General features: G+C 39.4%; 1 protein-coding gene across 1 annotated transcript; it reads left to right on the top strand.

Moving 5' to 3' along the window:
• The first annotated feature begins 18454 nt into the window (after window positions 1-18454).
• Ctsc (cathepsin C) lies at window positions 18455-52717 on the top strand. Its single transcript, XM_027407591.2, has 7 exons — window positions 18455-18676; window positions 21156-21307; window positions 36781-36947; window positions 40780-40935; window positions 43434-43549; window positions 50069-50200; window positions 51964-52717. The coding sequence occupies exons 1-7, from the start codon at window positions 18505-18507 to the stop codon at window positions 52464-52466; spliced, it is 1398 nt and encodes a 465-aa protein (XP_027263392.1). The 5' UTR covers window positions 18455-18504; the 3' UTR covers window positions 52467-52717.
• Window positions 52718-72089: the final 19372 nt, after the last annotated feature.

Genomic DNA, 72089 nt, shown 5'->3' with positions numbered 1-72089 from the left:
AACTTCTGCAACGTAACATATCAATCATGTTAACAGTGCAACAGCCCAGTGTGTTTACCATGTTTCTTCAATGTAGAAAAAGACCATTCAGAGTCACTGGCATAAATGATCTGGGTTTTTATGAGTATGCTCTGTGATGTTTGCCAACCTCAATCAGTGGCATGTGTCTTGGGGTGTATCTCTGCTGTGAAGAGACACAACTGGTTTTGAAAAACATATATCACCTGTCACTTTCATTATATTGTTATTTATAGGAAGATAATGCAATGGTTTTGAAAACTACACAGCTTTTCTCAGCATTTGAGGAGAATCTTAGCTTAGGGGATTAAGAGTGGGGTCAGTTTTCTGGAAACTCCAAGGCCACCAACACTGCCCTGAGCCAATAGCTTTCAGGTTCTTGTCATGATAATTTGAAGGATGAAATTCATGAACCACAGATGATGGGGTTGAAAGAGAAGTTGATTCATATGTGGGAGCAAAAGAGGGAGGTAGAGAAGTGTGTGGTCCCCAGGACATATAGTACAGTTGAGCCACAAATTTGGGGGTGTTTCAAGCAAGGGCTTATGACAGAAACTTGGGTGAGGCATGGGGAAGGGGATGAGCTGACCAGTCCAGTTGGCCCAAACAGGTGTTCAGGTGCCTTTCCTAGGCTTCAGCTATTAGACCCCCCGGAAAACTCAGGTATCCTGGGTCCCAGGCCACGACTGCAGTCACCCCAATCACCAGGCGGATTCGAGAGCTTGCTGCAAACTGCACGAAGCTTTATTGTAATTTAACGAGCTAACCCCACGTTAGCTCGGGTCTTTCACCCACCAGCCATGGCGGATGGCTATAAAAGACAGCTCGAACCCGCTGCATACAGATCTTGTAGGGCAGCGTAAGGGGAGTGTCTAGGGGTACGCACAGGCACACAATTGGTGTGCCTCCAGGCTTGGAGGGCTTGCCCTGTGTTGATTGGTCAACTGGTTGTTATGGCCCATAGGCCCTCCCAGGGTGGTTGCTATGCTTTGTGCGTCATTGCTGTGCGCTTGTCCGTAAAGCACACCCAGGGTCGTAAAGCATAGCGCCACCAGCTAACTTCTGATTGGTTCCTTGTCACGAGGCAGGCATCTGACTTTTTAGTGACTAACTTCTGATTGGTTCCTTGTCACAAGGCAGGCATCTGGCCTCTAAGTGACCAAGGCAAGTTTATGGCAAGCACGTGTTGGCTGTTATGGCTGCTGAAAGGGGAGCTGGTCCCTTCACAGCCAGTAGTCACATAGCCCTGTAGTTAACCACAGCCTCTAGGCAGTAGAACTCATTTTGGAGATAATGAAGACACAGAAACCAGAACTCTTTTCTGGCCTCCAGCAAGGACATTTTCCAGGTTGATGCTTGGGGGCAGGGTGGGGGAGGGGGGTACCTGTCCTACATGTCCAATTCTATCTCATGTTATTGCCATTATTGTTAAATAGTTTACTTCTTTTAAAAACACTTTCACTAATAGTAGAATGAGGTTTATCTTGGAGTCTTTATAACCTTCATGAAACTGAGCATGGTGACACTTCTTTGTTCCCAGAACTTGGGAAGCTGAGGCAGGTGTATCTCTATGAATAGAAGGCTATCATGGTTTACATAGTGAATTTGAGTTCCAGGCAACCCAAGGGCACACAGTGAGCTCTTATTACCAAAAAAGCAAGCAAAGGCACTCTAAACTGTGGGAAGAGATGGAGAAATAATCCAGCAGTGCAATTAACCAATAGGCAGCATCATGAAGATAGCTTTGAGTAACAAAATGCTGGAATCAAGTGACTGACTGTTCTTCTGCCTTCTCTTTTGCCTTCCTTTCTTTCATCCATGTTGTTGAACAGGGAGATACTGGCTGAGCTCTGTGATGCTGCTTGATATCGAGAATTAATAGTCATACAGTGGAAGAGCATGAAGTCAGGTAGAAAAGTCAACCGTGCCGTTAGAATGAAACACACGGATGCAGCAGGATGAGGAGAGTTTTGACCACTGCCTAGCACATAGTAAGGAAATAAAGTAGTAACAAAGGCAGGGCATTATAAGACCCCCAACAAAGTGCTGTACCTCTTTTCCTGCTGAAGATAATTTGGAACAAAAGTCTCCCCATCCACTGCGGCCACCCCAGGGGCCACACTAACATCTTTTCCTTTCAAAAGCTCCTGCTATGTAGTGTCCACAGCCAGGCTCCAGCATCCTAATCAGGCCAATCACTGGCAGTACAGCTCCCATTCCAAGGGTTGGATATTTCTGCCCATGTTGCACTTCTCTGTGGGCAGTTGTGGTATCCAAACTCCTTGCTGGGCTAGCTATGATTACCTCAGATCTTTCTCTGAGGATTCTTTTTCCAAATTCTCTGTCCTTCTTTCTACACCTACATTTTCTTGGCTCTGTCTATACATGTTCCCTTGTCACATTTTATTTTATAGACATTAGTCTCAAGTAAGTCCTAAGGACTCTAAGAGAAAAATGCATGGACCCCAGGAATGGGAAGGGGCTCAAACTCCTGAGCTAATTGGGAGCATGAAGGTAGGGGAGAGGGAGCTGTCAGAATGAGAGGAGGAGAAGAGGAAAGGAGAGAAGGAAATGGAGGAGCAGAAAGGTTGAGTTGGGGGAAGAATAGAGGAGAGCAGGATGAGAGATATCATAACAGAAGGAGCCATTATAGGTCTGAGGAGAGATCTGGCACTAGGGAGATTTCCAGAGATCTACAAGGATGACACCAACTGACAATCTGGGCAATGGTGGAGAGTCTACCCTAAATGCCCTTCCCCTATAATGAGACTGATGACTACTTTTTATGCCATCCTAGAGCCGTCATCCAGTGGCTGATGGAAGCAGAAGCAGACACCCACAACTATACACTGAACTGAACTCTGGAACCCAGTTGCAGAGAGGGAGGAATGAAGATCAAAGAGGGTTGGGACCAGGCTGGTGAATCCCACAGAAACAGCTGACCTGAAAAAGGGGGAGCACATGGACCCCAGACTGCTGTCTGGGAGGCCATCACGGGACTGATCTTGACTCCTGAAAGTGGATGTCATCAAGGAGGCCTCAGCACTCAATGGGGCCTCTGGTAGTGGATCAGTATTTTTCCCTGGTGTAAGAAGGGCCTTTGAGAGTCCATCTCATGTGAAGGGATGCACTCTCTGCCTGGACAAATGGGGCTGGGCCTAGGCCCAGCTCAGGATGATGTTGTGGAGTATGGGAAGCCCCATGGAGGGCCCTACCTTCCAAGGGGAGCAGAGGGGGAAGAGGGATGGGGGGCTGGTGGGGGGTTGGGGGGAGGGGAGGGAGAGGGAGAGGGAGAAGGGATTGACATGTGAAGCAAGCTTGCTCCTAATTTGAACTAATAAAAAATAAAATAAAAAAGAATAAATTTGAATTACATAATAGCTACCTTAGAGAATTATGCCATACCTATTAAAGAGGAGGGCATGTGTTTATTGCCTTAATATTATTTATTAAATATATTGTGTTGATAATATGTAACACACTAAATAAAAAGTTATTATCTTCACCAATGCCAGAAATTTATAATATCAAATCTCATACCCAGAGTTGATATGTCCAGTGGTCCCTCTGCCTTCAAGGCCTTTTATTTTGATGTGAATTCCTGTAAAGTGCTTTTCATTTTCACATGTATTCACAAAGGAGAGAATACAGAATCTCAATGCTGAATATCATTATGTTATTTGTGGGGGACCATAATAATTCCATTATGGAATGTTTTGAGGTCCAGCTTCCAGTTTCACTAAACAGGAGCACCTGAAAGCTCCAGCCCACTATTGTATTGCTAATTCGAGCAAGTCTACAATCATTTAGCATAGCCTCAGTATGGAATGCCTCCTATTTTGCATCTCTATGGGCCTAAGCATATGAATAGGCCTGCACCTGGGCAGAGGTGCTAGGTGTGTGAGTAACAAGTGAGGACAGGAAATGAGGAGCCATTTAGCAGAGAGGAGAACTGGAGGACAGAAATGATCTCCTCATGGCCATGGAAGCATGGTTAAGAAACGGCTGAAAAGATGGTAAACAAAAAGAGACTCTAGTTTTACAACATGGAACTGACAGCCCTCTAAAGATGACAAGACGCCTGTGTTTGGTCTTTAGCGCCAATGGGTTGCTAGGAGTTTCCAGGTCCACACATCCCCACTGAGGCCGAACCTCATGGCTTAAGGCTGAGACATGCCAGGTCACGACAAATATTCATTCTTTTTAACAAGTAAGTGAAGAATTAATTATGTGACAGGAATTATTTAGGACACAGGATTTTGAAGTCTAACAAACAGGGAAAAAGTTGTCTCATAGAAATGTATACAGTGGTAAAATTGGCTCACTGGGTAAAAGTGCTTGTCATGAGCCTGAGTACATAAGTTTGAGCCTTGAAACCCATGTGGTGGAAGAATGGAACTTACTCCAATTTCTGTGTACCTTCTTACACAAACAAGTACATAAATTTAATAAAAATAAGAGAGAATAAAAATGATTTAAATATACATATATGTATTGTTAGACCCCCGAAAACTCAAGTATCTGGGGTCTCAGGCCAGGTTCGCGGTCACCCCAATCACCAGGCGGATTCGAGAGCTTGCTGCAAACTGCACGAGGCTTTATTGTAATTTAACGAGCTAACCCCATGTTAGCTCGGGTCTTTCACCCACCCGCCATGGCGGACGGCTAGAAAAGACGGCTCCTTGGGTCTCCCAAAAGATCTTATAGGGCAGCGTAAGGGGAGTGTCTAGGGGTATGCACAGGCTTACGCACAGGCTCACGATTGGTGTGCTTCCAGGCTTGGAGGGCTTGCCCTGTGTTGATTGGTCAACTGGTTGTTATGGCCCATAGGCCCTCCCAGGGTGGTTGCTATGCTCTCTACGTCATTGCTGTGTGCTTGTCCGTAAAGCACACCCAGGGTCGTAAAGCATAGCGCCACCAGCTAACTTCCGATTGGCTCCTTGTCACGAGACAGGCATCTGACTTTCTAGTGACTAACTTCTGATGGGTTCCTTGTCACGAGACAGGCATCTGACCTCTACGTGACCAAGGTAGGTTTATGGCAAGCACGTGTTCGGCTGTTATGGCTGCCAAAAGGGAAGCTGGTTCCTTCATTCCCCCATTTTCTTTTTTGGAAATTCCAATCATGGAATTGCTGTCTCTCTAGCATCCCCATCAGGGAGTGATAGATATTGGCACCCCCATGCAAGGGAGTTCCTTTTGACTTAGCATTTTAACCAGGGAAAATGGACGCCGAAATTCTTTTCCAAACTGCTTCCTGCTGACTTTGGGACGAAGTTAGGGACCCCAGAAGGTTGAAATGCTAGTCAAAAGCAAAAAGGAATTTAGGCAATGGGGAATTCATCAGGGGCTTCTGGTTAGCAGACACTGTTGCAGAGACAGGGGGTGTCCACATCAGCTGGACTGGTTCACATCCACAGCAAGTCCAGGGCTCGCAGTCTACTTAGAACAGCCTGTAGTCAGCAACTGATATTCAGATGTCTGCCAGAAGCAGAAACCTGTTTAAGACATGTTTAAACTAGGAACAGAGGTTAAAACTTATTTACTGAAGCCCACAGTGCAGAAAAAGCAGATATCTGGATATCTGTTCAAACAGCAAGAACATATTTATAACTTTGAGTCCTAGCAAAAACTACAGATTTGGGCTATAAGCATGTACATTTCTCTTCTGTCCAGAGAGCCAGGTATGGATTGGACAGAGGTGCCTTTGGCCTGATGAAAAGCCCTTTAAGTTTGTACTTAGATGACAACCAAAATAAACTTAAAAATTTTGAGCTCATGCCTGAACAGTATATAGTCGTTATTTTGTCAGCTAACATACTGACTAGTCTATAGTGGATCTGACTGACATTGTCAAGCTGACAACCAGTAATATTTCAGAGATCTGAGAAGGGTATATTTTGTCCGAATCTACTAAAAAGTGACAGAAGCCAGTCTATATACAGTTAGCCATACCCAAGTTTCTCCATTACCGTTGGAGGCAGCTGTCTCAAAGAACAGCAATCTTCGCCAGGCCTATACTGTGAGAGGTTTTTTTCCTCTCTGTGGAAGAGGGACATGGAAAAGACTGACCTTGTTTTGTCTAGGCAAAGGGGTACAATCAATTTTCCAGTGTCCAGCAGCTTTGTCCACAGTCTCGGCCAGGTTCTGGCAGGCGGCAGGTTTCACATCTGAGCATCTCGCTCACTGGTCCAGGTGCAGGAACTGAGGTGCCTCGTAATCTTTTTTTCTCCTGTTTGGCACCTTTGACCTCTCACAAAGCGACAGTTATACTGCATTCGCCACTTGGCTTATTTCTGTAATTAATTTTTAGTCTGACTGTAACTGGTTTTAACTTAGTAAGATGTTTGAAACAGCACAGCTGAACTTAAAACTGCATAGAGCTACCTTATATTCCTTAAACAGTAGCTTAACTTCTTTCTGAGGCAGGGTTTTTCTGTGACTTTGGAGCCTGTCCTGGAATTCGATCTGCCGGACCAGGCAGGCCTTGAACTCATAAAGATCCATCTGCCTCTTACTCCCGAATGCTGGGATTAAAGGCGTGTGCCATCAATGCCCTAAACTTAAAGGCGTGTGTCATCAACACCCTGAGCTTAAAGGTGTGTGCTACCAACATCCTAAACTCAACTTCTGAAGACACAAACTGTAACAGATTAGCATCTTTTATAAAACAAGAACTTTACATTGTCAGGCTTTGCTTAAGAATAATTCTAAATTGAAGCTCTTTAAGTACAAACATTAATAAAAACAAACATTTGAAAACTGGTTTTAAAAAGAAATTTAAATTCCCTTAAGGTCTTTCTGTAATATATAGAAGCATTAACATTTTAAATCTTAATTGAAAAACTTGTTTCTAAGATGGTACCTCTAATTTCCATGCAGTCACCTTTAGTCAAGATGGCGGTTTAAGTATTCTTTTTTTAACTTTAGCAAAATGGCGACCAGTCAAGTCATGTGACCAGTTACAAAATGGCCGTAACTTGCTTTGCTTAACATGCTTAAGTTTATACCAGGAAATAGAACATTTTTAAAACAAGTATACATAATTTACTTGAGAAATAAACAGGACTTTTTAAAAACAGAATTAGCTTAATATGGTTAAAATTTTAACTTATATTACCATTTTTAAAATTTATTATTTGTAGACATGAGAAACCATAGCACAGTTTACATTTTTCTCTGACTTATAACCTTTTCTGACCTTTAACAACTTTCCTCTGACCTTCTACAACTTACTTTAACCCTCTATAACTTTCTGTAACAATCTTTTTCTCTGACCTCCAACTTTTCTCTGACCTTTTACAACTTGCTTTAACCCTCTATAACTTTTACCGCTTGCTTTAACTCTCTATAACCTTTTAGTTCATTTCTCTGACTTTCTTAGACATTCTTAGACAAATTTTCTTTTTTCCTTTCCCTCTTTATTACTTAAGTCTCCTACATTTTTTTTATTTCTCAGTCAACATAAAAATTTTGTCAAAGTCCCTTTTACAGTTCTTAATAACTTTAAGGCCATTTAGATGTCCGGATCAGGCCAGATAAGTTTATACGCTCGAGCTCCATGTGCTCAAGGCAGAGAGACCTGGGGTAGGGGTGCTGCTGGTAACCCCAGACCCTAGGCCAATCCAGGGGTGGGAAAAAGACTCCTGCGGCCCCCCTGCATACCATGTGTGTAGAGCACAAAGAATGCCGGGCAGCTAGGCAAATGGCAGGGACCCATGGGACCGGCAAGTGGGGATAGGGAAAGACTCACCTACATGGGCCAGGCTCAGCTGTAAGGGCTGCAGCAGTGGTTCGAGTTCAGAAAAGCAGCCTCGGGGGACTCCAACATAACACATTCTAACCCGTGACACATGGCAGAACTCCTTTCCCGTGCCATGTGCTTAGGGCAACAAGAAAAGACCCCTGACCCATGCATGCCACAAATATGAGACATGGAGACATTAGACAGGACAGACATTAGACAGGACAAACCGCGGCAAAGAAATGGTGCCCCAAACCAAAATTACAACCAAACAACCCTTGGACTTGCGTCCAGGGCGGAACCAAGGATTCCAGAAACACGTCTATTTCTGGGCCCGCGAGACTTACCCTATGGTTCAAATCAAACGACCCTCGGACTTTCGTCCAGGGCGGGACTTCAGGCTTTTGAAACACGTCTGTTTCCCCATATAGTCAAATTCCAAATAATACAAATTACAAATTCTGCGCAGATCAAATTCAAGTCATGGTACCACACAAAACAGCAAGAGACAAAACAAGCAAACATTGAACATATATAAGTTGCGAGCTCTAATCATCTTACCTCCAAGATCGAATCCACTCAGGTGAAGGGTGGTCGCAAATCGCGGACGAGCCCCCAAAATGTTAGACCCAGGGTCGTAAAGCATAGCGCCACCAGCTAACTTCTGATTGGTTCCTTGTCACAAGACAGGCATCTGACCTCTAAGTGACTAAGGTTCCTTGTCACGAGACAGGCATCTGACCTCTACGTGACCAAGGCAGGTTTATGGCAAGCACGTGTTCGGCTGTTATGGCTGCCAAAAGGAAGCTGGTTCCTTCAATAATATACATATATATATATATATATACATATATATATATATATAGTGATAAATGTCTGATATCTGAAGATATCTGCTAGTGATTCCCTTAGTCATTGCAAAACCAGGTGAGATAGAATTAGGGGATGTAGTTATGTACACATTATAGATTTTTTTAAAAAGCTAAATGGAAAAAACATCTACAACAGCTGTGTCACAGCCAGACTTCAAGCATGAGTCTCTCAGCAAGTCCCTGAAAATGTACCCTACCTTAAACTGAGCTCATATCCTCTAAAAGACTGTTTACCACACATTGTTGGAACTTACCTCAACATTATCTATTTGACACAAAAAGGTAGGACTCAGGGATTGGCATTTCTAGTAAATTTCAAGAGATGCTTATATTTGCTCACCCTGGAACTACATTTCCAGAATCATGCTAGACAGTGCTGCCCCTGAAAACTTCCCTGTGATTATGGACGCCCAGGGACAAAGGGGATGCTTTGCTTAGAAACTTATTTTGTCTCATGTCATTCAATATATACTGCACTTTGGGGCATGCAATATGCACCCATTTCTTGCTGATTCTCACCACCTGGCAATAATATTTAACAAGTGATTCAACTCTCTAAATCTCCATTTCCTAATATCAGTATGCATTCATTAATCCAAAGGCCCCACAATCTCTATTTGTCATCAATTGTAGAAAGGCTGCTTGAAATTTCTTTCACAATCAAATGTTCTTTGATCATGCCCATTGAATCCCCAGATTCATTGTTTAGTTGTAACATATGGATTTTTTCTTTTTTTTATTATTATTAATTCAAGTTAGGGAACAGGCTTGTTTCACATATAATTCCCCTCTCCCTCTCCCTCCCCTTACCCCCAATCCTTCTCCCCCATAACATATGGATTATTTAGTAAAAAATTTTAGTGTATTAACATTGACAAAATTTGCAGAAATTTAGGAAGGTGATGTTAGTATGTAATGGTGCCTTTAAAAATGCTAGTTTAGGCCAGGCGTTGGTGGTGCATGCCTTTAATCCCAGAACTTGGGAGGCAGAGTCAGGCGGATCTCTGTGAGTTCAATGCCAGCCTGGTCTCCAGAGCCAGTGCCAGGATAGCCTCCAAAGCTACACAGAGAAACCCTGTTTCGAGAAACAAAAACAAACAAACAAACAAAAAGCTAGCTTAACTATACAAGGTCAGCTCTTAATTCTATAAAGGCCTTGTAGCTTAATTTAACATTAAAGAGCACCTTAACCCCTCACTTCCCAAGAATTTCCCCTACAAAAGTGTGCCTTCAGACTCAGAAGCCTGGGTGTTTTTTAAGGTAGAATCTAGAGACAGAAGTGGTTTGTTCTTCAACCACTTTGCTTCCTCAGACAGCTTGTATTCATTGGAAAAAGTCTGCAAGAATATATCTGTGATCTGTGAGGTGGGGTAAAAAAGGAAGAAGTAATTTTCTTTGTATCTGTTGAGAATTGTTTTGTTACTGAATATGTGGTCAATTTTAAAAAGATTCCATGAGGCACTGAAAAAAAAAGTATATTCTTTTGTGTTTGGGTGAAATGTTCTATAGATGCATGTTAACTCCATTTGAGTCATGACATCTGTTAGTTTTCTTATTTCTCTGCTAAGTTTTTGTCTGGTAGAACTGTCCATTAGTGAGAGTGGGGTGTTGAAGACTCCTAGTGTGTGGTTTTGGTGTGTGATTTAAGTTTTAATAATGTTTCTTTTACAAATGTGGGTGCCCTTGTTTTTGGGACATAGATGTTCAGAATTGCAACTCCATCTTGGTGAATTTTTCCTGTGATGAGTATGAAGAGTCCTTCTCCATCTCTTTTGAGTGATATTAGTTTGAAATCTATTTTGTTAGACATTAGAATAGCTATACCCGATTGTTTCTTAGGTCCATTTGATTGGGGAATCTTTTCCCACCTCTTTACTCTGAGGTAATATCTGTCTTTGTGGTTGAGGTATGTTTCTTGTATGCCTCAAACGATGGATCTGGGTTTTGTATCCATTCTATTAGCCTATGTCTTTTTGTTTTGTTTTTATTTATTTTTCTTTTTTAATTTTTTTAAATTAGTCACAAGCTTGCTTCACATGTCAATCCCAACTCCCTCTCTCTCCCCACCTCTCCCACCCCAACCAACCACTCCCTAAGCCCTTACCCCATCCTCCCTCTGCTCCCTAGGGAGGGTGAGGCCCTCCATGGGAAATCTCCAAAATCTGTCATATCATCTCATGCAGGACCTAGGCCCTCTCCCATGTGTCCAGACTGAGAGAGAATCCCTCCATGTGGAATGGGCTCCCAAAATCAATTTGTGTGCCAGGAATAAATACTGGTCTACTACCCAAGGCCCCATAGATTGTCAAGGCCACTTCACTGACATCCACGTTCAAGGGGTCTAGATCAGTCCCATGCTGACCTCTCAGCTCAGGTCCCTGAGCTCCCCCTTGTTCAGGTCATCGGGTTCTGTGGTTTTCACCAACCCAATTGTGAACCCTTTGCTCATCACTCATCCCTCTCTGCAACTGGGTTTCATGAGCTCTGTCCAGTGTTTAGCTGTGGGTATCTGCCTCTGCTTCCATCAATCACTGGATGAAGCCTCTAGGTTGGCATACAAGGTAGTCATCAGTTATCTAGGAAGGGTATCTAAGGTAGCCTCTCCACTATTGCTTAGATTGCTAGTTGGTGTCATCCTTGTACATCTCTAGAAATCTCCCTAGTGCCAGATTCCTCTTTAAATCTATAATGTTTCTGTTATTCCCAATTCTCTCAGACATTTATCATGAAGGGGTGTTGAATTTTGTCAAAGGCTTTTTTAGCATCTAGTGAGATGGTCATGTGGTTTTTATTTTTCAGTTTGTTTATATGGTGGATTTACTGATGGATTTTCATATGTTGAACCATCCCTGCATCCCTGGGATGAAGCCTACTTGATCATGGTATATGAATTTATGATGTGTTCTTAGATTTGATTTGCCAGTATTTTATTGAGTATTTTTGCATCTGTGTTCATGAGGGATATTGGTCTGTAGTTCTGTATCTTAGTTGTGTCTTTGTGAGGTTTGGGTACCAAGGTAGTTGTAGCCTCAGAAAAAGAGTTTGGCAATGATTCTTCTGCTCTATTGTGTGGAACAATTTGAAGAGTATTGACATTATCTCTTCTTTAAATTTCTGGTAGAATTCTGCACTGAAACCATCTGGCCCTGGGGTTTTTTGGTTGGGAGATTTTTGATGACTGCTTATATATCTTTAGGAGTTATAGGTCTATTTAAATTGTTTATCTGTTCTTGATTTAATTTTGGTAAGTGATATCTATATAGAAAATCATCCATTTCCTTTAAATTTTCCAATTTTGTGGAGTACAGGTTTTCATAATATGATCCGATGATTCTTTGGGTTTCCCCAGTATCTGTTGTTATGTCCCCCTTTTCATTTCTGATTTTTTAAATTTGCATGTTCTCGATCTGCCTTTTGTTAGGTTGGATTAAGGTTTGTCTATCTTGTGGATTATCTCAAAGAACCAACTCTTTGTTTCACTGATTGTTTGTATTGTTTTCTTTGTTTCTATTTTATTGAATTCAGCTCTCGATTTGATTATTTCCTGGCATCTACTCCTCCTGGGTGAGTTAATTTCTTTTTGTTCTAGAGCTTTCAGGTGTTCTGCTAATTCTCTAGTGTAGATATTCTCCAGTTTCTTCATGTGGGCACTTAGTTCTATGAAATTTCCTTTTAGAACTGCTTTCAGAGTGTCCCATAAGTTTGGGTATGTTGTGCCTTCATCTGCATTGAATTCTAGGAAGTCTTTGATTTCTTTCTTTGTTTCTTCCTTCACCCAAGAGTGATTCAACTGAGCATTGTTCAATTTCCATGAGTTTGGGTGGTTTCTGCAATTTGTGTTGTTGTTGAATTCTAATTTTAGGCCATGGTGGTCCGATAAGATACAGGGGATTATTCCATTTTTTTTGTTTGTTTTTTGTACTTGTTGAGGTTTGCTTTATTACCCAGTGTGTGGTCAATTTTAGAGAAGGTTCCATGTAGTACCTGTGAATTTTTATAGGTGAACTGAGTTCATTGATATTAAGCGATATTAATGACCAGTGACTGTTAATTCCTGTTATTTTTCAGTGGTATTGTTTGGTGTGTTTCTCTTCTTTGTGTTTGCTAGTGTAATATTATCTCTTGCCTTTGTTTTCATGGGTACAGCTAATTTCCTTGGCTTGGAGATTTCTTTCTAGTACTTTCTGTAAGGCTGGATTTGTGGATTGGTATTGTTTAAATCTGGTTTTGTCATGGAATACCTTGTTTTCTCCATCTCTAGTGATTGAAAGTTTTGCTGGATATAGCAGTCTGGGCTAGCATTCCTGGTCTCTTAGTATCTATAGCACATATGTCTAGGACCTTTGGGCTTTCAGAGTTCACATTGAGAAGTTGGGTATAATTCTGATAGGTCTATCTTTATTTGTTACTTGGCCTCTTTCCTTTGCATCTCTTAATATTCTTTCTTTATTCCGTATGCTTAGTATTTTTATTATTATATGACTAGGGGATTATTTTTGCTTTGGTCCAGTCTATTTGTTGTTCTTTAAGCTTCTTGTACTTTCATAGGCATATCCTTCTTTAGGTTGGGAAAGTTTTCTTCTATGGTTTTGTTGAATATATTTTCTGTGCCTTTGAGTTGGAATAACCCCCTGTATCTTATTTGATCACAATGGTTTAAAGTTAGAATTCAAAAACAGCACCAATTTCAGAAAGCCTACAAACTCATGGAAACTGAACAATGCTCACTTGAATCACCTCTGGCTCAAGGAAGAAATAAAGAAATTAAACTCTTCCTAGAATTCAATGAAAATGAATGCACAACATACTTCAACCTATGGGACACTATGAAAACAGTGCTAAGAGGAAAGTTCATAGCACTAAGTGCCTACATAAAGAAAATGGAGAAATCTCTCAGTAGTGACTTAATAGGACACCTCAAATATCTAGAACAAAAAGAAGCAGATTCACCCAGGAGGAGTAGATGACAGGAAATAATCAAATTGAGGGCTGAAATAAATAACATAGCACCAAAGAACAATATAAAAAGAAGCAATGAAAGAGAGAGTTGTTTCTTCTAGAAAATCAATAAGATAGACAAAGTTTTATCCAAACTAACCAAAAGGCAGAACAAGAATATGCAAATTAACAAAATCAGAAATAAAAGGGGCTCTAACAACAAACACTGAGGAAATCCAGAGAATCATTAGATCATACTTTGAAAACCTGTACTCCACAAAATTGGAAAATCTTAAAGAAGTGAACAATTTTTTGGATAGGTAACACATACCAAAATTAAATCAAGACCAGAAAATAATTTAAATACTTATAACTCTTAAGGAAACAGAAGCAGTCATCAAAAAAGTATCCAAAAAAAGAAAAAGAAGAAGAAAAAAAGAAAAAGCCTAAAGCCAGATGGTTTCAGTGCAGAATTCTACCACAACTTCAAAGAAGAGCTAATATCTATACCCCTCAAATGGCTCCACACCATAGAAATAGGAGGAACATTGCCAAACTATTTGTATGAAGCTACATTTGCCTTGATACTCAAACCACACAAAAACTCAACTAAGATAGAGAATTACAGACCAATATCCCTCATAAACATTGATGAAATAATATTTAATAAAATACTGGCAAACTGAATCCAAGAACACATCAGAAAAATCATCCACCTTGATTAAGTAGGTTCATCCCAGAGACGCAGGGGTGGTTCAACATATGAAAATCTGTCAATGTAATCCACCATATAAATAAATTAAAAAAACATCATGATCTCCTCATTAGATGCTAAAGATCCTCTGACAAAATCCAACCCCCCTTCATAATAAAGATCTTAGAGAGATTAGAGGCATGAGGAACATACCTAAATATAACAAAGGCAATATACAAGTCAACAGACAACATCAAACTAAATGGAGTGAAACTCAATGTGATTCCTCTAAAATCAGGAACAAGACAAGGCTGTCCACTCGCTCCATATATATTCAGTATAGTACTTGAAGTTCTAGCTAGAACAATAAGACAGCAAACAGAGATCAAGGAGATACAAATTGGAAGGGAAATTCACTATTTGCAGATGATATAATATTATATATAAGTTACCCTAAAAAGTCTACCAGGGAACTCTTACAGTGGTTAAATACCTTCAGTAATGTGGCAGGATACAAGACCAACTTAAAGTCAGTAGCCTTCCTATATACAAATGATAAAAGGCTAAGGAAAAAATCAGAGAATTATAACTCTTTACTATAGCTACAAATAGCATAAAATAACTTGGGCTAAAGCTAACCAAAGAAGTGAAAGACCTGTATGACAAGAATCTTTGAGGCGAGAAATTGAAGAGGACATCAGAAAATGGAAACATCTCCCATGCTCTTGGATAGGTAGGATCAACATAGTAAAAATGGCAGTCTTATGGAAAGCAATCTACAGATTCAATGCAATCCCATCAAAATCCCAACACAATTCTTCACAGACCTCCACAGAACAATACTCAAGTACATTGTATGGAAAAACAAAAACCCAGGATAGCCAAAACAACCCTGTACAATAAAGGAACTTCCAAAGGCTTCACCATCCCTGGCTTCAAGCTCTACTATAGAGCTATCATAATGAAAACAGCTTGGTATTGGCAAGAAAACAGACAGGTGGACAAATGGAATCAAATCAAAGACCCAATAGCAATCCACTCACCTATGAACACCTGGTTTTTTGACAAAGACGCTAAAATGGAAAAAAGAAAACATCTTCAACAAATGGTGCTGGCATAACTAGATGCTGACATGTAGAAGATTGCAGATAGACTCATATCTATAGCCATGCACAAAACTTAAGTCCAAATAGATCAAAGAAAAGGCCTCAGCATAAATCCAGCCATACTGAACCTCTTGGCAGAGAAAGCTGGAAGTACCCTTGAATGAATTGGCACAGGAAACCACTTCCTAAATATAACACCAGTAGCACAGACACTGAGATCGACAATTAATAAATGGGACCTCCTGAGACTGATATGCTTCTCTAAGGCAAAGGACATAGCCAATAGACAAATAGGCAGCCTACAGAATGGGAAAAGATCTTCAACAACCCCACATAGGACAGAGGACTTCACAATATATAAAATACTCAAGAAACTAGACAACAGAATACCAAATAATCCAACTTAAAAATGGGGTACAGATCTAAACGGTGCATTTTCAACAGAAGAATCTTGAATGACTGAAAGACAAGTAAGGAGTTGCTCATTATCCTCAGTCATCAGGGAAATGCAAATCAAAATGACTCTAAAATACCATCTTACACCAGTCAGAATGGCTAAGAACAAAAACGCTGATGATAACTTAGGCTGGAGAAGATTCAGAGTAAGGGGGATACCCTTCCATTGCTGGTGGGAGTGCAAACTTGTACAGTCACTTTAGAAACCATCAGTATGGCTGTTTCTCAGTAAATTGCTAATCAATCTACTTCAAGACCCAGCAATACCACTCTTAGGCATATACCCAAAGGATGCATACTCCTATTACAAGGATATTTGCTCAACTGTGTTCATAGCAGCATTATTATAATAGCCAGAACATGGAAACAACCTATATGCCCATCAACTGAATACTGTACAAAGAAAATGTGGTACATATGTAATTTTTACTACAATTCAGTGGTAAAAAAACAAAAACAAAAACAATGACATCTTGAAATTTGCAGGCAAATGGATGGAACTAGAGAAAAACAACAACAAACAAACCAAAAAACAAACAAACAAAAAAAACCCCAAAGACCCAGAAAGACAAACATTCATTTATAAGTGAATATTAGATGTAAAGAAGAGCCAGCCTATAGTCTACAGCCCCAGAGAATCTAGGTAACAAAGAGAACCCTAAGAGAGACACACATGATTCCCCTGGGAAGGGGAAATAAACAAGATCTCCTGAGAAAATTGGGAGAGTGGAGGGGGGTTAGAAGGATAGAAGGGGAGGAGAAGGGGAGAAAGAGGGAAGGAGGGGGAGAGGGCAGAGGGTGGGAGAACATGAGGGAATGGGATGGTTGAGATGGGGGAAGGACAAGGAGGGAGAGCAAGGAAAGAGCTATCTTGATTGAGGGGGCCATTATGGTGCTATCAAGAAACTTGGCACTAGGAAAATTTCCAGGAATCCACAAAGATAACTCCAGCTAAGACCATAAGCATTAGTGAAGGGGGTGCCTGAACTGCTCCTACCCTGTAATAAGATTGATGACTACCTGTGTTATCATCATAGAACCTTCATTCAGCAACTGATGGAAGCAGATGCAGAGATCCACAGCTAAGCACTGGGAGGAGCTCCCAGAGTCCAGTGGAAGAGAGAGAGGAGTGCTAATATGAACAAAGGGGGCAACCATTTTGGGGAAACCCACAGAAACAGCTGACCTGAGCTAGTGGGAGCTCACTGACTCTGGACTGACAGTGGTGGAACCTGCATAGGAGCAAACTAGGCTGTCTGAATGTGAATGACAGTTGTGTGGCTTGGGCAGTCTGTTGGGCCATAGGCAGTGGGACCAGGATTTATTCCTATGCTTGAACTAGTTTTTATGTAGCCCATTCTCTTAGGAGGGATACCTTGCTCAGTCTAGATATAGGAGGAGGGCCTTGGTACTGATTCAAAGAAATGTGCCAGACTTTGTTGAATCCTCAGGGGAAGCCTTACCCTCTCTGTGGAGTGGAGGGGGGGTTGGAAGGAGGAGGAGGGGAAGGAGTGGGAACTAGGATTGGTGTGTAACATGAGAAAAGATTATTTTAAAATGAAAAAAAAAGTTTTTTTTTTTTTTTTTAAGAACAAGCCTGGTCCATCCTCAAGTTAGCTCAGTAGAGACATGAGCCTAGCCAACAACCGCCAGGCAACTCAGAACAGCTTTCACAAGAAGGGAAGGTGGCTTCCCTAAAGATTGCTACCTAACAACTGTAGGCAAGAAGATAAACAGAGGAGCTAAGGTTCCAAAGACAACTCTACCATCAGCTCCACCTGGTCAAAGCCTGACATAGGCACTCAGACCACTGGCAATCAGCTCATCCTGGGCTAACTACTTCCTCTTTCTCCACCTCTTGTTTTTCATTCTGAAAACAGAAGGACTTGAGCAATGCGATCAGTTCAGAGTCCCCAAACCATTTCCATCCCCTCACCCCATTCAACTAAATCCCAGAGAGGGAAGAACAAAACTGATGCACCCAACCTGCAAATATGCACAAGTGAAATCTTCTGGCAAATAGGCAGACAGGAAACCAAACAAAACCGAGAAGATAAAAAGGTAGAGTTCGGCAACGGAACAGAAGTTCTCAAGCAACTCGAGTGGCTGGGGTTAGAAAGTAAAGTTTTTCCAAAGGAGAAAAAAGTGCAAGCAACTGGTCCAAAGAGTAAATGAAGGAAAACAAGGGAAAGAGAATTGCACTCAGTAGCCTTAGATGTAAGCCTGTCGGTCAACCCTCTCTGCCCCGGGCTAGGTTCTATTTTAATCACATGGAGTTACAAAACTCAGCAATCTGGCCAGAGTCCTCAGCTTCAGAGTCGGGCCAGAGCCTTTTAAGGACAGAGGTCCTCCTCCCTCCTAGTGGTGCCCAATCCCACCCGGCCCTATCTCTAACTTCCTCTGGCCACCTTGACTTCTACCCCACCCAGCTCTTCCCACCTCGTCCGTCCTCACCTAGTCACACCCTGCCCCGCCTCTCCTCCCCCATCGTCGCAGCCACACTGCTCCTCCCCCACCCCACACGGTTCTCAGCGCCCTGTAACCCCGCCCCCGGGTTTAGGGTTTCCGGGCTCCTGGGTATTTTAAGGCAAGAGCCACTAGGGTCGCCTGACTCCCATCGCGCGGTGCTCCAAGTTCTTGCTTTCACTGCCTTCTGCTCCCCGGGCGCCATCAGCCATGGGTCTCTGGACCTACTTGGCGCGCGCCGCCCTGTTGCTGGTGTTCCTGGGAGCCTGCTCAGTGCGCTCCGACACACCTGCCAACTGCACCTACCCTGACCTGCTGGGCACCTGGGTCTTCCAGGTGGGCCCCAGACGTCCCCGAAGCGACCTTAACTGTTCGGTGCTGGGTAAGCCGCGTCCCGGGATCCCCTAGTTCTCCTTTTCTGTCCCTGAGTCCCTGCCTCGTGGGCGCTTGTGGGTGACTGGGGATTTAAGAGCGTGCGATCCGTCCCTTGGGGGATCAGAGCCAGAGCCAGAGCCAGAGCCAGAGCCAGCGCCAGAGCCAGAGCCAGGGCCGCCAAGGTGAAGTTGAGCTGCTGAGAACTTCACACTTACCTTCTTGATTTTCTCACAACTTGTATTTTCAAGAAAACGTCCCACTGTTTTTTAATTGTTTCAGTTGCTTTGATTTATTAGAAGAGAGTGGAGAACTGCTTTCTTGAGCTTCCACTCCAGTCTGGCATGCTCTTGTTTTAAAAATCCTGTTGACCTCAGACTGTAGAACGCAGCAACTTGTTAGGTTTTGTTTGTTTGTTTATTTTTGTTGTTGTTTTTTAGGGGGATAGATGGGGTTATGTCCCCTGTCGTCATCGCCACCGCCCCTCCCATGAGGTTGTGGAACAGGACCATTTCTCAAATGATTTCAAACTGGGCCCTCTGTTACCTGCTACTTTCCTGCTACTTTCAGGCTGTTCTGTTTAAAGATTGCAAGAGACAGACAAAAGCTTTTTTTCTGTTTCTTTTGTCACAATTTACCTACCCTGTAGTGTTTGGAAATGCCTGGAACCAAGCACAATGCCTCACTCGAGGAAGGCTCTCTGTGAGTATGTTGCAAGTGAACACGGGGGCATTCCGTGGGCCTTACACTAATTGTTTATCTCTAGGAAAACACTAGAACAGACCAGAAGAGTGACACTTCTGGTCTTCCCTGTCAGTGTGACTTGCACAGAGTATTCAAATCTGGGTTGTAGTCTCCTTGACAGTAGGAAAAAGGCTGTCCCAACCTTCCTGCATACAAAAAAAGAAAAAAAAAAAGACTCATGTAATTAATTGCAGGCGACTGGGTTTTGCTTAATCCTGGACTGTGTCTACCATTGTTTCTTTTCTAAGTTTGAGCGTGGAGATGAGACAGAAGGGAGAAAGCATTTGCACACAGGCAGTCTCCCATCTAAGATGTTATCTGAAAAAAAGAAAGACAAAAGTGTAAGACTCTGAGGATGGATACAGCTGATCGCTTTCTGGGAGCCCCTGCCTATAAACCTCCTTTTGATTCTAACCCAACAACTGAAGGAGCACAAAGATCTGACCCCTGATCTTATGAAAATTAAACATCAGTACCTATTAACTCAAATTAGTTTTATGTATTAGAAGCCTCATGTTTTTGGAGTCCTTTGGAAGGATTCAGAGGTGTTAATTTCTACAGATGTTGAGGGGAGAGAGTTACCTCATTCTTTGAACATATTACTTTCTGTCTTAATATGCTCAACACATTTTTATGATTTGAAAGCTGGTCTTTTATATAGTCTTTCCTCTTTGATCAGTGCTTTTTGTCTTTCCCCCATTTCTTTCTGTAATTTTGAACAGTCCTCCCCATTCTTTACTAGGTCAACATGCTACCACTGAGCTACACCACCCAGGCACACTTGTTTTTCTTTTCTTTTTTTTTTCTTTTCAAGGCAGGATCTCCCTATGTAGTACTGGTTGTTGACCAGGCCTGCCCTTGCCTCCCAGCTGAGCACTGGGATTAAAGGTTGAGAGTGCCACTACCACTGGGCAATTTTTTTTGTGTATGTATCTATGTATGTATTTGCATTGCTGTTTTGCCTGTATGTCTGTATGAGGGTGTCAGGTACCCTGGAACTGGAATTAAAGACAGTTGTGAACTGCCATGTGGGTGCTGGGAATTAAACCTGAGTCCTTCCTGGAAGAGCAGCCAGTACTCTTAACCTGCTGAACCATCTCTCCAGCCTCCTTTGCATTCTTTACCAGGAAAATTTTTTTCTCTTTGTTTTTCTTAACTTTTCTTGCTGTTTTCTTTCCTTTTCCTTTTTTGCAGACAGTGCCTTTTTATGTAGCCCTGGTTTGCATGTAACTTGCTCTGTAGACCAGACTGGCTTTGAGCTCCCAGATCTACCTACTTCTAAATCTGGACTGCTGAGATTAACATACTCAGCTTGAAAAATATTTTAAAAGTTTGGTTACATGGTGGTCTCTCTGCCTACTGTGCTACCTGATACTTCACTTCAGAAACCTCACTTCATAGGTGTCTCCAGACCCCTCCATCACAATACATAGGGAACAAAATTGAAACTTTTTCAGTCTTTCTAGGCAGAATCTCATCATGTAACCCTGTATAGCCTAAAACTTACTACATAGCCCACGCTAGTCTCCTAGAAACCTGCCTGCCTCTGTATTCCCAGTGCTGAGTCTATAATTAAAGGCTTGTGCTGTAGGATCCAGCAGAGACCAATTTTTTCATGAGTCATACCATGAATCTCAGTTAGGCTACAAGGTAGGAAAGTGCCTAAATGTAGAAATTATTGGGGTGACTGCACTCCCCTGTGTATTCACTTAACTTTCATGTGTTATGCATTCTATTTTCTTTAGAGTCAACAAAGGAAAATGTAGTGGCTACAATACACCTTAAGAAGTTGGATACAGCATATGATGAATTTGGCAATTCTGGACATTTCACCCTCATTTACAATCAAGGCTTCGAGATTGTATTGAATGACTACAAGTGGTTTGCCTTTTTCAAGGTTAGTTTATGTTTCTAGTCATTTCCTACCTAAAATTTCTCCTGATTAGAGACCCCCCTCGATTGTTACTTTTAAGACCAAGAACGTAACTAGAATAGATGTTATTTTTCTAAGACAAGTTGGACACTGTAGAACTGACATTTAAAAATTAAAATTTGAGTTAGTTTGTCCATTTGAAAATGTAGTCATTTGTGTTTAAATATGTATATAAAATATGCATGTGTAAGTATGAGTTTTATTTCTTGCATTACTATACTTTTCCTTTTAAATGTTCCCTTAGTTACTGACTTTGTGATGACTCTCTATAAGGATAAGTTTCATTTTCTGGAGTTCATGCTATCTATCATAACCTGCTGGCTCTGAGAGAATGACCTCAAGGACTCATTGGAGTGTCAAATGTATTACATATGGCAATGTGAATAATTTATCTGGCTAGAGAGAGAAATAGGATGCATAAAAGTCATTATGCTCCATGGGCTGAGTAAAGAAACAGACAGGCTACCTTACACAGCTAGAATTTAACTTCTCTAACTAGGAAGAACCATTGTCTGCTCCTATGTTCAAACACACTGCTTCCAGGTCTAAGCACTCTTTGAGTTAAAATGGGTGGGACTGTCTAGATTCTATGGCTCCCATGTGTTTTTAAGGAAGAGTTGAAACTTTTCCTATAGGCCTAATAGTAAACAATTCAAGTCCATTGAAACTGAAGCAGCTGTTTCTCATTATGCGTGAGATATATATGTACAATTTTTCATGGATAGTCTTTGCAGCCGCTGGAGCATCTGGTAAGAATAGACCATTTATAGAGACTTCTGGGAAACTGGGGAATGCATCTGTTAAAGTGGCAACAGATAGCATAGGAATAGAGGCCTGACCTCTTAAGTTTGATTTCTCATGTGACAAGACTTATCACCAGGATATAGTATTCTGAACCAAACATATTTCTTAGGATAATAACTTCCAGAAATATTTTAGTTAATATAAATATTTTAGTTAATATAAATATTTTAGTTAATATAAAATAAAGAAATAAAAGGAAGAGATCCAGATGAATGCTTCATTTCTATCTGGTAACCAGCTAGCTAGTAAGAATCAGTCTGGGAGTTGTTAAATAGGAGCGAATTTGATTAGTTCAAGCTCATGGGTAACTAGTTGCTTACTATTTTTAATAACAGCTCCAAGTACTGTACTAAAATTCATCCTAACAGTAACTGAATCTCATGTTTTAGTTATATGGTGGGTGTATTCAATCTGAACTTAGGTCTCAGGGTGAATTTAAATGGGCCTAGGGTTTTTGTTTGTTTGTTTTATTGAAATACATCGTTTCACCCTTCTCTTTTCTTCCTCCAAACCCTCCTATATACCATTCCTTTCTCTTTCAAATTCATGACCTCTATTTTTATTATATTTTATTACATACATATATACATGTATGTATGTATGCATGCATGCATACACACACCAAATACACACGTACATACACATATTCCTAAGTACATAAGTATAGCTTTCTCAGTCAGTACGACATTATTTGGTGTACTCTTCCCTGAGGAAGACTTTCTCCCCTTCTCAGAATTCTTAGTTGCCTATCATTCTTTGTGTAGGGTTGAAGGTTCATAGACTTTCCTTAGGCTGCATTAACATGTACATTGTTGTAGTCCTTCTTCAGCTCATGTTCAGGGCCTGGGTTTTTTTGACTTCCTGTACACCCACTTTCCTTTCAAAGTTCATTGCCTTCAGATCAAATTTGCCCATAGATCCGAGAAACAGATGTATGTAAAAGATACTTTGCTTTCATTATGAACCCTGAGATGTGTCATAATTTATTGTCATTGTGGTTTTCTGCTTCCTCTATCTCTTATTGACACGCAAGAAATACTTGTTATGTTTGCTCACAAATGAAGAGCGAATGGAATGGATGAACTTGAACTCAGTTTGCAAATAACAAATAAATTATTAAGAAGTTGGGAATGGGATATAACTAGATAGATGAATAAATTATTTATCCACTTGTCTTAGAAAACTAACCGTTTATTGGTACTGCAAAATACTGGTGGGGCAGCTAGTAAAATTACCATTTAATTAAGAGAGGCATAATTATTAGAAATAGGCTAGGCTATCTTCAGCTGAATAAGGAACTGAAGGACACTGTACATTTTTTTTTTTTTCAAATCAGTATAGGTAGGTTGAGTATTTTGCCAGAATTTGAGGGTACTAATCACATTAGGTCAAAAGAACTTATTTGAAAGCCAAATAAAGGTAAATGTATTGTTAAGCTTAGAGGGATGAGTCAATGTACACAGAAGTGACAATCCAGTGATTAGCAGGTGCTCACATCTCTACATGATATTAAACAGATACTTCTCTTGTTAAGCAAGAAGCTGGGTAGGATGACATGCCTTTAATCACAGCTCTAGGGAGACAAAGGCAGGCGGATCTCTATGAGTTCGAGACTAGCCTGGTTTACACAGTGAATTCCAGGACAGGCTCCAAAGATACAGAGAAATGCTGTCTGGAAAAAAAAAAAAAAAAGTAGGAAGATGGCTCTTACCCTACTGATTTTTTTATGTATGTGGATTTAAAGTGGCCATTTTCCAGAACTGTCAGTAAGGCCATATTTTCTTTGCCTGCAGAACAATCAAGCACTGTGGTTAATTAGGTCTAGTGATGAAGATAATGCTTTCAACAAGCAGTTAATAAAATACATAGGATTTTTGTTTCTAAAACATGGCTTAATGTAATCCAGTAGTTCCAGATGAACATACTTTGCAAAGTTTTTTGCACAGACCTGGTGACCTGAGTTAAAGCCTGGAAATCATGTAAAGGTAGATAGAGATCCAGAAAGTTGTGTCTGACCTCTACACAGGTAGCATAGCAGAATACATTCCTATCTACTTATGCAATAATAATAAATAAATGAAAATATAAAGCATTTTAATAGCAAACACAGCACAATACTGGGGGAAAGTGTTTAAAATGGTAAGAAAATCTGTAAAGTGGAGTGATTTATAAGGAAATCACTTATAAGGAAAGTCAAGTACTTTGGGTAACTTGTTAACCCAAAGCTAGTTGGATTTTACCACCAGCATCAGGGAATTTCCTACAGTGCTGCAAAAGCATACTTCAAGGAATGTTTTGACTAAAGAAAAATAAACCTGTTCACTGAATAGAACACATAGGCTTTTTTCTAATAGCATAGAAAGTATCTTGTGAACTACATTTAAAATTTGGTCTTTCATTTGATTTATCTTTTTGAGAAGGTCTTGCATTGTTGTCCAGGCTAACCTTGAATTTAAAATTCAGTCTTACTCTGCTAAGTACTGGGATTACAGGTGTGGCCAATAGGTCTGGCTTAAAATGCATGAATAGCATCAATTTTTAAATGTCATCTGTAAATCACAAGTACGTAACCCAACTATTATCTGAATAGCTAACAAACTGTTATTCCATGTGCCTGCTACTTCGTGCTGCCCATTATTATCCTACAAAGCAGTAGGATTGCCTGATATTTCCATTAACACACCTAAGACCAATCATGTGCTTCCATTACATTTGTAAAATGGGCTTTTCTCAGATCTCTGACTGTTGTCCTGCCAGAATTTATTGAGTAGGTGGTGCATGCATGCAGGATGTTCATCTGTTATTCCTTTTGTATCCTACAATACAGCAGCAGACATGGCCTCCCTCTCGTTCTCTGAATTCTGACTTGGCTTGGGGTGACTACTGTCACTCTCTTTGCTGGCATCTTGCATTGTTCACATCTGATTCAGGCATTAGCTGAAAGATTAACATTTCTCATGATTTGAAGATTCCTAAACAATAAAAAAAATGAAGAAAAAACTTGTTTTTTTTTTAATGACTTAAAACATGGTAGGTTGAAATAGGACTAGTCTCTTTGTGGTTTTGCATATGCCTTCAAGCTTGCATAGTTTAAGTTCAACAGAAAACACTGGCTATATGGACTTTTTTTTTTTTTTTTCTTTTTTTTTTGGCTTTTCAAGGTTTCTCTGTGTAACAGTCCTGACTGTCCTGGAACTCGCTTTGTAGACCAGGCTGGCCTCTAACTCACAGAGATCCACCTGCCTCTGCTTCCCAAGTTGTAGGATTAAAGGTCTGTGACACCATCTCCCAGCAAAAGGAGAGTAACAGAATCTTGGCTGGGAATTTTTGTTTTTATTAAGACAAAGTCTCAGAATTTGGCTCTAGCTGTCCTGGAACTCACTATTTAGATCAGGTTGGCCTTGAACTCAACAGATACCTGCTTGCTTCTGCCTCTGAAATGCTGGGATTAAAGGCGGGAGGTACCATGCCCAGCAACTATATGTTTTTAAAGGATCTCTTTTTCCTATTTCTTCTAAGCAGTTTCTGACTTGAACTCCCACCCAGGCAGGGACCTAAGCCTTTACAACCTTCTGTAAAAACAAACAGAATAATTAGGCTTGTGACAAAATGGAAACTTCTTGGAAGTATCCTTTGAAAATGTACAACTGTGTAGAACAAATAAAGATCCTCTCTGCAGGCATGTTCTACACTGGTGGATCATAATGGCAGTTATCATTGGGCTCTCCTTGTCCCTGTGACATATTTACACCTCTGTGAGGTATCTGCATAATAAAAAAGCAGCTGGCCTCCTATAAAAAACCAAAAAAACAAAACCAGGCAGAATATAAACAGCTGTGATTATGTCTGACTTTATGGCATCCGAGATGGCTACTTTTCCTTTCCTTGTGTTTTTGATGTACTTTCATCAGTTTTTATGACAGGCTATATAAAGCTCCATGGTATGGCACCCCAGCCAAACTGCCCAGAGGACATGTAAACAAACTAAGCCCCAAAGAATGTCTTCAAGGAGAACAAGTTACTGACCCTTCACTTTTTCTCATTTTGTCTCTGAGGCAGTGGAGAAAAGAGGGGTAGAAAAGAACCTCATATTGTTATGAAGATAATTATTCAAAGGGTGAGAAAAATAGATGGGAAAACAGATTTGTTATGGCTAAATTTTTGTTATATTTATTTTGTGGGGGTTGTGGGTAGTGGTGGGGGTTGAGGGTAGTGATGGGGGTAGAGGGGGCAGTTGTCGACCACAGCTCCGATGTAGTCAGAGGCAACCTATGGAAGGAACCTGTGGCTCTTTCCATCCACAATGGGGATCCTGGGCCTGAACCCAGGTCTATAGGTTTGGCAGCAATCATTGTTACTTTCTGAGCCATCTCATTGGACCCTTGTTATGGCTTTGCATTTTCTTCATGGTAGTCAAGCTAAACTTTCAGATTATCTAGCACTTTCTTTGCCCTCTAGTTTTAATTGATTTATAGAATAAATAATAATAATGAAAGGAAGACCACCACCACTGGGTTCATAAAGCAAGCTATTACTTACAACCAGGCCAATATACTGAGAAGCCCATGTCAGGTTTTTAATTGCACAGACCATGTGCCAGCAATTTGCAAGTTTCAGACTATTCACCCCAACCAGAAATGTTGGTTGTTTCCACAATAAAAGATTTGACAACCATCTATTAATTATTTCACTGTGCCTTCTGGGTTTATTTTTAAGATAAAACAATTTTTGAAGATTATTTCTGCAGTGGGTATACTTTTTTAAAAAATATAAATTCTATATATTGAACACAAAATTTACTTTTTAAAAATTGAGATTTACTTTTAAGAGTTTTGGTGAAGGGTTGGTACCAAAAGCATCTCGATGCATACCTCGTGTGTATTTGCTTATTGATGTGAAATTTTGTCATGACTCAGTTTACCACTGTAAACTCTTCATAGGATGTCACTGATTTTATCAGTCAGTTGTTCATGCAGCTGGGAACTGTGGGAATATATGATTTGCCACATCTGAGGAAGAAAATGGGTGAGCACAATTGAAATATCTTTATCATCATTGTTCAGCCAGCTTTCTTCTGTGCTGTTGTCTTAGCAAATCAGTGCCTATTTATTCTTCAGGAAAGGAAAATACAGATTGTTGTTTTCCTATGCATGCTTGTTTGAGCTTGCTTTTCTGCTACCTTTAAGTTCTCTGCTGTTCTATGGAACTTTCCATCTCATGTGCTCTGATGGCACCATCAAATCCCAAGTGTCATATTATAGCCTTAGTAGACATGAACCCAAAAAAGGAGAAGACAGACCCACCTGGCAAAGGTTGGCTAATATTTAATTCACATTTGTATAGTAACTCAGCTGTCCTCACTTGTTTTTTCTTCTCCTCAAAGACTCCCTCAAGGAAGAACCATGTGTAGCATATACTCTAGTACCAAGACATATGTGCAAGACATTAGGATATATAGAAGACACATGCTATGGATCTATGCTGCTCAAATGAATTGGCATACTGACCACTCATCACCAAGTTGTCAGTCATCTTTTAAAATCACCTTCTACAAAGAGCATAGAAAGAAAGATCCCTTTGACTCACTCCCTTCATAGTTTCACAAATATTTAAATTATTGCTCACATAGGATTTGACGGGATTAATGGATGATGAGCAAAGAAAATTGATGGGATGTCTTACCCTTCCTTGTGTTTTAAAATAATATTGTTTCTTCTTGTCCTTCCTCCTTTTCTTGGTTGCTAAGTCCTAAAAGTCAGGTGGAAAAAGAGAAACGAGAACAGGTCTGGAAAGCACCCCCATCACTCTGTAGCCACATTTCTCAGGCTTTGTAATGGGATCCCTAACAGTCCATACTAGCAGAAAGGAACGGCTCCTAGACTGTTCAGTCACTACATCTCCCTAAAATTTAGAGAATGTCAGGCCTCCTCTAAAACCAGCTCAGGATGAGCACAGCTGACAAAAGTAAGCTGTGCCTTTTCTGCTCTTCATGGAACTGGATGAGTATAGATTATGTTAGTTTTCTTTAGTTGGGAGCTGCACAGAATTTTTAATATTGAATGGCGGGACAAAGAGTGAATGGAAAACCACACCAAAGTGGGTCCACTGGTTTCCCAATGCAGTTTATGAAATTCTGCCCTAAGTCTCTTCAACATTTCTTCTACTTTTGGTGAGACATCCAATAGTAGGAAAGTAATACCCAGGTCTCTGTTTCATAAGTAGGGTATATACCTTGGAACCTGAGCACACATCCAAGCAGCATTAGGACTATAATGTAGATGTATAGCAGACACATGCTATAGGCCTAAGCTGCTAGCATTTAGCTTGTTGCCTTAGTATACTTTAAAATCATACTAGCCTTTAAAATCATATTAGAGAAGCAGTCACTAGCCAATGCATGTGCTTTGCAAGCATGTTACCTGCATGCATAATACATGTTTTTTTGTTTTTTTGTTTTTTCTTCAGTATTGAGCTGAATTGCTACCAACATCTAATACATTAGTGCTGGTATTGCTTTTCTTTTAACTTAACAAAATTTACTGTGATAAAGTGTTAAGATATGACATGCTCATTTTTGGTTTGTAACCCTAGTTTTTGTTTTGTAGTTATTAAATAGATCGTCTGTTGAGAGGCTCTTTTAATACCACAGCCAAGAACAGACTTTGGTTTAAGAGGCAAAGAGCTGAATCTACCTCTAGCAGCTAGCAGAGGCCATGGCAGCTACAGTCCCTTCTGGAATTTGTTTGCATGTAAAATGCAGAGGAGTCCTGGTGACCTACCTCCAAGGCAGCTGCCATCCCGAACGTTTCCTTGGAAAACAGTAATCACCACTGTGGAATGTGGACAACCAGAAACTGCACAGAAAAAAGGAAAAACACTGTGGACAAGATGAAGTCTCAGGGGCCTTCAGCATTTAGTATTTTCATAAGAGGAATGATTTATGAAAAATACATCAAGTGTTTTTTCCTTTCTTTTCTTAGTTGAATACTGTAATGTTAAAATGGTTTCTTCAAACTGAACAGGATTTGGGTTTTGGGTTTGGGGACCTTTTTTTCAGTGTTCTGTCACAGTGAAAATTTTACTCACAGTTAACTCACTCTTCCTTGGTGCTTTCCCTTTCTCTAATTACTGTCAGTAACTTCCCACACCTAATGTAGAAGAAAGGAAGGCTTTGAGATGACTTGAAATAGACAGATGTTAACTACTGGAGGGAAGATGGTCCCATGCAAGGCACATAGAACGATTGTATTTTCTTAGCCAAATACTGAAAGGTGTATCTTTTTGTAGACAGTGGTTGTGCAGCACCCCCAGCAAGAAAGATGTGGCTAGTAAATTCCTTTTTCTCTTGTTTTTCCTCTTCCTTCTCTTTTTCTCTTCTGTTTCTTAATTTTGTTTTCTCAATTAAGTGCTAGCTTTTTGCTAAGTTGACATGCTATGAATCTGAAAGCTTTATAAAATTGATGGGACTAGTTTCCTTTTACCAATAGCATTGCTTAGTCTCTTCTAAAGTTCAAGCTCATATAGTTTCTGACTGTATAATGACACTCCTAATCTTGCAAACCTAAGGACTTCCCTGGGGCTAAAAAGTAAAAGAAAAGCCATCTTGGCAAAGTAAATGGTATTTAGATCCACATTTGGGTAGTTTTTCTGACGTATTCCAGCACATAAGCATCTTGAAGATTCGTTGGATGGGGTGGAATGTTATTGCCTTGGGTGTCACTGAATACTTAGGTGAGTGCCTTTCCAGTTTAGGTTCCTACCACTGAACCCACTCCAGAGTTCTTTCACTCAGCGGGTAACATTAGCTTGTCTTTCCCCTGTGCAGTCCCACACACTGAGAATCAAGCCTTTGAACTGAAGCATAAACTCCAACAAAATCCCCTGTGAAATTGACTTTCCTTAATTGTACTATTGTTTAGCCTGATTACTATCTTCTAGCTCTTTCCTGCTGAGCAGCAGAGTCATTTCCTTCTCATTGGGTTTATAACTGACTTAGGAGATCTAAATGGTGCATGTGTACATAGTCCATGGTATCCACCCTGCTTTTCTCTCATGGCTCTGTAAGCTCAGAAGATTTGTGCTCTGTGAGTCATGGTGACGGTTTTATGCCATGTCAGATATACTGCTTTGGTGATTTTTTTTGTCTTTCGCATCCTGCCTCTGGTCCCCACAGCCTTCAACATCTAGGATGTGGTTGCCACTCCATTAGTGGGAGACAGGTCATTAGCCACTCCCCTTGTTCTCTGCAGGTGCCTCTGGTTTGTACTTATAAAGAAATGGTCTGGTGTCTTTATTTTCCAGGGTGCACATCCACTTTTCTCTGTTTATCTTCAGAACCTAATGCAAATAGAACTTTATAGGTCTGGGGAAATGAACTACACTTTTCTTTCTGCAGACATTTAGCAAGAAATACTAGCCGACAAAGTGTCAGCTACTTTTCTATTGCCGTCATAAAACACCATGACTGAGTATACCTATAAAAGAAAGTGTTTAATTTGACTTACATTTTTGGAAGGCTAGAGTCCATGATGATGGAGTGAAAGAATGGCTTAAAGCCCAAATCTTGCTCCACAACCTCTAGGCAGAGAGAGCTAACTGGGAATTGTAGAGTCTTCTGAAACTTCAAAATCCACCTCTAGTGACATACCTCCTCCAACAAGGCCACATGTCCTAATCCTTCCCAAACAGTGGGGAACAAAGTATTTAAGCCCATGAGCCTATGGGAGTGAGACATCCTCATTCAAACCAACACACAAAGTACCACTTTGCTTGGGTTCTGGGAACATTGGCTAGGGATGTCACTATAGCATGAGTTCTGTGTTATAGGAAATATTTTCAAGTTTCCTGTTTCCAGAGCCCTCAGAGAGTTATATATCTTAAAGCTGATTTTCAGGGTCTAGAAATATTGTTGGCTATGCAAAGATGTACTTGCTGTGAGTAATTTTTATATTTCTCTGTGTAATTTGTTTTCTAAATGTTTATGTGAGCAAACGAGGGGACACAAAATTGTAGGTGTGTGCCAGAAGGGCTCACAGTACACTAATGCTTATCATTATTTGTTATAATTGCCTGTTTGTTTTCCCTTCTGCTCTATAAGAGAAGGGGTTATTGACTCCATGCTACAAAATACTGTATCTCCTGTATATCATGCAATATGTGTCAAATAACATGAAAATAATTGGTTGAATAAATAATTTTGTAAGAAAGAAGCTTGAAAGAAATAACCTTGTTGTGGTATCATTTTTATTGATGTTTCCCAATGTTCTTACCTTTGTGCCCTTAGAGGCTATGGCAGGCCCTCAAGTCATTTGTTAAATGACTGAATCGAAAAGAGATCAGACTCGTGTGTGTGTGTGTGTGTGTGTGTGTGTGTGTGTGTGTGTGTGTGTGTGTGTGTGTGTTTACTTATTCCTTAAACTTCTTGAGATTATGAGACCGAAAAAGGCTGTAAACTTAAAATAGTAAAGTTGTAGCTTTTGAAGCTTCAACTCAATTAGTGGCCTAGGAAAAGAGAGATTTTTGTGTCTGTTCCTATTTTAACTAGCCTGGAAGAGAATAGGCTATGCCCCTACCTCTGCTGAGCCTGTGAAGGACTTGGAACTAATTAGCAGTTTAATGAGCTTTCTATGTTTTCTTCCAACCTCACAGTTGAGGCTATGTGAACAAGGCACTGAGAATGAGCTGACCGATTTGCTGCATGGTCAATGGTAGTTTTCTTATCTATTTCTGCAAAGTTTTTTAAGCTTAAATCAAGTGTCTTCAGCATAGGTAACAATCAAATTTAACATCTTCCATTTTTATATTTGAATTTAAATGCCAATATTTCCCATTTGAAATGTATGATAACTTTGATTTCAACTTCCTGACAGCTTTGCATTTGATTAGAATTCAACTTTTTAAAATAAACTGTTTAGTCTTGTTAATAGGCAGAATGCTGATGCTTATTCTTGGAACAGAATTAGGGAAGTTGGCTTCTTTCTGAGAAAGTTATGGTAGTCTGGAGGGATTTAGCTAAATGTGGATTTGGTCAAATTAGCCTTGTTGCTTCTTAACATTTTGTTCACACTGTAAACATAGCAGCAAGTGAAGTGATTTACTTTGCATTGAGGTCACTATATCCAGGGGAGGAAAAGAAAGGAAGATGAGTAAACTTCCCCGGTTTTCAGTGTTACTTAGATGTCATATGTCTCCATATACATGTTTATCCTTCAGTTCTCAGACATTTCTGAGGTTCTGCTCTGTTAAACAGTCAATCAACTTGATGGATGATTTATTTTATTTTATGACTTGTAAAGACATCTTTTAATACTGCATGAGTGGACCACTGTAACAGTGTTATAATGTGTATGAGATGTTAAATGATTAAATGAGCAGTGTATATTGTAAGAAGTCATCTCAGATGCTATCATTAATAATGAAATAAAATCACTATTAGAATCTTGTTTCCCAAAAGCAATGTTGATGTGTTACTGCCTACATTTGCATTGCAGGAGCCTCTGGAGTGCTGTGACTTAGGTGTGCACCACTACCAGTCTTTTAAATAAAAAAACAGCTCAGTTGACTATTTGAATAAGTTGTCTGAATGCATAGATAAAGTGTTAAAACAAATTTGTCAAATATATGTCTAGGAGTACAGCAGCAATAGATGTCTTAGTCCTTTTCTGTTGCCTTTACAATTGTTTATATGTGTTTATATAATTACTTCCAGGGACCTTTTAAAAGTATTTCAAATTCTTTAAATGTTAGTATTATTTTAATTCTTCCTAGCAATCAAGCAAAGTAGGATTAGTCATGACTATCTTGCCCATTTCAGTCAAAAACAGAGAGCGGCTTCCTAATTGTAACTTCCTCAAAGCTTCATGAATGATAACTAACAGAACTGGACTTTCAAAAGCAAAATTGTTGGTTGTTGGTATCTCTTGACCTGTGAACTATGAGAAATAAGCATTAAGATATTTGCTGTGAAGAATATCCAGAGAAGCAATGGAAGAATATTTTAGTAACTTAAAAAAACAAACAAACAAACCTTAAAATATCAAAAAACTGTTAAAAGTTATAGCATAAGCAGCTTAATTTGTAAAATATCCCCAGCAAGTCAATATTGCTAGGCTAGAGCTAGGAGAGTTGCTGAAACTTTGTTGGTAGGGTGGGAGTGGGGGTTTATGGAAGGGCTTTGGAGAATATATGACAACTTAATAGGAATGTTGAAGAAGAAGAACAGCTCCTGGCACAGCAGTTCTCTGAACTTAAGTGCTACATGTTGAAAGGCTTTTGAATTGCAGCAAATTCTCTATTTGTTGCAGTAGGAATTGGCAAACATGAGTGGAAACTTAAATGGTCTCATCTGTGCAAGCCAGTCTCCAGAGATCAATGTTGATACAAATGAAAAAAATTCTTTGGGGGGAAAAATTGACTACACTTATTGTGGAATAATATGACCAAAATTTCAGCCTCTTAATCCTCATAATCATTAAGAGTTCATGGTAGCTGGAAGAGACCCTGGGAACTTCCAAATCAAGGCAATAATAGACTCCCTCTGGGGAGGACTGTCAGGTTAAGGTTTCTAGTGCTTGACCTTTGAGCTAACCTGATCAATGCCTCATTTCTACCTCTTAGAGCTGCATGGTACAGGTCTGCTCTATCTGTGCCACCATGCCCTGCCTCTCACAGGGTGACTTCAGGTTAACAAAAGAATAAGAGTGGATTCCTCTAGCTACAGAATACTATAAAATACAAGTTTAAAGGAGAAAATGAGTCCATGAATTTAATACATCAGAAGTGATTGCAAATGCCAGTTTTACTCTATTTATCGAATTTGAGTTACATTAACCCACTTGTATGTTTTTAAAATTTATTCCTATGTATGTAAATTAAAGTGTCTGCAGTAACAATTATTTACCAGACTTTGCTAAACTTGTGTAGGCCCACAGAAGTGAGATTGTACCTGTTGGAAATTCCAGGGAAATGTTTGGGACTGCTAGATGAATCTGGATTCGCAGCATAAACAGGCTTGGGGAGAGAGAGTTGGTACTTCTGAAGAGACACTGTTTGCTTCTCGGCTCTTGGATGAGTTGGCATTACAACTCTATTATTAATTATTAATTCCTTACCTTTTCTGAATTTTGTAAGTCCATGTTGAAATCAGTCTTAATAAGGCTCGTTCTTTGTGGTTCCATTTTTTTGCTTATTCACTCATTCAATAAATAATTGCTTCCTACTGCCAGGCAATTTCCTAGATAGTAAATAAACAAAAATCTGATTTCCCCAATGCTTATGTCTTTTGGGGAAGAATAAACATAGAGGTTTCCCGAGGGAGAATACATAGACACAGTCAGTGGGATTGAGTCTCTTACTACCAACTCCACTTTACCAGTGAAAGCACAGATGGAAGACACTGACACAGGATCATACAGGTCCAAAGCAGCAGAGCTGGAGTCTATCTAGGTATTCCAAGCCTCCCAGGTCTTAGGTATCTTTCACCTCTGCTCTGCAGTAATGAGCCCTTGGCAAGAACAGCAAAGAACTGGAAATGGTCATGAGCCACAGTGTGAAGCTCTCCTGAGTCAGCTAACCTGGTGTTTACAGAGCATCCAATGGGTTAAAAACAAGATGAACAACAACAAATGAGCATTAGCTGTGACCTCCACCTAGCCTCACTCTTTGCAGGGCCACCTTTACTACAGAAAGAAATAGGTCTGCTTATCCCAAGACATTAGGTGAGGTTGGGATAACACAGAGGGACACATCATTGGAAACTTAGCCTTTTTCTCTGTAGTTCCTGGATTCTGTCCTCTGTGTCATTGACCATTCTAGGTGTTTGTGAAAGAGCAGTATATGAAGAAACATGGCTTAATATAGGCAACAATGTTTGGTTGTAGGAGTGGTTGGTATTAAACTGTAGTTTAACAAACCTCTTAGATCTTTTATTTCTGCCCTCTGAGATAATTTTAATGTTGTCTTGGACCCCTATAATGGATAAGGAATCTGTTCAGCTTTTATAAAAGAAGGGAGTTTCTGCCTTTGTGATAGAAAAGCAGCTGTATGCAATGTCTTAATAGATGTCTATGCTACCCAGGAGTCCAAGAAAACCAGCTTGCAGTATGAGGCTCATTCCCCAGTTTTCCCTAACCTTGTTTTCCCCACCTTTTCTTATAGAACTTATTAATTATGCAAAATGTTATTAGTTAATAAGAACATTCTCAATATTTATATTGGAAACTTCTTAACCTTCTTTCTTTTTACTTTTCTATTATACTGCAGTAAACATTTACTGACACACTACTGTAGAGAGAGAGGGAGATGGAGACAGAGAAAGAGAGACACTACTGTAAGGAAAATTTCAAGGCTTTTGAAACTTTTCAGTATGCTCTCCAGTCAGCATTGGCCCTCCAAGGCCTACCTGGCTGTCTTAGCAAAGGAGAGAAGACTAATGAATAAGATCAAAGTCTAATACCAAAAAGAAACACATGATTAAGATCTAGGGACTTGAGGGTATATTGTATAATGTCACCAATATTTACTCTACTGATATGTTTTATGTAGTTCAGTGCTGTCTTTCAAGTTGGCCAAGATCTTGATAAGTACATTGTGGGTTGGAAAGAATTGTGTCAAAAATGTTTTTATTAAACTCACCCTCTCAAGCTGTGTGGCAGAGTCCAGCAGGCAGAATAAATTTTAACACTCTATAGCTTAAAGTATTTGTGCTTGTCCATTTTCGGACATGTTTATCAATTTATACTGGATCCCTGAGTCTCCATGTTATACTATTGGGTATCTTTTTTTGTTTTTTTTTTTTTTCCTGGTGTCCTTGTTTTACAGATAGATATGGCCTAATAGAATCTCTTTCAAATTTCTACAAGTTAAGCCTATGCCCATGCCTTTCTTCTTTCTGCCTACCTCCTTCCTTGTTCATTCTGGTAATACTCTCTTCCTCCTGGATGAGATGTCATTGCATGAAAGTAACAGGGTTGTAGAGCCAATGTGTCCGAATTCAAACCTGGGTCTGTCACTGTATAGTGTTCTTTCATTGATAACATGGAAACATGCGAAGGGATGTGTTACTGAAATAAAGTGGAGACAATAATTAAGTACCTCATAATGGGCATATTCTAATACATCAAGAGATTAACAGCAAAAGAGGATTTAGTTTAGCTACACAAAGTATTTACCATCTGTTCTTATAGTCTACTGGTGGGAGCCTCTTCCGACGACAATAAAGCAGAGGAGGAAACTCTGTTCCTGCCAGATGACAGCTCTGTGGCCACAGGAGGAATGATGACTCTCCCTGAATGGTCATTGGAAATACAGGACTGTTTATTATTTCTTCATAGACTGACATTGAGAAATAAATGCAAACTGCCTTGGATAAGAAAATTTCTTCAAGTATGTGAGCTTTTTCCACAGCCATTCTTCCTTCCTAGAAGTACATTTTGTTGGGTGGCCAAAAAGGCTAATCTTAGAAAAGTGGTTTCTTTGTTTTCTAGAATAATTATCAGAACATTATCAGCTAAAGTAGAGTTTTTATTTTGCTTGGCAGAGGACCCCAATGCATCTTTAGGGTAAATAGCCAAGGAAAGAGAACTGAGAGCCGAGCACAGGTGTAATTGCTCTTTCATGTTTCCGCTTGGTTGCAGTATGAAACCAAAGGCAGCAAAGTCATCAGTTATTGCCATGAGACCATGACTGGATGGGTCCACGATGTGCTGGGCCGGAACTGGGCTTGCTTTTCTGGCAAGAAGGTGGGAAGTCCTTTGGAGAAGGTTAATGTGAATGTGGCTCACCTAGGAAGTCTCCAGGAAAAGTGAGTAACATTTCAACACATTTCCAAACCAATGGAACAGGGAATGCTTAAAAATAAAAAAACATCAAAGGAACAACATAGCAAATTACTAGTAAGGAAAAATCATTTCATTGGTTGTGGTATGGTAATGTCCTGAATAATATCTACATATATGATCATCCTACAATGAGTGTCCAGTTATAAATTCAACAAATTGTAAACACAGCCAGCAACTGAAATTAAAGTTCTTGGTTTTTCTGCAGTGTGTTATTTGCTCAGGCTGTCACATTGGAAGCATTGCAGACTGGGTGGCCTAAAGGAGAGTTTCTGTTGTGGCTTTTAAAGGGCAGAACTTGTTTTTTTTTTTTTTTTTTTTGCTTGCTGGCAGCTCCTCCTCCCACTGTCTCCTCACTCAGCCTTCTTTGCTGTATCCTAAACTTTTTATCTCAGGACCCTAGTTAAGCTAGACCAGAGCCCAAACTAATGACCTCATTCAGTCTTTATTATCTCTTTGAATACCTACTTCTAAATCCAATCTCAGGTTGAGATATTGGAGGTAAGGGTTTTAAGTATGGCTTTTAAGTTACTGATTTATTTATTTGAGATTGTAATATGATTGTTATATTTGTCCCTTCCCTTTCCAAGGGATAAAGTCTATGGGACCTCTAACAGTGGAGCCAGTCTTTATCCCTAGAGCTCAAATGGACTTTGGGAGCCTATTCCATATAGAGGGATACTATTGCAGCCCAGATACAGCAAGGAGGGCCTAGGCCCTCCCCCAAATGATGTGACGGACTTGGAAGTTCCCAGGTGGAGGCCCTCACTATCCCTGGGGAGGAGTTGGGAGGTGGGTTGGGGGAGTTGGTGGGGAACATGGGAGGATGGGAGGACAAGGGAATGGGGGGGATGGATATGTAAATATAAGTAGTAATTAAAGAATTAAAAAAATTCAGCCTATAAGATGCAGTTACTATTTTTATTCAGGTGTCTGCTGATTTTCAGACATTACTAGTTTTGCAAGAGGGAGATCGACAAGTATTTTCCTTTCCATTTTGTTTGGCTGTAAAACCTCTAAAAGTACACATGAACCAGACATTCAAAGACAAGTGACCTTGGTGAGGAACAACTGTAGCAGAGAGGTCATGGAAGATGTGACTGGAGAGATGATTTACTCTTATCTCTCAGAGGGCTAACCTAAATGGAACCTGATTCAGCCTTCCTTTTGAGTTCAATGTTTTAGTAGACTTATGTGGCATGGTTCTTTTTTCTTTTTTAATTTTTATATAAGCTTTTTAAAAAAATTTTCTTCATTATTTTTAAATGTATATTGGTATTTTTCCTGTATGTATGTCAGTGTACCACGTATATGCCTGATGTCCCTGGAGGCCAGAAGAAGACATCAGATCCCCTAAGTCTGGAGTTACAGATGATTGTGTGTTGCCATGTGGGCACTGGGGATTGAACCCAGGTTCTCTGGAAGAGCAGCCTGTGCTCCAAACCACTAAGCCAGCTCTCCAGCTCTTGTGGCATGTTTTTGTTTTTTGGGTTTTTTTTTTTTTCTTTTTTTTTTTCTTTTTAGCATCATAGCTTCCTATAAAGCTGTTCACCTTGTATCCTTTTTGGTGTGCTATGTACTGGTAGGCCTGATTAGACCTTTCAAACAGTGCACTATTTAGTGAAGAGTATTCCCCCTGCAATTCCTTATACTTAAAATAGATATTTGAGGTCAAACTAACTCTAGGAGATCTTTCAGCTCTTAGTGATATGTTACCTAATATTGGACAAATAGTTATATTTTATTTATATCTGTTCTTTCAGAGCTTCATACATTTATATATGTCTCTCATATCTACCCTCCACTCATCCACTCCAACTTCTCCAAGACCACCTTTCATGATCCCTTCAAAATTTATATCCATTTCTTCTCCTTTTTTTTTCCTTTACTACATACTGAGTCCATTTTGAGTGGCTTGTATGCACATAGGTGTGTATTCTCCATTGGAGCTGACCAACTTTTCTGAGGCCACACCCCTCAAGAGAACTGACTCTTCCTTCTCCTCCAGTCATCATCAGTCAGTAGGTCTCAGATAGGGATGTGGTGTCCTGAGTCCTTCTCCATCCACACTTGAATGTTGACTGGCTTGATCTTTTTTAAGTGTCCTTGACTCTTAAGTACCCAAAATGGCGTTTAAGAGCTATGATGGCATCCTGTCATTACTGTAATGCATTTATCAATATATGAGGCTCTCCTACCTATTATGGTTAAGCAAGGAAAGTAGGAAGCAACACTTCTCAAATTTAATAGTCTGGGGGAAATGGACTTGGTGGAAATATTTTAAAATATTTCACTTACCTTTTAAAATTTACTCTTGTATCTAAAGAAATAAAAACAAAAACCTCTAGTTGCTTTTTATTGTTGGGTTAAGGCTGGAGCAGCTTCATAGCTTATCTAATAAAGGGTCCTGTGCTATCACACTTTGCAGCAACTAGAAAGAACTTTGATAAAATGGTTTCAACATGATGCACAGTTTTCTTTGCATTGCTCTCCATTTCTTTGACTCTATCAAAATACTTTCTCTACAAATGTGAATAAAATGTGAAAGAAAAGCTCACAGAGTGCCTAAATTAGGTGTCACTTGGGTTGGGTGCAACTTACTTTGTGTAAATGAATGTTGGTGAAAGTCTTGAAGATGAGTTACATTTGTTCAAACCATAGTGTTTTACAGTAGTATAACAGTCACTTACATAATTGCTGTCCATCAACACAGAGGTTTGTCAAATGTTGGAACTCACTGAATAATTAACATTTAAAAAATGTTTTTTTTACTTTCCTGAATCTCCAGTCAAGTTTTAATAAGCCATAATGTATCACTTCCAAGTATATAAATGATTTTCATTTTTTTTATGAATCACATGGGGAACTTATTTCAGATTCTGATTTCAGGGATCTGAGTTGAGTGCTGTCCACATTGCTTGAAAGTTCTCAGATATGCCTACTGATACAGGTTTTTAATAATAAGGGCATAAATCATCTATACAGAATAATATTTAGGAATTGTATATTTATAAAATGTGTGTACATTACATATATCTTTTGCTCTCCTCTTTGGTTCATGTAACATGTTATAAATGTGCACTTTGAAAGGGAAAATGTAGGGACTGGCAGGTTGAGTACCTGTCTGGCATGCACAGAGCCCTGGATTCTACACTCAGTGCTGCATAAACCATGTGTGGTGCTGCACGCCTATAATCCTATCAGTTAGGAAGGAGGAGCAAAAGTACAAAGATAGCTTTGGATACATAATGATTTTGAGTTCAGAGCCAGTCTCAAAATTAAATACATAAAGGGACATGCAGAAAAAAAATAGTACTGTCATTCTAACTACAAAGATGAACATGGCTTTAAAAAGAAATTATGTATAAAATTTTATAAAAATTGATTAATTCTTCATAAACTTTACCTTTTAAAAATTAATACAATGTAAATTCTCTTCATGTCACTAAATACTTTTCTGTACATTTTATAGCATATTTGCATATGGCATATTTACATATATACATGTAAATGAACTATCATATACATTAATAAGTAAATAAGTTCCTTATTTTAGGACACTGATCTAGGTTGTTGCCAATCTATCACTAGTATATAAGTATTCTGCTGAATATTGTACACATCCTATTTGTTAATTTTAAATTTTGTGGGAGACATAACAGCTTTCAACTCTTCTCTGTTGCCATCTGTATTCCTAAATGACTATACCACTCACTCTTTGACATGGTGTATCAGTTTTATTGGAGAGCTGTTTTACCAGAGAAGACTGCATCTGAAACTATGCCCCTTTGTTGGCAGACACTCCAATAGGCTCTACAGTTATGACCACAACTTTGTGAAGGCCATAAATAGCGTTCAGAAGTCTTGGACTGCAACCACATACAAGGAATATGAGAAACTGAGCCTAAGAGATCTGCTCAGGAGAAATGGTGGCCACAGCCAAAGGATCCCAAGGTAACACAGTGCCTCTCTTTGTCACTAGTAAGAACTTCAATACTGAAGGTCATCCTCCCTCTACTCAAGCCCCACCTGGATTTTAATTAGTAGTCCAGTTTATTGGGTTTTTTGTTATATTTTTTTTCTCCACATTCCTTCATATTTGTGCATATTTGTCCAAGTCTTGTTTTGGGGTCTTTCCTGTGCTGTTAGTTTACATCCTGTCTACATTCGTTTTATTCATGTGTCTTGTCTTGTCTCTTCTTATTGTCATTTTTAGCCATTCTTTGAAATGTTGCCAGTTTCACTTTCTTGTCCCCAGCTATGGCTGTTACTGACCACAATCTAATGACTAGACTCATCCTTGCTATCCCAGGTAATCTAAATAGGACCAAAAGTGTGTTTACTACATGATTTGCTTTCAAAAACTGTGATAAACATTCTTGAAAACTTTATTTTCATTTTACCTCCATTTTCTGCCACCACTTCTGTTCCCTCAGGTATCCTTCAGCTTGCTAATAATAACTGTCAAATTTGCTACTGAAAAATCTGAAAATATAGTGCTTTAAGGTTCAGGAAAAAATAATAATTCCTTATTTTGTTATGCATCTCCACCCATCCCCACCTCCTTAGCCGCAGCTTTGGTAGCATTTGCCATCTTCTCCTTGGATACCTCATCTTCCTGCTTTGGGAACTATATATACTATTTTGTAGTTCTCTGAGTTAGGATGTGAGTATTCTGCATTCCCTTTCTAGAACTGTGGCTGGATAGGAGTGGATTCATGGTTCCTTAGCATTTGTGAAGCATCCTGTGGTCCAAATCTTTCTTCAGAAGAAACCAACATTGTTAAAGACAAGGGAATTAGAGAACAACAGGGAACTTATAGGGTTGATAAGTTCTTAGGGCAATTATTTTCTCTTAATATATGAAAATATTCTTCCATTCTCAGCATTCAAAAGTTAATTCTTAGATATTTATAGAATCTGTATTTTTTTTCTTTGAAATAAGCCACCCAATGATGCAGCTCTTTGAAGTAGTCAAGATACATTTCTAACTTTTTTGTCTGTGGACTAATGACTTGTATTCAATGGCAATTTTCAACTGTGAGACACTATGGACTTTTTCTTATCCAACTTATAATAATACCCTTCTCATAATCTGTCCTTCTCAAAAGACTGTTCTATGATATTTCTCAAAGCCTGTTCTAGGAGTTTCTAATGCATGAGCTGCTCTGGTTGGTCAAACCTGGGACAAGGAATGTATTGTAGTATATCTTCCCTGGGTTCCTTAAGCAGAGTCCTAATGTGTCTGAGAGAAAACATTGAGACTTGTTTAACCGAAACTTGAAGCAGAGTGATTAGCAATGGAGGCAGGAGCTTGCTCTGTCTGAGAGTGTGAGTCTCAAACTATGGCTTTATTATGTATTACATGCTATATTTTCAGAGGACTCCCCTTTTCTCTTAGACTTTGTCCACACACCAACATTTGTTTTATGAACATTTGTTTCTTTGGCCACTAGAGTGCCATAGAAAGTGTAAGATAAGTTGGAAGTCAAATGGAGAAGGAAATATTAAAGCAAATATGAAAGTTTGGCTGCTTGATTTCTAGTCAAATTTTTGTATATAAGTTGATTCTGGTGTAAATATGTAGTTCTGCAGTAGAAACTCTCAAATATTATTAAGCTGGACCTTAAGAATACAGAGAACTACTGCAATCACACACAAAGATTATACTTCTGAGCAACTCTCTGATACAGAGATCTCACAGACATTCATTCGACACAGACATTTCACTGGATCCCTAAGGCATTAAGGCCCAAGGCATTAAGACCAAATAATGGACAGTATCTGTAAAGTGTTTCTAATTCTTATGTTAGTACCACTAAACTCCTTTATTTTTCTGTTTGTGCCCATATAATGTTTGCACCCATATAATGTTTGTACCCATATAATGTTGCCTCCCAACTTTTTATTTTCTTTAGTATGTGTGCATTGTGGCCAAATACTCTTCCTTATAGGATGGAAAGAAGACAGAAGTTATCAATTCAATACATAGTTTGTACCAGAAAGTCATTTCCCTGCCCCACTATCTTACTTAGTACTCGGAGTGACATATACAATGGTGGTAGTAGTTATCGTAGCTAACATTTACAAGTATGACATTTTTGAGTTTTATTATTATTATTATTATTATTATTATTATTATTATTATTTCATTGAAATTTTTGTAAAAATTCTTTGAAATAGGTATATCTATTTTCTTAAGAATAAACAGTAGTTTGTTTATGACATTAAACTTCTTTGCAATGAATGAAAGCTATGTAATTGGCATAATTAAAGTTATGTAATTGACACATTGCATAATGGCCCCATTGCACCACTCCTGGTACAAGTGCTCTTTGGTTCTCAATGAAAACACTAGCTACTTTGGTAGCTTAAGCCGTGGAATCAGAAGTTAGAAGATGATCTTTAAAGAAAGACTTTATGTTGATATTAAATATATATTTCCATTTTAGGCCCAAACCTGCCCCGATGACTGCTGAAATACAGAAGCAGATTTTAAATTTGCCAGAATCTTGGGACTGGAGAAATGTCCGTGGTGTCAATTATGTTAGCCCTGTTCGAAACCAAGGTAAAACTAACGAAAGTCTGAGTTTTCATCAAGTTATTCCAAGCTGTTGGTCATTGAATACTCATTGTGTACTAGTCTCTAGGATGGACTTAGGGATACAGGAAGGGAATGATCATGGTCTTTCTACTTTAGTATACAGATAGAGGCCAAGTGTAGTGGCGTATGTCATGGAGGCTGAGGAGGAAGGACTGCCAATTGGTAGATAGCCTACAGTATAGAGTGTGATCCTGCATTTAAAAATTGTGGCCTTTGAATTCTTCTTAATCCCTTTCTTTGCATCAGTGACTAAATGTGCTAAAAATAATCTTTTTAGCTGAGCTCAATATTTCTCAATATGGATTTCACCAGAGTGGTAAATAGGATTCATTTACCTGGCTGCTAGGAGACACTTCTGTGGAAAGAAATAATTGTATGCAATTAAACTGGTCTTCTTTCCAATGGAAGTTAAACTGGTTTGTTGAATCTCTTCTGCTATCTGCCCTCCTATTTTTCCCATTATGTTATCTTTAATTACCACACAAGCTTAGATTTCTTGAGCAGTATGTGGACCTTTTAATTCCCTTTGTATCAAAATATGGCTTCTGATGGAATGGATTGACTTGGTTTCCTAAGTCATGAGTTGATTTAGTTTTACAATTATAAAGCTTACTTTAGCTGCACATGATAACAGATAATCTTACTTTTCTAAGTTTTACTCAACAATTGCATATAGACTCATTAATGCAGGTTATATAGCTGATCTGAAGTGCTCCAAACATATAACTCTCTGAAAAGTTTTGTGATGTTAAAATAAGTTTCAATGTTTGTTACATGTTAGATTGCAGATTTTTTAAGGACACTCAACTGGTAAAAGAATGCACATGTTCAATTTGAAGGTCATCTACTTGTTAGTAACTATGAAATATAAAATATCAACAGCAGTAAAATGGTTTTCTCTGTAGATGTTGCAAGTTTGCTAAAGGAGTGTAACTAACTCTGCATATACCCTCAAAAATTTGAGGAAATATTCAATTTCTTTTATTTTTTAACTTAGCAAATAAATTAGCCATAGTTTTTATCAACTGAAGATCATTATTATAAATGTATGATTTTGAAAAATAAATTCTTCTACTTTTCTACAAATATATCTGTATTAACTTCTTCCATGTCTTGCCATTAATTCCTCATTGAAGGTGTTTTGAGTGTTGAAAGTTTTGATCAGGTCTGGATTCACCCAATGCAAAGGCCTCCATGCTTCATGTGATGCCAGGGGTGTTCCTCTTAATCTTCCTGGGACTCACTGCCTCTAGAGAAGGTGTACATCCAGAAATCCTTTACCTTTACCATTTCCTAGGGAAGGAAATGAAGGAATATGGCAAGTAATTGATAAACCAACTTTTGACACACAAAAAAAGATGTTAGATTTCTCCAAATGAGACATTCTATGGTAAGGGGACATTACATTTTAAACATAATGTTTTATAGTCATAGAACAAGGCAAAGTTATAAATGAGTGTATTTGCCAAACATATTGGCGGGAGCATCAAATAGGTGTGTTACAGCAAAGATGGCAATTCCTGACTGTGAATTCAGATGCAATCTGATGATATTCCTGGGTTTGGGGTTAATGGAAGTTCGTGGTTTGCTATTGAGTTAGTTAATTAGTACATTCTGAAGAGATTACCTTATAACCAAAAGGATATTAGGTCAGATTACAGCAGTGATATGTAAATAACTGTTGGAGCCACTAAAGATAGCCAAAGAGTGCCTGGGCTCTCAAACAATTCCCTAGGATAATGTTCTGATCAATCACTCAGCCTGCAGGGGATCTAAGCTTACCTGATCATCAACTATATCCACTGTTGGATAGTTTTGTGTCAACTTGACACAAACTAAAGTCTTGAGAAGAGGGAACCTTAGTTGTAAAAGGCCTCTACCAGCTTGTAGGCAGCCTGTAGGGCATTTTCTTGATTGATGACTGATGTGGGAAGGTCCATACCACGGGAGGTAACACCCATGAGCTTGGTGGACCTGGCTGGGTGCTGTAAGAAAAGCCCAACAAGCCATGAAAAGCAAGTCAGTAAGCAGACCTCTTCAACGTCTTCTGCATCAGTTCCTGCCTTGAGTTCCTACCCTTATTTACTTTTATAATAGACCATTACCTGGAAATGAAAGATGAAATGAACCTTTTCTTCCCCAATTTGCTTTTGGTCATGGTGTTATAACACAGCAATGGAGCCCTAACTTAGGGAGAGTCTCTGTGCCTACTTGAGAGATTAGGGAAGTGAGGAAATGTCCTTGCTGACTTCATTATTGACAGCTTGGCACATAGCAGCTGGTAAATAATGTGAGCTGCTAATGCTTTGATGCTGCATCTCCCATTGCTTATCGTCATTTATCCTGTTAGGAATCTTGTGTGTATGTGTGTGTGATGTAGGTACATGTATGTATGGTTGCATTCACCTATGTGCGTGGAGACCAGAGGTGGCTGAGGCTGTCTTTCTCATCATGCTTCACCTTATTGTTTGAAACACTGTCTTTCACTGGCCCTGGTACTCATCATTTTGGTCAGGCTGTCTGTCCAGGAAACCTCCTCCTAATTCCATCAACCCAGCTCTGTGGTTACAGACTTGTGTTGCCACACCCAGCTTTCTTGTGGCTCCTGTCAATCTGATCCCAGGTTCTTGTGTTTGCAGAACAAGTGCTTTATCCACTAAGCCTCCTCTCCAACCCCTAAGAAGCTTTTTAATAATAGCAGAGTATTTAAAGATTAGCAGCTCTGTTCCCAAGAGTTAGAGTTTAGAAGGATATACAAGAAAAACATTAAAGTACAACATGATAATCACATTAATAAGAGAATTGTGAAATTCAGTGGGGAAGGGTAGCGTTTACCCCCACATGTATGGATAACAGGTAAGATAGGACAGTTATCCACAGGAAGGAAATGAGACATTTTGAGGGAAGTTCTTTGACATTGCTTTCCTGGGAGGTTAGTAAAAACTCTTATTGTCCTCAAACCTCCCCTGTCTTTGTGTTGTAAATATGATTTGTACCAACAAAGGGCAATTTAAAGACACAAATCATTTGTGGATTGATGGCTTTTCAATAAATCTCTTACCTACATTGCCATATTAGGTGCTTGAGGAAAATAAAATGTGCTTAGAAGTTCCTCTTTGAACTCTTTGATATTTTTCTTATACTTCAGAGTGAAAAAGACACTTTTTTTTTGTTTGTTTGTTTTTGTTTTTTTTCTCTTCCTGTTAATTGGGATACTTGGAAATGTCCCACTTTCACAATACTAGTCTTCTATACAGTATAGAATCCCAAATTGGCCATAGTTAAGGGAATTCACAACTTTAATCTGTGAACAAATGAAAATTAAAATAAAAGGAAATATTGGAAAGGCGAAGTTGTACACTTTATAACAGCTTTAAAAGTGCTTTATAGCTAGATTAACTATGAGGTGGAAGTGGGGAGAGAAGACAGGAAACTGAGTGAGATGGATTTACTTTGTTTTCCACCAGGTCTTAATGTATCTGGGAGAATGAGAGTGGCTCTCCAGGGTCAGATTAGGTAATGTGTAAGGTTTTCCTGGTATTTAGAATCCACTCTTTTTAAGTCTTGGCTATAAATGTTCATTAGAACAGGAAGACAAGGTCCTTAAATTGTTCACTCCACCTAATTTATCTTTGCACTCAAATGAAAAGAAATGACAAACGCTAAGTGACTTGCTAAGAGTCACATGGCTAACGAGGGGCAAAGCAAGAGAGGCGAAAACTGTCACTGTTTCGTGTGTGTTACCCCGACTGTGGAGGATGTGCATTATGTGGATACCATGTTCTCTCTCCTTGTAGAAGTGCAGTCACAAGCAGAGCTTTTTGAGAGAGAGGCCCCTTCTTATTTATTGCATTATCGTTGTCTTACTATTATTTTTCTTTTGGAATCTATGCTGGGTTTTCTGTTTGAAAGGAGGCAATGATTATCTTAGCAGTTGACAATCTTCCCAGAAAGTCAAGGACCTAAAGGGGGTTTCACATTCCTGTGATTTCAAAACAAAGCACTTTCTGAGCCACGGGACTGTTCTTGTGACCTGGCCCTCCCATGGCACAGGATGGTCAGATAACAGGGGTTTAATGATTAATACTCACAGGTTTTATCTCCATGGCTGTTAAAAGCTGAGGAAGAAGCTAGATGGTTTATAGGACTTAAGGATCTCCAGCTAACGATAGTGACTTTGGTTATTTGGTCACACATCTGTTCTTTGATATTCCCCTGTTTAAAGGAAGAGTCCCAAGGAAGTATTTTCTAGATGGTTTGGAAACCACAAAGTTGAAGTTAATCTTCTCTGTGTTGATTATATGACAAGGAAAGAAAATATCGAACAGACTTTAAAAAAGCAAAAGCCAAACAAGAAAAGAAAACATGTGATTGTCTTTGCAGTTCTCTGAATAAGGTGAATAATGGACAGTATTTTCCCCTTACAGACCTTACCCTCTGTTCATGAATAAACATAGTAGTGGGTCAACATTACAATGACTTAAAAAATGCAAAGGCCACTAGCTCAGCATAAAGAGAAAACAAAAGTACTCACATCTACTATTGGTTAGCTCAGTGGTTCTCAACCTTCCTAATGCTGTAACCCCTTTACTACAGTTCGTCATGATATAGTGACCCCGACCATAAAATTATTTTCATTACTACTTCATAGCTGGAGTTTTGCAACTGTTATGAATCATACTGTAACTATCTGTGTTTTCCCGTGGTCTTAGGGAACCCCTGTGAAAGGGTTGTTTGAACACAAAAGGGGATGTGACCCACAGGTTGGATTAGCTGCTATGCTTAGGTCATTGCCTCAGTTTCTAGGTCTCAATTATTAAGTGAGTAGATTGTAGATTGTACTTCTAAGCCACCATTACAGGTGTTTATCTTCTCATCTTCAGAATTTAGATGATCCCTCAGCAGCAAGAGCAGTTGATAACATGGGTAAATATGAGACTTTTAATAGGGAGGATTTATGGGAACATTAGACAGGACAGTAATTAATTAGAAAGGAGGCTCTTGGTAGATTGAGTTCAGGGTCTTGTGGCACTGTGACTTGTGAAAGAGATTCACATTAGGACCCAAAGTTCTGCATCCTCTAGAGTTCAGGAATAAATTGTTGATAGTTTGCCTTGAATTTACTTCATTTCTGGGTTGCCAAAATGTGCTTACTTGTTATCTCTTGACTCATTCTTTCCACAAACATGCACTGAGTGCCTTTGCGGTATCACATGGCTAGATAAAGAGTCCTCGAGGAAATACCCAGCTTAGTAAAAGGAAAAACAATCTACATATTTCAAGTAGGGTTATGATGGTGGAGTTTGAACAGCATAGTGGCTCTTCTTTGCCTCCAGGGGATTCATAAATCATTACCTGGAGAAGGAAAAACAGTCTTCCTGCTAACATTTAAAAGCATAATAGTTTTCATAGTGCTTTTCTGTAAAGAAAGTAGTTCCCAAACTTTTTATAGTTTATTTTTATTTTATATACATAGGTGTTTTGCCTGCAAGTATGTTTGTATGCAGGAATCAGATCCCTTGAACAGGAGTTGCAGACAGCTGTGAGCTGTCATGTGGGTGCTGGGAAATGAACCCATGTCTTCTGGAAGAGCAGTCAATGCTCTTAACTACTGAGACATCTCTCCAGTCTGGTTACCAAAATTATTCATAATCAGATATATTAAAGATACCTCTATATGGAAAATTAGTTAAATTGACTTCATAAATCTTTAGATTCATAGTGGAATGCTTAGCACTTTAATAGCTTAATGAAACTAATATAATAAATTGAGTGATATACATCTTGTGTAGAACTGGTTTTACCTTGGATTTGCCTATTTCCATGTAATCTTTGTAGCAATGGCAGAGATGAGATAGGCTGTGTGACAACAGAAATATAAAGCTATATTCATTTGTTTAAAGATTATAACAAAGGGAAGTGCAGTTTTGTAGTATATTGCTATATGTGTTTTTTTTTTTAACCCATGCAATTTGAAGAAACACAGAAAAATAGCATTGTTCATACACATATCTCATAATACAGCTTTTCTCCTTTTCTGATGGCAACTGTCTTCATAACAGATGCCTGTAATAAATTCATTTGGCCCTGTCCAATAAGTGATAAAGTATCTTTTACAGGACACTAATCCCACTCATGAGGAGTCCCTCCAACTCCTGGAATTTCAACATGAATTTTGTGTGAGCTCTAAGTTTCTACTGTATTAGAGATTTTCTTTTAAGTTTAGTTCACATGTTTCCCACAATATTTCTCTCAGTCTAAACTATTATAGACACAAATCCAATCTTCACTGTCAAGAAGTATCTCAGGTTCAGTGCTTGGGAATTGAGTCTTCTATATTGTACTGATTTATATATATATATAAAAAAACTCCTTTATTATAAATCCTATATTAAGGTATCTCATCCACTCAGGTTTTCATGTTTCTTTGTGATATTATAAATAAATAACACCGTATTTATATATTTTTTTCTTCATCTACAGAATCTTGTGGGAGCTGCTATTCATTTGCCTCTATGGGTATGCTAGAAGCAAGAATCCGCATATTAACCAACAATTCTCAGACCCCAATCCTGAGTCCTCAGGAGGTTGTATCTTGTAGCATGTATGCCCAAGGTAAATGCAATATTTCAGAGCTATGCTATGCACTATTTGACTGCATGTCAGTAACTATTATTGGCAAAAGTAAAGGGTGGCATAACAGAAAAGTTTCTGTCTGTAGTCAGAAAACCCTGGTGCGAATCTGGTTCCATTAATTATCAGTGGAAAGTATATCATGGAATCTACTTTATCCTATAGTAAGATATCAATATATCAAGTGAGTACTGCCTCTTACAATATCACCTAACAGTGTACAAAACTATAAAAAGCAAAATATGGGGCTGGAGAGATGGCTCATAGGTTAAGAGCACTGGCTGCTTTTCCAGAGGTCCTGTGTTCAATTCCCAGTGGCCACAGGGTGGCTCACACCCACCTGTAATGAGATCTTGTGCCCTCTTCTGGCCTGTAGGGATATAGTCAGACAGAATGTATACATACTAAATAAATCCTAAGAAAAAAAAGCAGGCATTAACCTTATTAAAAGCAGAAAATTAGTCAGAGCAAGTTCTTTTGGAAAATCATACAGCTTTTAAGAATTGCAGCTTGGGGTTCCAGTGGTGGTCTCTTTCCACCATCCAGTTCCTACTGAAACCATAGTAACTTTTTTTCTTTTTGTAACTGTGTTTTAAGAGAATTTAGCATTCTGTACTTAGCCTTTCAGAACAGGCTATACAGCAGAAGATTCAGATAGGATTTAGAAGGAAGTACTATTTTAAATACTGCTATTTTAAAGTTCTCTGATGCCAGCCTAGATGTGGCCACTGGAAAGTTTTTAGGTCTCCAGTGGAACTGCTGGTGAATGACTGTAAGTGAGTCATTCATTCTCTCTGAAATACTATATACCATATTGTGAAGTCTAGGCCCTGAATGGTGTAAGGTATCAAAATTATCCTTATGCTCATGAAGTTTACAGTTAAGTAACAGAAACAAAAGTTGATTGAGAAAGTCAGTATGTGTGTGTATTTCTGTGTGTGGTTGTATAACAATAACAATTATTAATAAAGTTATTGTTTTTATGTGAAATAACTGCTATAAACCTTGAGGGTGGTGCTGTCACCATCTACATTTTACAGATAAAAAGTGGAGGTGCAGAAATATTAAATAGTTCACAGACTTTTGGATTTGAACCTATTTTGGTTTCAGAGCCTCCATCAGTCAACCACTATGCTATAGTAGCTATATTCTTTACTACATATTAAATAAATGCCTAGTAAAGATATATGGGCCAGGCATTAGTGGCGCAAGCCTTTAATCCCAGCACTGGGGGGGGGGGCAAAAGCAGTTCGAACTCTGTGAGTTCGAGGCCAGCCTGGTCTACAGACCGAGTGCCAGGATAGGCTCCAAAGATACACAGAGAAACCCTGTCTCCAAAAAAAAAAAAAAAAAAAAAAGATATATGGGATGGTGTTAAGGGTGGGGGTGGGGATTTGTTAGATGAATGGCCAAGGAAGGAAGACTGAAATGATAGTTAAACTCAAAAAAACAAAAACAAAACAAAACAAAAAAAAAACTTCCAGGGGTCAGGTGGTGGTGGCACATGCCTTTAATTCCAGCACTTGGGAGGCAGAGGCAGGTGGATGTCTGTGAGTTCGAGACGAGCCTGGTCTACAAGAGCTAGTTCCAGGACAGCCTCCAAAGCCACAAAGAAACCCTGTCTCGAAAAACCAAAAAAAAAAAAAAAAAAACTTCCAGGGAATAAAGAAGAAAAAACATAGCAGAAGTTATGCCTTCCTTCTGTCAGCCAAAGTGCAATAAACCCTGTGTGTTTTCACCCTTAGGTTGTGATGGTGGGTTCCCATACCTCATTGCAGGAAAGTATGCCCAGGATTTTGGGGTGGTGGAAGAAAACTGCTTCCCCTACACAGCCACAGATGCTCCGTGCAAACCGAAGGAGAACTGCCTCCGCTACTACACTTCTGGGTACTACTATGTGGGTGGTTTCTATGGTGGCTGCAATGAAGCCCTGATGAAGCTTGAGCTGGTCCAACACGGGCCAATGGCAGTTGCCTTTGAAGTCCAGGATGACTTCCTGCACTACCACAGTGGAATCTACCACCACACCGGGCTAAGGGACCCTTTCAACCCCTTTGAGCTGACAAATCATGCTGTTCTGCTTGTGGGCTATGGTAGAGATCCAGACACTGGTACAGACTACTGGACTGTGAAGAACAGCTGGGGCACTGAATGGGGAGAGAGTGGCTACTTCCGGATCCGCAGAGGAACTGATGAGTGTGCAATTGAGAGTATAGCAGTGGCAGCCATACCAATTCCTAAGCTATAGGGCATGGCTCCCAGTAATCCATATGGGTCTTCCTTATTCACAGAGTGATTTAGTCACAGGGTTGAGACTTCTGTAACAGCAATTCCAGAAGCATATCACTAGGTTTCCATGAAGTTTTTTGCCTTTGAATTTAAAATCACCCTTTTGTTTTTTGTTTTGTTTTGTTTTGTTTGTTTTTGTATTCTCTCTACCAACCATTGAACTACTTTTTAAAGAACTTGGTTAAGGAAGACTTATGAGCAATGGTTAAGTTGTCAAATAATAAATTTTGTTGGTCATCTACAATGCAACCAGATGTTTCATTTTTTAAAAATCTATGTAAAAGTGCAGGCTTGTTTTTAAATTACAAATTCACATGAAAACATGACAACGATAGTTGATATTTTTAAAAGATCTTAAATTTTTAATTCCTGTGTGTTTAAGAGAATGTTGTCACTGACTCCTTCCCTTAGAAGCATTTATGTCCCAGGAAGTACTTCTTTAGTGAGGAAAACCATTGAAAATATTTCATGTAGGAAACAAACTAGGGATCAGGTACGGTAAGCCAGCTGCAAAAGTGCTTGCTGTGCAGACATGGGACCTGAGGTCAGTCTTCAGGATCCATGTCAGAAAACAAGCCAGACATGCTGACACACTTGTAATCACAGCACTGGGGAGGAAGAGACAGGTCAATCCCTGGAGCCTACTGGTCAACTAGTGTAGTTAAATGGACAAGTTCCAAGTCACTGAGTGACGTGTGTCAAAAGCAAGTTAGACATTGTTCCTGAGAAGCTATAGACAAGGTTGGACTCTCACCTCTGGCTTCCATACATGCTCATGCTTCTGCACACAAGTGAACACACACTTAAGTAACAATAAAACAAAACAAAAACTTTTAAACTTATGACAAGGAGTATCTCCTGACAATACCTAGTGAACCCTAAAATCTATACAGGAAGCAAAGGAGTTTTGATAATACCTGCCTGAGTATTTAAACTGTTTCTTGCGGAGTGTCTTCTACATTTGGAAATGTTGGTGGACCTTTACTGGTGTAAATAGTAACTTAATGAGTGAAATCTGAACTCGTTAGATTTCAGTAGCTCTTTGGGACCTCTGTGGATGTTTCAAAATGCTGTGAAACTGCTATGCTAAGTAAACAGTTGATATCCATTAAAAGTAATGTGACAAGCAAATTAGGCAATGCCACAAACCAGAAGTGTTTTGAGTCTCAGAAAGACCACAACAGTCATATCACTTAAGCTCCTTACACAGATAAAGACAGTAATTTAGACAAAGGGCAAGAGGCTTCATACTGAGTCTTGAAGCTAATAAGTGATAGAGTGATGACCAAACCCAGATTGTTGACTCCAGTTTTCCCAGAGCACCTCAGAGCACCACCAGTGTTCAATCACCTGACATGTTAGCTGCCAAGACTCAGCTTATCTTGGCATGCCAAGTCTTAAGACTTGTATGTTACATCTATTATTTATTTTGAGATATGGTCTCTCTATATAGTCCTAGCTGGCATGGAATTTGCTAGATAGACCAGGCTAGCCTTAAACTCAAGTGACCTGCCTGCCTCTTGTCTCCCAGACATCATTCTTTTCTTTTCTTTTTTTTTCAGTTGACTAAAATGAAATTTTCTCTGCGCTTGAAGGAAAGTAACACTTTAGAAACATGCACTGTGGATTCATCTTTTGTTACTTATGTTGAATGTTTTTGCATGTTTGTTGGGTCTTTGATGTTTGGGTACAGGGCCTTGCTATTTATCTAAGCCCATCCTTTGACATATAATCCTCTTCACTCTGCCTTCTGTGTCCTACAGCTATAGATTTTCTTTACCAAGGCCAGTTGTACCATGTTTAAGGTGCAGCTTCTTGAACCATGTAGAGTTGGCCAAAGGTCTTTGTCTTTGACTTATTTGTGCTGATAAGGAAACAGATATTCTGCCATGGGTGACTAAGACTTTGTAGGCCTCCAACAAGACATACAGTTTTTGTGACTGTTATTGAATATAATTTTATTCTTATATAATGTCTTGCCTTTCTCCTTTTTGAGAGTTGTGTGAAGTCTAAAGTATATTCGCTGACATTCATTAAATGCTTTAGGAAATTTTGAAAGGTATATTATAGATTTGAACTTTACTGGCTATGTGCACCAGTTCTTACAATCATGCTGAGTTGAGAACAATGGTTTGAAGAGACCCTAACTTTTCAGGCAGCCAGAGGAATAGTCAAGAATAAGAGCTCAAATACTTGTACAAGTAAGTGAAGCTTAGTCTACTCTGGGGTGAGGGGAGCAGATTTTCCTATAAGGCCAATAGCATCTCTCTCCACTGTGGTTGATGGAACTCAATAAAGTGGGCTCTTAAGTCTCATACCATCTTTCCAGACTGCTATGCCATGCTTTGTTTATAGAGCACCAAAAAGCAAAAAGGCATACCATCATAGTCTACAGACACACTGAGCTTAGGAAAAACCAGTATGAGCTTTCTGGTCAACCTTCCCAAAAACATGCCCAGAAAATCTACAGAACATGTCCATGGGGCAAAGTTGAAAAAATGAATTGGGCTTTCTAATTCTGGCATAGCCCGGAGCCATAGTGTCCAGAATCTTCCTGGTTCTGGCTGATAATTTGCTAAATCCTAGGAAGTTTCCTTACCCTGAGTTATACATTAGCTTTTGTATCTGTTAAATGTATAATTCTTTATTTTACTTTTTATTATTAATATTACACTTTTAATTATGAAAGATCAGACCACTGTCCCCTTTTACTACCTCCACCCCTTCCCAGTCCTTTCCTATCACCTTTTCCCATGCTCCCCATTCTCAAATTGATAGCCCCATTTTCTTTGATCATTGCTGTTACACATATATACATAAATAGATAAATACAACCTGTTGAGTTAATTTTTGTTGTCTCTCAGTATATGGTTTTCGGATTAACCCCATTGTATTGTATAACCAATTTAAAGTCTCAACTCTGAGAGAGGTTAATTCTCCTAGCAGTCATTAGTTGCCTGTAGTTCTTTGCCTAAAGGTGGGACCCTATGAGTGAGACTGCCATCCCCCCACCCCCCCACCCCGCCCCAGATTCCTCTTTGGCATGTCTTCTGATATTGCCATTGTGCAGTCTTGTTTCTGTGGCATTTCTATGGCAGATTTTCCTGGATGTCTTCTTGTGTTCTGGGTCTTCAGTCTTTACACCCACTCCTGTGCATTTCCCTGAGACAGGTGCAGGAATGGGGATGGTTGTTACTGTGAGTTCTCTACTCCTAAGGTCTTATCCTAGAGCATGGAAAGGTTTTTATTTGCTTTAAATTGGACTTGTGTGGTGGCACATCCCCTTATTCCCAGCATTCCTGAGGTAAAGCCAGGCTGATTCTGTGAGTCTGAGACCAGTCTTGTCTTCACAGTGAGTTCCAGGTCAACTAAGGTTATATAGTGAGACCCTGTCTCAAAAAACAACTCAATAAACAAACAAATTGATTAAAATTAGACTTTCTACTTTGCTACTTTAATCCTTGACCTTTCACCTAAGGCCCATTTCACTTAAGTAGGGAAGATAAAGTAGATTTAAATAATTCAGTTTTTCTGGGTATCCAAATTGCTCATGGAACCATATCTGACCTCTTACCACTGAACTCAGGAACTGAGTCAGATTTGATTGCAAGACAAATAGGTACCTGCTTCAGACAGAACTCTGAAGACCAAATACCCTCTTCAGTATACACAGAATATCCAGAACAACTCTAGGCATTTGGTAAGGACTATATAAATATTAGTTATTGGTCAAGCTGTCTTTGTACAAACTGAACTTTTAAAAAATTTGCTGTGGAAAACAACTAAGAATTATTCTATAAACAAAAGAATTGTCGGAGTGTTTATGGAATATTTTAATTGCTTATTGTTTATTTTCCTCCCCTTTCTTCCCTCCTCCTAATCCACCCTCTTGCCCAGATCCACTGCCCCTCCATTTTCCTACAAAAATGAGCAGGTCTCCCACTGATACCAACTGAACTTGGCATAGCAAGATACAATAAGACTAGGCATATTCCCTTATATTAAGACTGGATAGGCAACCCAGTAGGGGGAAATAAGTCCAACAGGCAGACAAAAGAATCAGAGACACACATACTACCATTGTTAGGAGTCCAAGAAAAACCCTTAGCTTAAGAAACACAGCATGAATCAATGACATGGTGGAGAGGATATGGAGAAAGGGGAACACTCCTCCACTGCTGGTGGGAGTGCCAACACGTACAGCCACTTTGGAAATCTGTATGGCTATTCCTCAGGAAAATGGGAATCAGTCTACCACAAGATCCAGCAATTCCACTCTTAGGCATATACCCAAAAGAAGCACATTCATACAACAAGGACATCTGTTCAATGATGTTCATAGCAGTACTATTTGTAATAGCCAGAACCTGGAAGCAACCTAGATGCTCTTCAACTGTAGAATGGATAGAGAAAATATGGTACATTTACACAATGGAGTACTACTCAGGAGAAAAACAATGGAATCTTGAAGTTTGCAGGAAAATGGATGGAACTAGAAGAAACCATTCTGAGAAAGGTAACCCAATCACAAAAAGACAAACATGGTATGAACTCACTCGTTTGTGGATTTTAGACAGAGTAAAGGATTACCATCCTACAATCCACACTGCCAGAGAAGCTAGTAAACAAGAAGGACCCTAAGAGTGACATACATGGTCCCCTGGAGAAGGGGAAAGGGACAAGATCTCCTAAGCAAATTGGGAGCAAGGGAGGAGGGGGTAGGGATCTAGGAGAATGAGAAGAGGAGAGGAGGAGGACATGAGGGAGCAGAAAGGTTGAGTTGGGGGAAGAATAGAAGATAACAAGAATGGAGATACCATAATAGAGGGAGACATTTTAGGTTTACAGAGAAATCAGGCACTAGGGAAATGTCTGCAGAGCTACAAAGATGACACCAACTAACAATCTAAGCAACAGGAGAGGCTACCTTAAATGCCCTCTTCTGATAATGAGATTGGTGACTAATTCATATGCCATCATATAGCCTTCATCCAACAGCCAGTGGAAGTAGAAGCAGACATACCAACAGCTAAACCGTAAACTGAACTGAAATCCAGTTGCAGAGGATGAGGACGGATGAGCATAGGGGTCCATACCAGAATGATGCAATCCACAGAAACAGCTGACATGAACAAGGGAGAGCTCTTGGTCCCCAGACTGATAGCTGGGAAACCTGTATGGGACTGATCCAGACCCCTAGAATGTGGGTGACAGTGAGGAGACCTTGGAAATCTATGGGGCCCCTTGTAGTGGATCAGTACTTATCCCTAGCATAGGAATGGTCTCTGGGAGCCCATCCCACATGGAAAATACTCCCTGAGCCTAGACACAAGGGGGTTGGCCTAGACTCTATCCCAAAGGATATGACAGACTTTGAAGACCCCCTACAGAAGGCCTCACCCTCCCTGGGGAGCAGATAGGGTATGGGATAGGTAGGATATTACTTGTTGGGGGGGCAGGGGAGGAGGGGAGGGAGAGGGACCTGTGATTAACATAAAAAACTTCTTTCTAATTAAAATACAAAAAAACATAAAAGCTAATCAAAAAGAAAAAGGAAAGAAAGAAAAGAAAGACAGCATTTGCCGGGCATTGGTGGAACATGCCTTTAATTCCAGGACTTGGGGGTGGGGGGGCAGAGGCAGGAGGATCTCTCTGAGTTCAAGGCCACCCTGGTTTCCAGAGAGAGTTCCAGGGCAGCCTTCAAAGCAATACAAAGAAACCTCTGGGAGGAGTGAGGAGAGGAGGAGGAGGAGGAGGAGGAGGAGAGAACGAGAGAGAGAGAGAGAGAGAGAGAGAGAGAGAGAGAGAGAGAGAGGAAGAAAGTATGTAGAGGGATGGATGCAGACCCATGCAGGATCTGTGGTTGTCACTTCAGTCTCCCTGAGGCCCCATGGTCCCTGCTTAGTTGATGCTGTGTACCATATTCTCCTGGTGCCCTCAACCACTCTGGCTCCTACAATCTTTCCTCCTCTCTTCTGAGTTCCCCAAGCTCCACCTAATGTTTTGGTGTGAGTCTCTGCATCTGCCCCTATCAACTGCTGACAGAAGCCTCTCTGATGACAGTTGGGATAGGAACTGATCCTTTGAAAATATCATTAGGAATCACTTCATTCACTTTATTTTATCAGTCATGCTTGTTTCTACCCTAAGTCTCTGAGCCATCCAGCTTCCTGATTCTGGCCATCCTGACAATGTTGAGCATGGGCTCTCTCATGGTATGGGCCTCAGCTTAGACCAGTACTTTGTTGGGCTCTTTACAGGCTCTCAGCTACCATTGCCCCAGCACATCTTGAAGGCAGGGCAAGTTGAGGGTCATATATTTTATGGCTAGGTTGGTGTCCCAATACCACCACTTGGAGCCTTGTCTGGTTACAGAAGATGGCTGGTTCAGGCTTCATATTATTCATTACTAGGAGTCCTTCCTAGGGTCAACCTTATGGGTTCCAGGAAGTTTCCACTGCACTAGGTTTCCATATAGCACCCTAAATGCTCACCTATTTCAGTATTCTCTCCCTCTGCCCCTCCATCCTCCAGCTGATTCTTCCTCTTCAGTTACAATAACTCTTCCCATCAGCCTGGTCGCTTTGCCACTTAGGCCCCCAAATAACACACAGAGACTCTATTTGTTACAATGCTGTTGGCCATTGTCTAGGGTTTCTTATTGACTAGTATTAAGTATTAACCCATAACTATTAATATATGTATTTTTACAAGGTCTTATCTTACTGAGAATGCCAGACTCATGTGTCCTCTCTTCCTGGGATCACATGGCAACCCCCTACTACATTTCCCAGAATCCTCCTTCTCTCCTAGTCCCATCAATCTTGCTTCTCTTTGGCTAACAGTGTTTTAGTCATCAACCAATAAGAGAGACATATTTACAGAATGACATCTCCCATGACTCTTCCAATCCCCACCTACCCCCAATATACCCACAAAATCTATTCTATTTCCCCTATCTAAGGAAATCCACGCATCCCCCCTAGACCTCTTCTATAGTAGGAAATTACCAATACGGAGTCAGGTAGAAATATAAGGGTATTTAATAGGGAAAAGCCTTACTTACAGAGCGAACCAGCCAGCCGGTGGTAGTCTGTACAGCAAGAAGCAAAGAGAGAAACCGAAACCGAAACGCAGACCCCCTACTCACTCTCACCACGACCTCACAAGCCTGCCCAGGTACTCCTGTAGCCAGCCCCTAAGAAGGCGTGGCTACAGCTTCCCCTACACTCTTCTGTTTACATAACTTCTCTGGATCTGTTGATTGTAGCAATATTATCCTTTACTTACAGCTACTAATCACTTATAAGTGAGAACATATCATGTTTGTATTTCTGGGTCTGAGTTGCCTTCCTCAGAATGCAAATTTCATGATGCCATTTTTTTCTAATAGTTGAGTAATAGTCCATATGTAAACATACCACATTTTCTTTGTCTATTCTTTGGTTGAGGGACATCTAGGTTTCCAGTTTCTGCCTATTATGAACATTGCAATGAACATAGTTGAGCCAGTGTCCTTGTGGTAGGATGGAGAATCTTTTGAGTATATGTCCAAGAGAGATAGAAATGGATCTTGAAGTCCTAATTTTCTGAGGAACTGCAATATTGATTTCCATAGTGGATGTACAAGTTTGCACTCCCACCAGCAGCAATGGAAGAATGTTCCCCTTGCTCCACATCCTTGCCAGCATGAGCTGTGTTACTGATCTTAGCCATTCAGACTGGTGTAAGATGGAATGTCAGTGTAGTTTTAATTTTTATTTCTTTGATGGCTAAGGATGTTAAACATTTCTTTATGTGTTTCTCAGCCATTTCAGATTCCTATAATGAGAATTTGCTGTTTAGGTCTGTATCCCAATTTTTAATAGGACTTTTTGGTTTCTTGATGTCAAGTTTCTTGAGTACTTTACATATTTTGGATATTAACTCTCTATCGGGTGTAGAGTGGGTAAAGCATTTTGCCATTTAATAAGCAACCATATTGTCCTATGCACAGTGTTCCCTGCCTTTCAAAGAAACTTTTCAGTTTTATGAGGTCCCATTTATTAATTGTAAATCTGTGTGCCTGCATGATCAGTGTTCTGTTTAGGAAATTGTCTCCATTGCCAGTGCATTCAAGGATATCCTCCACTTTCTCTTCTATTATTAGATTTATTCTATCTGGTTTTATGTTGAGGTCTTTGATCACTTAGACTTGAGCTTTGTGCAGAAAAATAAATACAGATGTATTTGAATTCTACATGCAGACATCCAGTTTGATGACCACCATTTGTTGAAGATTGCTTTCATTTTCCTGTATGTATTTTTGGCTTCTTAATAAAAAATATCAGATTTCTATAGATGTGTGGATTTATGTTTGAGTCTTTGATTCAATTCTACTGATTAAGCTGTCTGTTTTTATATGAATACCATGCAGTTTTTATTACTATATATCTATAGGATAGTTTGCAATCATGAATGGTGATACCTCCAGACAGGAGCAAGTAGTCAGTAGAAGGCTTCATTCTCCAGCCACACTGAGGGGAGATTATAGTCTGAGGCTTAGTGAGAGTTCATGGAGACAGGATCAGCCCATTCAGCCTGAGGTAGAGGTAAGAAACTGATGTGCTTTTCTGATATTTAGCTTGAAGTTTGAACCCAAATATCAGTCTCTGGGTCATTTATTTATCTTTTACATATTGAGAGATACAGAAGGCCAATAACAATAATTCCTCTTGTCATTGTTGGTGATGGTGACAGTGTTGTGTGTTTGTGTGTGTGTGTGTGTGTGTGTGTGTGTGTGTGTGTGTGTGTGCGCGCGCGCGCGCGCGCTTCCCTTCTTTTGGTTTTGCTGGTATGAGATTATTTATTTCCTGTATTTTTATCCACATTGTTAACCTCCTTGGGTTGGAGTTTTCTTTCTAGTATCTTCTGTAGGGCTTCATTTTTAGATAGATAATGTTTAAATTTGGCTTTATCATGGGATAACTTGTTTTCTCCATCTAAGGTAGTTGAAAGTTTTGCTTGATATAGTAGTCTAGGCTAGAATCTGTGGTCTCTTAGAATCTGCAGAATATCTGTTCAGGCCCTTCTGGCTTTTACATTTTCCATTGAAAAGTCATGTTAATTCTAATAGGTCTGCCTTTATATTTACTTGGCCTTTTCCCCTTGCAGCTTTTAATAGTCTTTCTTTGTTTTATATGTTTAGTGTTTGAATATTATGTGGTAAGTGGACTCTCTTTTCTGGTCTAATCTATTTTGTGCTCTGTATACTTCTTGTATCTTTATAGGCATCTCCTTCGTTAGATCATAAAAATTTTCTTTGATGATTTTATTGAGAATGTTTTTTGTGCCTTTGATTATTCCCCTTCTTCTATTCCTATTATTCTTAGGCTTAGTCTTTTCTTAGTGTCCCAGATATCCTGGATGTTTTGTGATAGGGACTTTTTAGATTTAACATTTTCTTTGACTGGTATACCTGTTTCTTCTATTGTATCTTCAACGCCTGAGAATCTCTCTTATGTCTCTTGTATTCTGTTAGTGATGCTTGCATCTTTAGTTCCTGTTCATTTACCTAGATTTTCTATTCCCAGAATTCCCCGTTTGTGTTTTCTTTATTGCTTCTATTTCCATTTTCAGAACTTGAACACTTTTTTTCCTTTAACTGCTCATTTTTTTTCTTGGTTTTATTGGCTTTCTTTAAGGGATTTACTCATTTCCTTCAATTTTTTGTCCTGACCTAAATTTCTTTGAGGGATTTATTCATTTATTCCTTAAGGACATCTATTATCTTCATAAATCTGGTTTTAAAGTTTTTTTCTCAGTCTTCAGTTGTGTTGGAATATTCAGGGCTCCTTGTAGCAAGATAGCTGAACTCTTGGGGTAATATCCTGTTGTTGTTGTGTTCTGATGCTGGCATCTAGGCATCTGAGTTTGTGGTGATTATAGATCTAGGTGCCAATTTTTGTCTTCGTTGGATGGGTATTTTGTTCCTTAATTTCCGTTTTCTCTCTGCTTTTCTTGCTTGTGTGGCCTGTGGTTGGGTACACTTGAGGGGGTGGGAATTCTGGCAGACTGCTTAGTTTTTGGTCCAGCAGGAAGTCTCTGTCCATGTTAGAAGCTGGAGTTCTGGTGGCAGATGTGGCCTCTGGTACAGCAAGGAGTGTCCTTCCAAATTTGGGGTAAGATACGGTGATTAGTAGGAGAGGGGGAATGTAATGATAAATCTTTCCGCCAAGCCACCCAAGCCATGCCGCCACATGGCCACACAAAATAACACACAGAGATTAACATTAGTTACAATGCTGCTGGCCAATGACTAGGATTTCTTACTTGCTAGCTCAGTCTAAATTATCAACTATAATTACTAATCTGTATATTTTATAAAGACTTATCTGATCAAGGATGCCAGCAGCTTGTGTCCTCTCTTTTCGGGCTCACATGGCGGCTCTAGAGAAGAGGGGGAGGAAGAGAGCAATTTCCTGTTGTCTCTGCTTATATTATGAGTCTGCCTGCACTGTCACTTCCTGCCTGGATCAGAAGACTTCTCTTTACTACATTTCCCAGAATCCTCTTCGACTCCTAGTCCCACCTACCTTGCTTCCCTATTGGCCAACAGTATTTTATTTATCAATCACTAAGACAAGCATATACACAGAAAGACATCCCCCATAATCTCCTCTTTTCTATCTAAATAAAAAGAAGGGTTTTTACATTAACATACTAAAATATATAACAAAACAGTTATCAAATAAGAACTATACTTATGATATTTAGTTCATTAACATTTAGCAGGATTTAAAGAAGATATTCTATCATCTATCCTATCTTTGTGAGGATAAGGTCTTATATGTAACTTATCTTTTATAATAACTAAAGAAAACTATAACCATAACTATCTGTCTTCAACTCCATCAAAGACCACAAATGATAATATATAAACTTCAGATATGACAGAGATATCTCACTACCTCGACAGTCACCCAAAGTTCCTCTGTAACCTTGGGGCATCCATCTTCAGCCTATAGGCCACAGTGTGTCTGGAAGACTTCTTCATAAAGCAGGAACCCTTCAGGACTGTTCATCTTGTTTTGTAAGTTCAGCAGTCACTTTCTTTTGGGTGCTGCTTGTCCAGTTTATACAGCAACAAACAGTCCAGGCAAGAGCAGTTTCTTGCCCAAATGGCTAATCTTGCCATGTTGAAAGCAAACTCTATAACGAGTTTCTTTGATGCCCATCCTCCTTTCTGACTAATTGGTGTTCCAGGAGCAGTTGTGTCTCACTGTCATGAAAAACCCTAAGCCATTTAAAATGCTATATATTCTGTAGGTCTTTGAAACATTTGAAGAATATCTATCCATCTCAAATCCATCTCTGTATATCTAGAAAACCCAACTAACCTAACTGTAATTTTGGACTATTATACCTGACTATATATAATCTGTATTTAATTATGCATTACATTTTGAAAGATCTGTATAACACAATACATAAACAAGAGGCAAAATTTACATATAACAAAATTAACCTTAAATTTGTATCAATAAATGAAAATCCATACCAATGCAAAGTATTCCTTTCTATATCCTATTCCTCCTTTTTTTCTTTAGAAAGAAATTGACTTGATCGTTACCATTTATAATGAACACCATTTAAATGAAAACAAACATTTATAAACAATATTTGGGAATTTGGGCATTGTTCATTCCAAACTGCTTCCTGCTGGTTGGGGCAATGTCCATATCATGGGGATCATGACAAAACACAGAAATCTGGCTGTAGTGGTCCATGACTGCCTCTTCTCAGCTGTTTTGGATTTAGGGTCAGTTGGGCCACTGCTGCTTCAGGGGGCCTTGCTTCATCAAGCCATATTAGTCTATAAGGAATCCATAGCTTTCCATTTTCTGTGGAAACACAAGCAAAAATTCTTTCCCAAGTAATCTGTCCTTATATTTAAATTTAGAATTCAAAACATTTTAAAAATATATGTTGTATTAATTTAGCAGCACTCATAATCAAATGTATTTTAGCAGCTGTAACTCTTTCCTCAGCTATCAAACAATTTAAAGACAAAAACATAGCATATAGTATCCAGACACTCTGTGTATTTTCCATCTTTACGTGGCTTATTTATTATTCTATTTCTTTTACATCCTCTATTTTATTTTTTCTGAGACAGGGTTTCTCTGTGGAAATCTGCCTGCCTCTGCTTCCTTCAGGAAATCCTACTGGCATGTGCCACCACCACCGGCTTCTCTTCCTTCCTTCCTTTCTTTCTTTCTTTCTTTCTTTCTTTCTTTTTTTCTCTCTTCCTTTCTTTCTTCCTATTACTTTATCCAGTTTCTTTCCTCTCACAAGCCTATGCATATTTTTAAACACACCATAAACCTTTAGAGATTTTTCTTCATCTGAATCTGTCTTTGTTGTAAATCTTTACCTTATTCTGGTCTTTTATCTGCTAAACAACATTGTTAAGATTACAGCAGCAGCTGTTTTAGCCACCGTGTTTCCAAGATGGCAGAGGTACATTTACTGCCAGCACTGAGAGCTATGCTCGCTGTCTTGGTCTATGCTGCAATCAAGCAGCAGGCTGCTGGCTTGGAGATGTAGTCACTGCCTCTGCCAGCTGCTCGTACACACTATTGAATTCTTAACAGGGCCTCTAAAGAGCCTTGTGGTTTCTTCTGCTTATGCTGAGTCAGGAAGCCTCCTTAAAGGAGCCACTTGAGTCTCTGTCTCTAACAATACAGAGACCACCTGAGAAAATGCTGCTACCAAGAAGTCATGCTTGTCTCTGTTCTTTTGTTTCTAAAATCCCTCTTTTTAAGCTTTTGTCAAGTTTTAATGTGGATATTCGTAAAACCACATCCTGACACCATTATGTAATGATAAATCTTTCCGCCTAGCTGCGGGAGCCCCGTTGCCACGTGGGCACCCAAAATAACACATAGAGATTAATATTAGGTACAATGCTACTGGCCAATGACTGGCTTTCTTACTTGCTAGCTCAGTCTTAATTGTCAACCATAATTACTAATCTATATATTTTATAAAGACTTATCTGATCAAGGACACCAGCGACATGCACCCTCTCTTGTTGGGCTCAGGGGAACTGGAGATAAGGTGGGTGGCCTACCTGATTTCCTATCAGATATGGCCTATACTTGGCCAGAGGGTGTCTGCCTAAGGGAGTGGAAATAGTGTGGAGGCATCTGTGGGTGGCATGCTTGCCTGTTCTTCTGGTCCACAGGGCCTGTGGTTGAGGGTGGATACTGGAGGGAACCTAGAGAGTGGAGAAGATCCATAGGTGGAAGCCTGCCTGCTCTAGCAGATATGGCATGTGATTGTTCACGGGGTGTCTGCCCCAGGGAGTAGAAAAGAGGTGGTTCATGGGTGGTGTGCCTACCTGTTCATCTGGGAGGCAGTGCCTATGGTTGAATGAGATTGTTTGCTGGAGGGAAACTAGAGTTTATTGGATTTTTAAAATCTTATTTAAGAACTCACAAAGAAACAACGAAGGAAAACCCACACAAAAACCTTCAAAAACCTTTGACTTATGGAGATGCTTTTGATTTGAGTTTGTTTTTGTGGTTGCTTTGAGGTTTTTTACATTTTTCTATCCTATTGTGCCTGCTGCTACCCATGGGGACAGAGTGAGTGTGGAGGTGAAAGAGCTTTGGAAACTGGTGATAATGTTGTATAGCAACACTGAAGCAGAGTAATCAAGGTTAATCTAAGTCTCCAAACTTTCCCTTCTTAGGTTCCAAACAGCACTAAGTAGAGTCTAAGATGAATGCTCTGCCATAGTTTCTAGCTCACCTTCATCTTTAAGACTGGCTTTGTTTATGGGAGATGAGTAATAGAACCGAGGAGGTTCCTGATAGTAATAACATCTAGACCTCAGCATGTTCATAACTTTATAATGTTTTTTTGTGGTCTTTGTTCTGTAAATTTTTTTCTATAATTTTTTTCTAGTTCTTACAATTCATATTTTGTTTTAGGCAAAGTGTTTGAAGTATGTTCAATCCATGGATGATAGTTTGGAAAGCTTTAATTGAAGGGTTTTCCTCTAAATATACTGATGGGAATGTTTAAATCTTTTAACCCTGTAAAGAAGAAACTTCCTGCGGAAAATTGCAGGGTTTATGGGCAGTGGAATGGGGCATGGTATACATTGACTGCTGCACAGGCTAGAACAAGAATTGGATTCTTGGAAATCATAGAAAATCCTGGTGTGGTGACTTTCATCTGCAATCTCAATGTTCCTATAGAAAGGTGGGAGGCAGAGACAGGAGAATTAGCTGGAGGGTCTCTATGCTAGCTATCCTGGTGTACTACTCAACAGAGTAGCAAGGGCAGAGAGACTGCCCCAGAAAGATGAGAATCAATGCCTGAAAGTGATCCTCTGATTTCCAAACACTTGACATGGCACATGCATGGGTGCATATACAGACATAGATGATAGTCAGATGGCAGATAGATTATATATATATATATATATATATTATATATATATCAGATAGATAATAGATGATAGACAGATAGATAATAGGTAGGTAGATGATAGATATTATATAAAAACTGAAATTGAGATTATATCTATATATTTCAATATATACATTTCAAGTGCATATGTGTGTTGTGTGTTGGTAACTGAGCAGCCACTGGACCTATGAAATATTAGCTACAATAAAATGATATCATTGAATAACAATCCTGTTACAAAATACATTTGCCTGAAATTTTCTGGGCTATACCATAATTGAACCTCAGCCAACCTTCTGGTCAGTCAAGCCACACTTTATAGTTGGTGACAGCATCAAAAAACCACAGAAGATATACTAGTTCTTGGACAGAAAATGCAACATATGGTTTGGTCTGTATCTTTTATTTTTTTTTCCTTCAAGAACATATTTATCAAACTCCTTTCTCCCCAGTGACATTTAAAAGTAAGTAGAAGAACTAACTTAACCTTTCCCTTCCCAACTCTGAGGCTGTCATGCTCGTGTACTTCTTAGATTTTTGAACTTTGTGTCCTAAAAGAAAACTTGTTTGTAGAAATTCTTTTCCATAGATACTTAAATAGGAGGAAGAATGTTAGAAACTTCAAACTTCATAAATTGAGGAAAAAGTAGTAGACCTATTTCTTCCTCTAAGGCAAAAGGTCTAAATAGATTGAAATTCTGGCAATCAATTGAAAAGAAATAAGTTGGAGAAATAGCCTGCCCAGGGGTAATGAAGGAAAAGCCATGAAGTTTGAGCTGTGCATTAAAAGTAATCATGCAGCACTTTTTATGTAATGTATTTTCTGACCCTTCAAACACATTAAATAGTCTTGTTGTAGCTTAAGATGATGGATAAAAATAAATGTTTTAGCATCAGATTTTTATACCCCTCTTCTGTTTGGCAGGGGATGGGACTCAGGGAGTTAAAATAAAAGCTGTGATTTTCCTTGAAATTGATCTCTGAACCATCATGAGAAACTGACACTGTTCCCAAGACACAATCCTAGTTTATCAGTCTGAGATCCATTAATTAAAAGGACAAATCAACAGAAAGAAAGTGAGCAAGGACAACATTGTGCCATGGAAAGGTTATGACCTTGGGAATCAAACCCTCCTGGTTCTGAGTGTTGGCTTCTTTGATCTTCCTTTGTTGGGATTTGTTCAGTCCTTGAAGAAAAAGGTCCATTTGTCAATGTCTTTGCCCTTTAAATGAAACACTAAATCTATTTTAAAGGGTTGAACAAGGGTTTAAAAATGAGAGAAGGTTGATATGTGTATGTATTTGGTGTATGTGTATGATATTGGTATTGATATGTACATGTATGTTAGTATAAGCCAATCTAAAAGAATGGCAGAAAGATATAATTAAACAAAGAAAGTTTCCACAGCCTCTTCCATTACACCTAGAGGTCACTCTTCCCCAGTACTTCCCAGCTAAAGGTAGTCTTATCCCTCAGACAATTTGGTAATGTATGTAGACATTGGGTGTTGCCACAGTTGGGAGAGGGAAGCATGCCATGGCACACTTGTTTGTTAGATGCCAGTTAGATTGGAGAGCATGGAACAATGAGAGGACATTCTTCCACATGGAGAATTATCTAAACAAAGCACTAACAGTGCAGTGTTGAAAAGTTAAGCTGGCAACCTGGTAACTTCTTTCCACTCTTTCCCAGAACCAAATATGTGTTATGGACTTTGAAAGAGGAGCTTAAAATTATAGCAGAAACAGAGGCTGGGGATGGTTTGTCAGTTAAGAGCACTGGTTATTCTTCCAGATGTCCTAGGTTCAAGGCCCCGAGTCCACAAGATGGCTCACAACTACCCAAAACTCCATTTTTTAGGGGATCTGTCTCCTTTTCTGGCCTCTGTGGGTATCGGACATACATGTGTTGCACAGACATACATACAGGCAAAGCACCCACATATATATTTTAAAACAACATTTAAGATGAAAAAAGAAATAAAGTTGTAGCATATACTTCCAATAAGACTAAAGATCTGAAGCTAAGGAATAGTGAGATTCAGACAAGGAAAAGGAGTGGGTGAATGCAGAAGCAATAAGGAAAGTAGCAGGCATGTTCTTTTAAATTCAAGGTGGTAGACTGATCTCTCATTCTATAGGAGTCACCAGCCAACAGGAAGGAAATGACATTTTTAAAATTTGTAAAAGTTATTAAACACACAGCTGTAATGTATACGAATGGGAATCATTACTTGGCCAGCAATGGCAATGAATCTCTCTCTCTCTCTCTCTCTCTCTCTCTCTCTCTCTCTCTCTCTCTCTCTGTGTGTGTGTGTGTGTGTGTGTGTGTGTAGGGAGGTATAAGGAAGATTGGAGGCCCATGTGTGAATGAAAAATTCGTCTATAGGAGATAAACACACATTTCATCTCATTAAATATTTGACTGACATAAGGATAAGAAGGACAGTTAAGGCTGGGGAGATACTTCAATCAATAAAAGGTTTGCCCCAAAAGCATGAAGATCTGAGATAAATCTTCAGCACCCATGTAAAAACCCAGGAATGGTGGAAATTGCTTCTTACCCCAGAGCTGTGGAGGCAGAGATAGGGATACCTCTGGGGCTCCCTGAGCTGCCAGCATAGTCTCATTAGGAAGATTTAGGTCCCAGTTAGAGAATTCATTGCAAAAACAAGTTGGATAGCTCCTTGGGAATAACACTGAAGTTGACTTCTGGCCTCTGTTCACACAGGTACATGTGAAAACACACAGAAATACACACACTCATATACAAAAACTACAATTTTTTTTTTACTTAAAAAAGGACACTTGATTAAGAATACTGGATGCTCTTGAAGGTACTAAGTTTTAATTCCTGGAACCCACATGGTGACTCAAAATATGTGCAGAACTCTAATTTTAGGGATTCTAACTCCATCTTCACTGTCTGTGTTTACCAAGCATACATGTGGTGCACAATCACACTTACAGGCGAAACAGTCACACATACAATCTAAAAATAAAAAAATAGGAACACTTTTTAGACTATAAAAAAACTGTAGCTCCATTCCCCTAGAAAAAAATGGATACTTTTCTCCTACATTTTGAACACAACTTCAGAAGGCTCATGGAAACATGAACCTGAATGAGGTGAACCTTTATAAAAACAGGTGATTTTCCTCTAGCTAGTAGCCAACCCAAAGCTCAGGGATTTTTCATTGTTATATACAGAAAGGAACCATTGGTATGACTTGGCCAGTGATGTATTGGAAGCTGTCATTGGATGACTCAGCTTTAAATGACAATCCCATTGGATCACCTGTTTGGAGACTGGACTCCCCATTTATTTCTTGAGTCTTAGAAGAACTCAGTCCCCAACCTTGCTTACTTTCTCTGAGATCAGGAACCACTTCTACTATCCTTATCTCTAGAGTCAAAGCCAGTCAATAAAGTCCCACCTTGTTAACAATACCAAGAGGACCAGCTGAAAAGCCATTCTCACCTAATCCTACTCTGTTCTTAGTTATTTTGTGCTATGCTTGGACTATCCATCATGTCTAATCTGGCTAACCACAGGAGCCACACTGCTACCTTTCCGAAGCCTCCCCTGAAGTGTGCTCTGGCTTACTCTGACAGCCTTACTTACTTACCTACTTCATCTGGTGAACATTTCCAACTGATAAATTATATTCTAGTCTTTGAAGCAGTAAGTTCTGTCTTTAACGCTAATATTGACAGCTACTATTCACATAAGTCTTACTAGTACCAGTCATGTAGGAAAGTCTTACCTACATACAATGTCATTCCTCATGAAGTTCCTCTTCTCCAAATAAGGAATAAGATGGGTTAAGGGTTAAGGATCTTGTTTTAAATGAGTGAGCTCATGCATTTGCATGGAATTTGAATTCAACCCAAGACTGAGAACCAAGCCCATTAACTACCCTATAATTTGTTTTTAATATAATGTTTTTATTGATTCTCTGGAAATTTCACACCATGCACATCACCACACTCATTTCCCAGGCATTTCACGTCCAATCTGCTCTCCATTCTTGGCACCTCCTCACAAAACAATGGAAATTAAAATTTAAAGAAAGTCCAAATGCTATTATCAATATACTGACTGGGGCATGAACAAACTCTCAGTGGTCTGCCCCTTAAATAGAACTGAGTGGCTTCCCTCCTCCACCCTTGCCAGAAGCCATTGACTATTGAGCACTATCTTCAGCACCCTTATCACACATTTAAGAGTTATCTTATATGTCTTCCTGTTTAGACTGCTACTATTTTGGGGGTGAGCATTTAAGTGGAGTTAAGGGTTGTCACAGAAGCCTTCCATATCACTGTTTATCAACTATGTGACAGCAATTATTGATATCACGGTATAAGTAGCTTCCTTGACCTTTACAGTCAGTGGGATCATGGATCATGAGCATTGACATGGCTTTTTTCATATTTCTATGAGCCATGACAGATAAAAAGATACCTTAAGCATCATAAACAAGGATTAATTTTTAAAAGCTAATGAAAAGGTGGGTTGTTTCCTGGTAAAATAACAGAATATATGAGATTGGATAATTTATAAAGAAAAAAGTCTTAAGACTGAATTTTTGTGAATCTTAAATTATTGTAAGACCCCTGTGTCATTTCATCTCTGGGAAGGGAAGCCAGTGCACCAGGAAGAACAAAGAGATAGGCTAACTTTATAATCATTCACTTCTTTGGTAAAAGAGATGCACTCCCACCCAGACATTCATGCATGAGGGCTCTGATATGATCCAAAACCCACTGACTAAGCTCCATCTACCAAGGCCTAGCATTAATAGCAGATGGTCAGAGGGGATCTGGTGAAAAGGGAAGTATAGCTTTCTAACAAACATGGGACATTCCATCCGACCACTGCAAAAGCAGAAAAATCATTTCCTTCCAACAAGCATTTACCAGAGATGTGAGAATGATTTGGCAGATCGAATGTTTAGCAGATGTGCACCAACTGCTGAGAACTTGAATGGAAGAGAATTTCTTCTGTGTACTCAGCCTTCCTAGGGGATTATGTGACTCACCATGAAAGAGCAGGGGAAGGATTGAGGGCTATATTTCTTCTGCTACAATGAATATGCACACAAAATCTGCGAGATGA

Source organism: Cricetulus griseus, chromosome 3 (assembly GCF_003668045.3).
Source record: "Cricetulus griseus strain 17A/GY chromosome 3, alternate assembly CriGri-PICRH-1.0, whole genome shotgun sequence".
NCBI classification, from domain to species: Eukaryota; Metazoa; Chordata; class Mammalia; order Rodentia; family Cricetidae; genus Cricetulus; species Cricetulus griseus.
Note: the sequence above shows the minus strand (reverse complement) of the source record. Positions and strands in the feature narration are given on the sequence as shown.

Coding starts and splice junctions, on each gene's coding strand:
- Ctsc (XM_027407591.2), top strand. CDS start 18,505: ATGGGTCTCTGGACCTACTTGGCGCGCGCCGCCCTGTTGCTGGTGTTC. Junction 18,677..21,155: donor CCTTAACTGTTCGGTGCTGG/GTAAGCCGCGTC, acceptor TATTTTCTTTAG/AGTCAACAAAGGAAAATGTA. Junction 21,308..36,780: donor AGTGGTTTGCCTTTTTCAAG/GTTAGTTTATGT, acceptor GCTTGGTTGCAG/TATGAAACCAAAGGCAGCAA.